The sequence below is a fragment of the Zingiber officinale genome, chromosome 7A, assembly GCF_018446385.1.
Source record: "Zingiber officinale cultivar Zhangliang chromosome 7A, Zo_v1.1, whole genome shotgun sequence".
Classification (NCBI taxonomy): domain Eukaryota; kingdom Viridiplantae; phylum Streptophyta; class Magnoliopsida; order Zingiberales; family Zingiberaceae; genus Zingiber; species Zingiber officinale.
Window position 1 is genome coordinate 118,647,505 of NC_055998.1, and position 72,089 is coordinate 118,719,593.

The window sequence follows — 72,089 nt, forward strand, 5'->3', positions numbered from 1 at the left end:
CAATCTACATAAGAATGCCATGTGTCCTCCATCACTCGACAAGTCTTGACACCTGATATTCTCTAACATTAGTCAGGCTCCAGAAGGTACGCACTGCGATATAAAAAGGGAGGTCCTCTCCCTCACACAGGTACGCTCTCTCGCACATTCGCACTTGTCTTCTACTTTCTTTCTTCTTTGTACACTATTCTTCTGGGGAAAAAGTACCTCACTTGAGTGTCGGAGGGCCTGCTTCGGGGAATTTTTCCCTGGTTTCTAGCCTCTAACGCCCGTGTGCTTGTTTGAGCGTGCGCAGAGCTCAAGTACTGCCCCTCCCCCAATCAACGCCAACAACAGTTCACCAGACCTTCATCTGACTCAGATTCTGGATAGGATCAATTTAGCGCCGTCTGTGGGAATTTTCTTCACTTGTTCTGGAGCATGAAGATGGAGGAAGCTGGGTGGATCAATGTGACCATGACGGTAGGGGAGTATGAGCTATTTAAAGAAGCTAAGAGATGAGTGGCTTCCGAAAAACAGACCACTGCCTCGTGACCTTACAAGATGTCTGTTGTTTCCAAGGACCCAATGCATGTTTCGGACAGAGGGTCTAAGACGAAGCAACCTGAGGAGTTCCCTCGGCCTTCTATCGGGAGCCTGGCCCAGACTATTATCACAAAGACTTGAACTGTTATAAAAAGAAAGAACAACCGCAAGCCTCTATAGCGGAGAGCTCCCCTCACAAGGGAAGGGAAAGGCTATAGTCCTCTAGGAGGAGCCCCAGGGGGAACCTGATGAGCAAGTGCCCTTCTCTTTAAGGGTGCTAGAGGAGAAACTACCGAAAGGGTATAAGCCCCCGGTCATTGGAGAATACGATGGCAGTAAAGATCCAGAGGATCATCTCCGCAAGTTCCGGAGCGCGGCATTGTTACATTAATATAGAGACGCTATTCGAAAGTGTCGAGTGTTTCTGAATACCCTACCTGGCTCGGCAGAGAAGTGGTTTGATGGGTTGTCGAACAACTCCATCACTTGTTTTCATGATTTCAAGACTGTCTTCTTGCGCCACTTCGCCAGCAGCAGGAAGTACCAGAAGACAAACCACTGTCTCTTCGCTCTTAAGCAGGGGTCGACTGAGCCCTTGTGAAGTTATATCAAGCGCTTCAGCCAGGTGGCGCAGGACATTCCGTTTGTTACCTTAGAAATACTGATGAACGTCTTTTCTCATGGACTAGTAGAGGGGGAGTTCTTCCAAGATCTCATCCGAGACCCCTTGAAGAACTTCGATGAGATGCTCGGGAAGGCGGCTAGATATATCAACGTGGAAGAGGATCAGGCCTCTCGACGCAAAGCAGACAAGGCGCCTACTCCTGCCAACAAGCCAAAGAAAAGACCGCCTCAACCGTCAGCTCAGCCTCTTCTGCATGCTCAGGACGCCCGACCGCCCTTTCCCCCTGGTTAGGATCCTAGGCTGGGCCAACGTGTGGCAGCAGTTCAAGCCCCAAGACCTGGACTATGGGGGCCGCATTATTGCACTTACCATTGGTCCCACACCCGTGCCACCAGTGATTGCTTCCAGTTCGCTCGAGACTCTCGGCGCACCGCGGAGCTGGGTTTGCCTCCTCCTGAGATCACACCCAGGACTCATCAGAGGATACTGGCCAGGCAATAGGTCGAGGCAGGTCAGCCTGGCAGACCACAACCCAAAAATGTGGGATAAGGAAATCAGCAGCTTGGTCGCAACCAAGAGCCTAGGGAAGCTCGGGAAGAGGAGAACCGAGGAAACGCAACGATTCACGAGATAGGCATGATCTTAGGAGGGCCCACAAATGGAGATTCTGCCCAGGCTTGGAAGTATCATGAGTGACGCTTGGAGATACACGCTATAGGGTGCAGCCAGGAGCAAGCCGTAGGGCCCGTCATTAGGTTTGGATCACAGGACCTAGAAGAGCTGGAGCTACCTCATGATGACGCTCTGATAATCAAGGTCATCATCGCCAACAGTCACGTGGCCAGAGTTTTCGTGGATATCGGAAGCTCTGTCAACGTGCTGTTCAAAGGCGCGTTCAAGAGCATGCAAATCGATGCCAGCGAACTCCAGCCCGTGGCTACTTCATTATATGGCTTCACTGGTAATGAAGTACGACCCATGGGCCAGATCAAGCTAGCTATATCTTTGGGTAGTGAGCCCCTAGTGAGGATGCGGAGGAGCACTTTCATAGTGGTGGATTCACCGTCCTCATACAACGTCATCTTAGGGAGACCGGCATTGCATGAGTTTCGGGCGACAGTCTCCACTTTTCATAAGAAGATTAAATTCCCGGTGGGAGACCAGGTCGGGGAAGTTAGAGGTGAGCGGTTAGTCTCTCCCAGGTGTTATGTTGACATGGTGAAAGTGGAGGCTCGCAAAGCTCAGCGGACCCAGGATAGCAGAATTCACGTCATCCAAGAGAAACTTTTTCCTATAGCGGAGGAGCCCATCCCTTGGGAGGAGGTACAGCTCTATCCTGATCGCCCGAAAAGCCTCACCCGCATATCCAGCGACCTTCCTATCAAAGTCAAGACGAACCTAGTCCAATGCTTGACTCGCAATAGGGATGTCTTTGCTTGGTCACCTGAAGAGTTACCTGGGGTCAAGCCCGAGGTGGACGAGCATAGATTACACCTTCTGCCTAATTCCCGACCGGTCAAGCAAAAGAAGAGGAATTTCTCGGCCAAGCAAAATAAGATCATCCGAGCTGAAGTAGATCACCTTCGGAAAGTAGGTCACATCAAAGAGGTACAATTCTCGTCCTGGCTCTCTAATATGGTCCTGGTAGCTAAACCTAACAATAAGTGGAGAGTCTGTATCGACTTCCAAGACCTCAATCACGCCAACCCTAAGGACTACTTCCTGCTCCCAAGGATTGATTAGATGGTGGATTCGATCTCGGGCTGTGAAAGAATTTTTATGCTTGACACTTATCAAGAATACCACCAGATCCCGTTGGCGCGAGAAGATCAAGAAAATGTTAGCTTCATCATGGTAGATGATACCATCTGTTATACTGTCATGCCTTTTGGATTAAGAAATGTCGGGACTACCTATCAATGGATGATGGATAAGATTTTTCGGGAGCAGATTGGGCGTAATATGGAGGTCTATATGGATGACATCCTTATCAAGTCCACTCTGGCTATAAATTTGATCACCGACAGAGAAGAAACCTGCGGCACCCTAAGGTAGTATGGGCTGAAGTTGAATCCCTTGAAATGCTTGTTTGGAGCTCAAGGAGGAAAGTTCTTGGGATACCTCGTCACTAAGCAAGAGATCAAAGAAAATCCGGAGAAGGTCCAAGCCCTGCGAAATATGAAGGTGCCTCATAATTTAAAGGAAGCTCAGAAATTGGTGGGCTGAATAACAATGCTATCCCAGTCTGCAGATAAAGTCCTACCTTTCTTTAAAGTACTCATGAGAGCCGCCAAATTCCAGTTAGACGAGGAATGCAGCCAAGCCTTCGAGGAATTAAAGAAGAACTTGGAGACTTTACCCTCACTATTCAAGCCTACCACTGGGGAACTACTCTAGGTATATCTATCACCTACGCCTGAGGCCGTGAGGGCGGTGTTGGTGAAAGAGCAGGATGATGTATAGCAGTCAGTGTACTTCTTTAGTCATTTATTAAAGGGGGTTGAGTCTCACTACACAGCCCTGAAAAAATTGGTCTATGGATTGGTACTCATGGCTCGCCGCCTAAGACCTTATTTCCTGGCACACCCCGTCACAGTCTTGACTAGCAGCACAATGGGAAAGGATCTCACTAATGTGGAAGTAGCAAGCCGCCTCATCAAATGGGTCACGGAGCTAGGAAAGTATGACATATAATACCAACCTCACACTGCATTATGGCACAAGCTCTGGCGGATTTCTTGACGGAAGTTCATCAACCTGACTCCAAAGAAAATTGGAAGATCTATGTGGATGGGTCCTCCACCCAGTAAGGAAGCGGAGTTGGGATCCTCCTGATATCCCCTTAAGAAGACATCTTGCCGCTGGCGGTCAGGTTAAATTTCAGAGCTACGAATAATGAGGCAGAATATGAAGCATTGTTGGCAGGGCTGCAAGCAGCTAGGCATATCAGAGCCACCCGAGTGGTTGTTTATTCATACTCTCAGCTTGTAGCTTAGCAAGTAGCAGGAAACTTCAAAGTTAACAGTGACAAGCTGCAGGTATATAGGGAAGAGTATGAGAAGATGAGAAAGGATTTTAAGGAAATCACTGTCACTAAGATTTCCAGAGCAGATAATTAGAGAGTTGACGAGTTAGCTAAAATGGCCAACTCTTTGACCACTTGGGTATTGGACAGGTCGATAGCCCAGACCTTCTTAATAGCTCAAATAGACCTGTGGAACAATATGGAGGAGCCAATCGATTGGAGGGCCCCGATGATCATATATCTTCAGCAGGGTGGCTTGCTTGATGACCCAGAAGAGGCCAGGTTGATCAGGAAAAGAGCTCATATGTATACCCTGATCGAAGACCAGTTGTACAAGCGAACATTCTCCAAACCTCTACTTAAATGCTTAGGAATAGAAGAAGCGGAGTATGCTTTGCAGGAAGTACATCAGGGATGCTACGACAACCATTCTAGAGGAAGGACACTAGCCCGGAAAGTATTACTGGCCAGGTATTTCTGGCTCTGCAAAAAGATGCTCAAAGATTGATGAACACTTACTTATCCTGCCAAAAGCATCAGAATCTGACCCATCGGCCAACCAACACATTAAAAACTTCAATAGTCTCATGCCCTTTGACCAATAGGGCATGGATGTTGTAGAATCATTCCCGATGGCGCCAAGGCAGAAAAGATTCCTGCTCGTAGCAGTGGATTACTTCTCTAAATGGGTGGAAGCAGAAGCCCTGGTCAAGATTACTAAAGGAGATGCTATTCAATTCTTATGGAAGAGCATTCTCTGTCGATTTAGAATACCACACAAATTGGTGTCAGACAACGGAAGACAATTTCAGGGGCGCAAAATCCAGGCCTGGTGTCAGGGTTCGGTATAACCCAAGCCTTCACATCCGTCGCTTATCCTCATAGCAATGGATAGACTGAGGTTATCAATAGGGAGATAGTGCAGGGGTTGAAAGTTAAGTTAGACCATTTTGGGGGTGATTGGGTGGAGGCGCTGCCTCGCATCCTCTGGGCCTACCGCACAACTTCTCGAGAAAGCACGAGGCTCACACCATTTCACCTGGTCTACAGTAGTGAGGCTGTGGTTCCTATCGAGGTCGGGGTGCCTTTAGTTAGAAGAGTATTATACGATGAAGGGAATGTCGAACGGCGACTCTCAGAGCTGGATTTGATCAGTCAAGTTCACGAACACACAACTTCCCATCTAACGGCATATTAGCAAAGGATGTATCAAAACTATGATAGAAGGGTTGTCCCCCGATTCTTTAGAGAAGGGGACTTAGTGTGGAAAATGAAAAAGTATGTAGGGGAGATAACTAAATTAGCACCTCAGTGGGATGATCCTTATAAAATTAGTAAACGGTTAGCATCGGGTGCATATTATTTGCAAGACGCTCAGGGTAGGAAGTTAGACCATCCCTGGAGTGCTAACTACCTCCAGTTTTATCGTACTTAAGTTAGTATTTGTAAGACTTTAGATCGGGGAAATATGATAGGTCGGGCACAAACTGCAAGGTCAGGATATTGGGGTTCAAGACACTCATGAATCTTTTCTAAAACCAGATCAGGATAGGACCCTATGCTTAGGAAAAAGTAGTTATGGTTCCATTGAGTCAAGAGTTAAGACTAAGGAAAAGATATGACGTATCTACTAAGTACAGTACAATAAAGTGTTCATATAATTCATACATAAGTCATTTAAATTCGATGAATACATAGTCGGGCATCTCTCTAAAGATGCGACGATGGTCTAGAAAATCTGTAGGAGGGACTAAAGGCAGATATCCTTGCTCCCCAAGTTGTTGAAGCGCCCCCACTGTGCCATATGTCACAGACGTGACAAAATGATCCCCTACCTATGCGCCAAACTCTGAAGAGTGCAAGTATTCTTTTAGGTTTGCTTGCCGATGATCGCTCTCCCCAGCCTTGTAGGTCTCCAGGGTGATCACGGAGTTCGATAGTACAGATGGAGCTTGAGATAGCTCTGCTTGTATAGAACCTAGCTCTGTCACCTGGGACTCCAGGTCCCACCTTTGGTCTATAATAAGTAGGTCTCGGGAACTCAGCTCTTGGGGCATGTGATCCATCTCCTGCTTATGTGTAAGCTTGACATCCTCCAGAAGTGCAAATCACTGAGTTAGTGTCGATTAAGTTTCTTGACACTTAGTCTCATAGGTCTGCAGGAGAGCTTCAAGCGTGCTCTTATCCTCTCGAAGACGGTTGATTTCAGACTGGGCCTCTTTCAGGGTCTGTTCCCGGAGGTGCTCGCTTTCTTCAAGGCCGTCACTTTTGCCCTAAGTCTAGACACGATTGCCTCAGGGTCAGAGATTTGAGACTCTAGGTCTGTAACTCGATCCTTTAAAATTTTATTGTGTCGATATATGTGCAGGATTATCTAATTCAGGTAGAGCGACTGAGCAAACATCTGCTCATAATCTTTAGGAGGTATGAGTAGAAAGACAAAGTAGGAGGAGCATAACTGCAAAAGAGAGCGGAGACTTACCCTAGTAGCAGTTTTAGTGGACGAGTCCACCAGGCTAGGAAGGGTGCAGGTGTCCATCACCTGCATAGTGTACTCCCACTAAGATGCTAAGCGACCCCGTAACAGAACATTGTGAGCAGAAACATGAAGAGCACGACGCAGTCCCCACTCTGTAGACAAAGTGGCACGGTAGCGAAAATACCGAGACCGAGAAGAACCTGGAGCTGTCCCGCTTGGGCCAGGCTGGGTGGAAACGGACCCTGACTGAGAAGATGGACTAGGTGGAGTATGCACGGATCCTGGCAGAGCAGAAGGGCCAGATGAAGAGGAAGTCAGCTCAGGACGAGCGGAAGTAGCAGGTTGAGAGGAAGCGGTCGGTCGAGGAGAAGGTCTGGCTGGGACGCTAGGTTTAGGTTATCGCCCTAGGTCGATTTCTTCTTTAACAACTGGAACCTTCCCTCGGTCAATTTTAGCCCTGGGTCGAGGCGGTTTGATAGCCTCACTCGGGAGCGGGGGCTTCGGGACGGGCGTAGAAGCCGGTCAGGATAACAGAACAACAGTCGAGGCCTCGGGAGCAGGGCCTGATCCCATAGGTTGGTGTCTGGCATGACATGAGAGAGGCTGCTCATCCGAATCTGACTCCTCTGAGGAAGCTCGGGCCTGACGAGCAGGAGGCACAGGGGGAGCACGCTTGGAAGACTCAGGAGTAAAGTGAACGCTCAGAGTTGCTCGAGGGGCTGACTGAGGAGTGTTTGAAGCAGTACCCCCTATGGGAAGTGGAGCAAAGTGCGAGAGACCCCTCCTAGCCAGTATTAGGTGGCCTCGACATTGTATTTCCATATCACTCAAGGGGAGAGGCTTGATCGGGGACGCTCGGGCCAGGGTGTCGGCTGCAAGAAGAACACCAAGGTCAGAAAATGAGACCAAATGTCAGGCGAGGTTGGCCAAGCTATACCTAGGAAGTGTGGTAGTTCTAAAGGGGTGCAGCTCAGCCTGAATAGGAATAGTACATCCTTTAACAATAGTCTGAGCAGGTCCAAGCGCCAGCATCCTAGTTGTGCGGATGCCTCTTTAAAGTCAGGATCTGTCTGAAAATCCCATAGTGGCGGGCCCGGAGATAAAGCTGAACGCCATTGTGTAGGCCATTCTATGACTAGGCGAAAACTTAGGAAGAAATATTTTTCTTTCCAATCTGAGTTTGAGGATGGAAGATGAATGAAAAAACTGATTCTGGTGCGAGCTTGGAGATGGAAGAGGCCCTCATTGTGACGGCGAGGGGTAAAGAACCAGTGGAATAGGCGGGGAGTCCAAAGTAGATCACACACTTCACAGAGGAGGACGAATCCGGGCAAGATCCTCATGGAATTAGGTGTAAGTTAGCCGAGAGGGATGTGAGAGTAACAACTCACTTGAGAAAAGAAAGGGTGAATGGAAAAAACGGAGGCCGACAACAACTTGCTCCTTGAAGAAGGTCGTGTACCCTACGGGGGGTGAAGATGGCCGGTGGATTTCAGAAGGAAGGATGATGTGCATGGCCCTTGAAATTTCATAGGTGAAGCAGAGATCATCCAGATTCAGGGCCGTAAAGGTTGAAACTCCTGGAGTGTAGCTAGGTGAAAGAGAATCCTTAGGATGATGCAAACGTAAAACACAAGGGGCAAAGCACAACACGCACTGGGAATAAAAGGAAGGCTTACTCTGGAGGAGAAAAGTTCAGTAAAGTTGAGGGGAAGGAATATTTATAGCCACCAGGGAGGGCATAGGGGGCCTTGTCATCAGTGCCCATCAGACGGTTCATATGTAAAGTAGCTGATGTTAGTTGTAAACCTAAGAGTAGCGACCTCCGCAGAATCCTTCTAGAAAATCGAGTCTAGGGGGCGTGTGGGAAAATGTGCAGGTGAAAGACATAAAGGGAAAATGAGGGGTGGCTGTGACTTTGGGAATAAGCGACGCTATAGTAGCTCTCTCTCGAAACTTGCGAGTATCGAGTGGGTAGCTTGGTCTGGCGAAATTCGGTTGAACATCATAAATAGACTGATTAGATAAAGCAACTAATCGGGTCGTTAAATCACTAAACCCAGTCAGTACATTAAGCAGACCAAGTAGATTAGATGTCGGTCAGGTAACAAAACCCCGACCGATCGCATGCCTTAACGCCTACACGAAGAATAAGTTGACGAGCCCTCTACAAGAAGGATGTGTAGTTAACAACCTACTTGAACGTAGCAAACAAGGAGTAGTGTATGACATATATGAACATATACAGTAAACGAGACATGATACTAGGAGCATCTGCCCAGACATATGTCTATAATAATTTTCAAAGCCCAAATATACATTCGTGCAGAAGAAAGATAGGGCAAGTTCCAGCTAATCATCGAAGGAGGGGAAGGCATCGTCGAGAAGCTCTCGTATAAGGCGACCTCTATCTAGGATATCCTCAGGGGGGACTGACCGCAGGTAGCCTTTCTCGTGAAGCTGTAGCAGGGCCCCTACACCTCCGTAGCAGACCATCCGATCGATGAGGCTACCTATTTTCACTCCAAATACCCCACCAGCAAAGTAAGCGGTCTTATAGGCTTCTATAAGAGCAGTCTCACCGGTCTGGTAATCTTTAAGCTCGTCCTTGGCCTTATCCGCGTCAACTCGAACCAAGGCCAGCTCTTGATGAGTGGTGGAAGCTTCTTCCTTGGCCTTAGATAGGTCTGGTTGGAGGGACTTCAGAGTAGCCGAGCCTACCTCCCACTGCTTTCAAAGGGCAACTTCCCGGTCAGTACTAGCACGTAGATCTGCCTTCTTTGCCTCCAGATCCTTCGCCAGAGCAGCGTGCACTTCCTTCAGTTCCTTTAACTTCGAAGAGAGGGACATTACCTCAGTCTCCTACTCCTCTAAGTCAGCCAGAATTTGGGTGTGCCTCAGCCCTTTAGACTTGAGCTTGGACTCACTAGTCTTCAAGGCTGATCACAGCGTCTGCACTTTCTCTGATTCTACCTGAGCCATGTCCCGGGTAGTTTGAGCTTTCTCCCCGACAGTTTGAAGGCAAGATTGTATCGGGTCATCAGAGGTGGTTAAGTCAAAAAGGTGGCCGGTGGTAGTAGGGGACTCCAACTCCTGAAGACGAGCCCTCAGAGACTTGTTCTCTCGTTGTAGGTCGGCCACGTACTGGGATATATTCAGACCCATGGCACAGGCCTATCAAGCGTAGGGAAAGATTAGAGTTAACCTAAGGATCAGGAAAACAGATAGGAAACTCACCGACACCAGTCGATTGGAGAATAGATCAGCCTAGCTCCAAAGGGGGGCCTTCCAAAATCTGGTCGGCGGCGGCCTTCCACGACTTGGCCAGGGCACCATGAAACTTCACTTGGCCATAGTGGGGAGAAGCGCTGGCCGATGGGATAGGACCCTGTACTTGCAGGGAAGGTAGCTGAAAGGACGAGGTGAAGGCATACTTGCCTTTAGTGCGCTCCTTGGGCCACGAAGAAGAGGCGGGGGCCGAAGTAAGAGCAAGGGGTAGAAGAGATGGGGTCGCAGAATCCTCGGGCTAGTCTCCAGACCGGGAGATGGTCTATTATGGGACAAAAACTGGAATGGGGGAACCCACAACCTCTATTATTGGAGAAGGAGTTACCCAAGCGGGGGTCTTCGCCTTGGCCTGGGAGGAAAGAGGGAGTTCGATGGAGAGGACTGAACTGATGGGATGACCCGCTTCCTTTTGCGTTGGAGGCGCAGGCATTTTTTTGGAGGAGGAGAGGGAGCCCTCTCCTCTGCAGTCTCTTCAGTTCCAAGGGCCTCGGGGTCCCCTGACGGCTGAAAGGAAGCCTTCGCCGAGGTGCTGGTTTGCGGGGCATAAGGAACCTCATGTTACCCCAAAATCTCCCGACCTCGCTTCTTCAGAACATCGCTGGGCAATTTAGAAGAATTGATGGCGAAGGCGTGAAACATGGTGGCATCTGCAAAACAAAAGGAGAATAACTCAGTTAGCGAAGACCTAGAAGCGGGGATATTCGATCTTACCAAAAGGAGCGCCCAAATGCGTCTAGATGGGACTGAGCCCAAAAGTATTTAACATGCTCTCTCGTAGCAAAAAAGGGAGTAGCAGTTGCACACCTCCCAGCTTTTTGGATGTTGTATGGCAGGAGGGTTGATGTTGGTGGTCGCGTAGCTCAAAGGGAGTGGGAAGATTATAATGCCACTCAGCTGGCCAGGATGCTGGCTCGGGCAGTTGGACATAAAAAAATCTAGACTTCTAACCTTTGTTGGAAGAAGGCATCCCGTCAAAATATTTATGCCCGACCTTAGATTGCACCATAAAAACACCCAACTCCGAGTGCTTGAGGGTGTAAAAATAGTGAAAAATTGCGAGGTCAGGGGTATTTGATACAGGCGACACAGGATCACCATTCCGCACATGGCTCGGAAGGTGTTGGGGGTGAATTGGGACAATGAAACACCAAAATACCTGCTCAAAGAAGAGAAGAACGGATGGATGGGAAAGCGAAGACCGCCAAGGAGCTAGTCCTTAAAAAAGGTTACAAAACCGGTGGGAGGGGAGGAAGGATGATCATCCGGCCCTGGAGGATGAAGCTTGTAGGCCTCAGAAAGTTCCAGACTCAACCGAATTGCCCTAAGACCACCATTATCCATATCGAAGTGGAAATATGCATACCAGGGAACCCTCTCACCGGCCATTGCAAGATCGAAAGGAATAGGGAAGGAAGAAGAAAGAATACTTACAAAGGACAAAGAAAATGCACAAAGCGAGAGGCGAGCAAGCAAAGCAAGGAGAAGAAGGAAACCTGAAAGAAGTTGAAGCGATAAAAAACAACGATGGATAATCTTTAGGGTTTTAAAACCAAAACCCTTAGGAAGCATTGAAAAGCGAGTCGAATAACTGAAACGACATATCACACGTCAACCGTCAGATCGAGAAGCGGAAGCTATTTGGGGTCGCATGCAAAAAGCGTGCATCATGCATTATGACGAGTTAAGTTAGTGGGGCACGTGTCATCTCCCAAAGAAAGGATATTTATGATGGAAGTGACAGGAAAATCATGGAGGGGGATATGCGAACAGGAATGTCTTACCTTGTGAAGACCATGCCTCGAAGACTAAAAATTTCATGCGGTTACCTTGTGAAGACCAGACCTCCAGATTCACGTCTAATCAGCTCTCCCGATCAAATCATTGTCGTCAAACCTCCAGATCCACATCGGGTCAGGTTTCCATATCAATTCCTAGATAGACCTCCCGATCCATTACTGATCAGGAGTCCTGGGCAGACCTCCCGATCCATTACTGATCAGGAGTCCTGGGCAGACCTCCCGATCCATTCCTGATCAGATCTTCAAATCAAGTCCTAGGTATGCCCCCTGATCACTTCCCAACGATCTCTCGATTGAGATTCCAAACTCTCGTCCCAACGCAAGTTATAAGTGAGCTTGCTCTCACGACCAACGACCTCTCGGTCGGGATTCCAAACTCTCATCCCAGCGCGAGTTATAAGTGAGCTTGCTCTCACGACCAATGAGCTCCCGGTCGAGATTCCAGACTCTCGCCCCCGCGCGAGTTATAAGTGAACATGCTCTCACACCCTCAGACTCTCACTCCCACACGAGTTATAAGTGAGCATGCTCTCACACCTCCACACTCTCACCCCAGCACGAGTTATAAGTGTGCTTGCTCCATGACCAACGACCTCTCGGTCGGGATTCCAGACTCTCGCCCCAACGTGAGTTTTAAGTGAGCATGCTCTCACGCCTCCATACTCTCGCCCCAGCGCAAGTTATAAGTGAGCTTGCTCTCACGACCAACGACATCCCTGTCGGAATTCCAGATTCTCGCCCCAGCACGAGTTATAAGTGAGCATGCTCTCACGCCCCCAAATTCTCACCTCAGCGTGAATTATAAGTGAGCTTGCTCTCACGACCAACGACCTCTCGATCAGGATTCCAGACTCTCGCCTTAGTATGAGTTATAAGTGAGCTTGCTCTCACGACCAACAACCTCTCGGTTGGGATTCCAGACTCTCGCCCCAGTGCGAGTTATAAGTGAGCATGCTCTCACGCCCTCAGACTCTCGCCCTAGCGCAAGTTATAAGTGAACTTGCTCTCACGACCAACGACCTCTCGGTCGGGATTCTAGACTCTCGCCCCAGCGCGAGTTATAAGTGAGCTTGCTTTCACGACTAATGACCTCCCGGTCAGGATTCCAGACTCTCACTCCCGCGCGAGTTATAAGTGAGTATGCTCTCACACCCTAGACTCTCGGCCCCACACGACTTATAAGTGAACATGCTCTCACGCATCCACACTCTCGCCCCAGCGTGAATTATAAATGAGCTTGCTCTCATGACCAACGACCTCTCGGTCGGAATTATACTCTCGCCCCAGCGTGAGTTATAAGTGAGCATGCTCTCATGCCTCCAAACTCTCGCCCCAGCGCAAGTTATAAGTGAGATTAATCTCACGGCCAACGACCTCCCGGTCGGGATTCCAAACTCTCGCCCCAGCAAGAGTTATAAATGAGCATGCTCTCACGCTCCCAGACTCTTGCCCTAGTGTGAGTTATAAGTGAGCTTGCTCTCACGACCAACGATCTCTTCATCGAGATTCCAGACTCTCGTCCTAGTGCGAGTTATAAGTGAGCTTGCTTTTATGACCAACGACCTCTCGGTCGGGATTTCATACTCTCGCCCTAACAGTAGTTATAAGTGAGCATGCTCTCACGCCCCCAGACTCTCGCCCCAGCGCAAGTTATAAGTGAGTTTGCTCTCACGACCAACGACCTCTCGGTCGGGATTCCAGACTCTTGCCTCAACGTGAGTTATAAGTGAGCATTCTCTCACACCCCAAGACTCTCTCCCCAGCGCGAGTTATAAATAAGCTTGCTCTCACGACCAACGACCTCTAAGTCGGGATTCTAGACTCTCGCCCCGCGTGAGTTATAAGTGAGCATGCTCTCATGCCCCCGACTCTCTCCCCCACGCGAGTTATTAGTGAGCATGCTCTCACGCCTCCAAACTCTCACCCTAGTACGAATTACAAGTGAGCATGCTCTCACGAGCAATGACCTCTCGGTTGGGATTTCAAACACTCACCCAGTGCGAGTTATAAGTGAGCATGCTCTCACGACCAATGATCCCTCAAGCAGGGCTTCGAATTCTCACCCTCACATCATACTACCATGCTTCATAACTCACGGGTCAGCCTTTTGCACTCTTAAGTCCCGGGCGAGTTATCAGCTAACAAAGAAATGCCAGGAAAAAAAGGGGAAAAGAAGCAGAGACCGAAGCCCAACCATATTTGCATTTATTTAATGAAGTACAGGGAACACCTCTCAAAATCTCATTTCACAACTAGGGATATCTAAGTAATCAAAAGTCTGCAACAACATCAGTAGCCGGTCGACACTTCGAGCAAAGGTATTCCGCGTGATCTGCTTGCCCAAGTTAGATCACGCCAGAACTAGCTCAACCTTGGTGAATTGAACAATACGACGATGCTGAACAATAGTTTCATCTTTGAGTCGATTCTCTTCTTAAAGAAGGGATATGGAGGTAGCATGTTTTCTCTTTTAGATGGATCAGGAATTGAGCCTGGCTCTCCATATCTGCATAAGCTTTCTGCTTCAACGCTACTTCAGCTCGGGTCTGAGACTTGGCGGCTAACTAGAGTTCCTAAATATCTTGGCAGAGAGAAGACTGAAGATCTCTGTTTTCTGTCATCTCAACTAAAGTTGTATCCTTGTAGGTGAGCATCTGAGTCATATGGACTAGTTGTTGGCGTAAAGATGACACCTCATCAGCATTCGGGGTGGATTTCATGGTCAGAAGAAGTCAGCAAGAAAACTACAATGATAGGGGGAACTCAACCCTTTTAAAGAGGAAGGCGGGAAGAGGCGGCTTTAAGGCGTTTATGGGGCTCTTCTCTCAAGGTTGATTGGGTAATTAATCAGGCTGCATATCCTAGGAACTAGGAAAAGAGGCAGCATTTAAGAACGGAATGGTGGAGCAGGTAAACTGGAACTTGAATTTAGTCAGTCGGACTTGAGCCTCCTTCGACTAGACTTTGGGGGGAGACTTGTGATATGATGCGTGATGGTGGGGTCCGATAAGGCGTGGCAGTCCGGAGTCAAGGGGACGTGGCAGTCAGAAGTCAAGGGAACATGACAGTCTGAAGTCAAGGGGACGTGATAGTCAAAAGTCAATGGGACGTGGCAGACAACAGGTATAGAAAGAGGAAGTAAGACCTGGTGAGGACGCCAACCACCTAATTCCCGATCAGCTTCTTGTAGACCGGAACTCTAGATCTAAGATATCTAGGTAGACAGTCGGGGCGATACCTGACCTAGATCTAACTGGTCAAGCTCTCACGACCTGATCGTATCTAGGCCTAGTTCTCTCATTAAGCTAATTCCCGGTCAGCCAACCCTTGGTTAGCTCCTCGATGATCTCTCCACAGCTCCCAGCCTCCCAGGGTCTGGGTCAGGTGTTATACCCGACTGATCATCCCGAGCTGCCCTATTTGTGCCCGGTCATGACAGAAGGCGCTACATGACAACAAGATCAGGGAATCATAACCGCCTGTCAGAGAATAACTGCTAAGTATCAGGGAATATTCCAACGGTCTGCAGTCACCTACGAATGGAACCTTCTTTTAGTCTACAGAAGGATACCACGTGTCCTCCATTACTCGACAAGTCCTGACACCCGATATTCTCTGACATCAGTCAGGCTCCAGAAGGTACGCACTGTCATATAAAGAGGGAGGTCCTCTCCTTCATGTAAGTACACTTTCTCGCACTTTTGCACTTGTCTTCTACTTTCTTTCTTCTTCGTATATTGTTCTTTTGGAAAAAAGTACTTGACTTGAGCGTCGGAGGGTCTGCTCCAGGGACTTTTTCCCTGGTTTCTGGCCTCTAACCCCCGTGTGCTCGTCTAAGCGTGTGCAGAGCTCAGGTACCGTTGGCTCAGTCATCATTACCCGTCAGTACCACGTGGAAGTTCATTTTCGGAAACGCCCGCTAGAAAAGTATCTCAATCCCCCCCCCCCCCCCCGGGTGAACGACAGCAACAACTCACCAGGCTTTCGTCTGATTCAGATTCCGGACAGGATCAGCGTATTTACAGGAATCTTTCCTCCAAATGGGACATGCAACTAAAGGATACTAGGCTCATGAGCTACCCACTGCTTGCGCTTCTAGATTTACTCTAGTGGGCCATGCAACCAAAGGAGGTTGAACTCTTCAGCTCCCCGCCGCATGCACTTCCTGATTTACTCTGGTGGCCAGTGGAAAAATTCCATAAGGCTGGATCGGTCACCCAAGGCTAGTGAATGAGGCTAACTGGGTTTATCATTTTGGTTCGATCTCCAGCTATGGCATATTTGTAGAAATTTTTCGTCCAAATGGAGGGGCAGCAACCAAAGGATGCTGGGCTCTTAGGCTGTCCGTCGTGCGGGCTTCACGATTTATCCTAGTGACCAGTGGAAAAATTTTTTAGGATCAAACTAGTCATCTTAGGGCTAGTCAATGAGGCTAATTAAATTTATTATTCTTTTTTATCGCCCCCTCCTTGCCTCGGAACATAACCAAGCTAATAACTATTTGACATAGAGCAAGGATCCGGTGAATTCGGTGAAAAATATCCTCCTACATGGAGGTTTACTCAGTATCTCATTTGAGGCCACCAACATGACTTTTTGCAATATTATCGTCGCCTACCTTCTTTATGAATTTTGGTCAAGCAAGAAGAAATAAGAATAAATTGTAAAGCAGTTTCACTTGCGTTCGAGGAAGTCAGGCAAATCGAAATGATAACAAGAGTAATTTGGGACTTCTCATAATGTTTAAAAATTGAATGTCCATTTTCCTATTTTAAAAGAAAGTTTGTTATTAATAAAATAAATTGACTTGTTCATCGATCAATCATCGCAGTAGGTGACCATTATTATGAAAATGACAACATTGTCTAACTGGACTTGGACTATCACGAATAAAAGTCATCTAATTTTCCAATCGAAACCAAGTATATTGAACTTTCACACGATTAAGACAACTTATATATATGCGAACTAAGTATTGCATTCCCTCCAACTCACAACTTCTTCCCCTCTTTCCTAGAGAGAGAATCAACTTACGAATGACTCTTAATTGGGATTTCATGGTGATTTCTAGTTCTTCAAAGCATGCTATAGTTATCTTTGCCGCTTTAATACTGTTGAGCAATAGAGCAAACTGTGATGATTCTCTACATGCCAACAAGGGGAACACCTGCCTAGAGAGTGAAAGGAGAGCTTTGATTGCCATCAAGAGCGATATGTATGATCCTGGCGAGTGGTTATCTTCATGGACCGGCTATGATTGCTGCAAGTGGAGAGGAGTTGCTTGCGACAATGTTACTGGTTTTGTCACTAGTCTTGACCTTCACTATCCCTTTGAATATAATCCACGGGTGGGGATTAGTAGCAACCCCTATGAATATTATCTTTGGGCGGAGATTGATTTCTATCCCTATGATTATAATCCATGGGTAGTGGAGCGTATTGGTGCGAGCAAGGTAAATCCTTCTCTGTTTGAACTGAAGCATTTGAGATACTTGGATTTGAGCTTTAATAACTTCTCATATGCGCATGTGCCTCCCATGATTGCCTCACTTGTGCACTTGGAATACCTTAACCTCTCCAATGCCTGTTTTGATGGATTAATTCCTCCTGTATTAGGGAATCTTTCCCACATACAACACCTTGACCTTGGAAATTGTTATGCATATCCAAGTACTCTATTCTCAAACAACTTGAGTTGGCTCCCCAACTTAAATTCTCTAGAATATCTCGACATGAGTTGTGCCAACCTCTCTAAAGCAACCAATTGGCTCCACCAAATTAATTTGATTCCTACTCTACAAGTGTTGCGTTTGGGGGATGCATTTCTCCCAAATGTTCCACCTTCTTTACCCACATTTAACCTCACATCCCTCACCATGCTCGATCTCAGTGGGTATGAATGGAACATCAGCGCTTCCATGTTGAGGTGGTTGTCTAATGCCAGTAATCTTGAACACCTCGATATATCTAGATGCTGGATGACGGTGTTTGATGCTGAGGCGTTTTCAGTTGCTTTGGGAGCTCTGCATAATTTGAGGAAGCTAGTTTTGGTCGATACTCAAATAGCAGGAGAATTTTCTACAATTCTGAAGAATGTTAGCAGAATGTTGCAATATTTAGATTTGCGATGGAATTTCTTATTATCTGGAGAAATTTCAACAATTTTGTCGATCCTTCCGCACCAACTGGAGTTCTTAGCATTACACGATAATAACATCTATGGGAGAATCCCAGAGATGTTAGGGAATTACACAAGCTTGAGATACTTGAGTATGTCCTACACTCGAATAACTGGAGATATTCCAAGAACAATAGGGAAACTTATCCATTTGGAGTATCTTGATTTGTTTGGAAATCATATAACAGGTGAGATGCCGTTGAGCCTCGGCAACCTTACGAATTTGGTATTTCTACGTTTGAGTGGAAACAATATCACAGGACCAATACTAGAGAGTGTTGGTAATTTGGTTTCCTTGAAGATTTTAGCTTTGTCTGAAAATAAGATTACTGGAGAAATACCAAAGACTTTGGGGAGTCTTCAAAATATGCTAATATTAGATTTACAAGACAACTTTCTCACTGGGCAAATACCAACAACAATTGGCAGAATTTCCAATCTGCGTTATTTGGATGTATCAGAGAACCACTTAACTGGAGAAATACCAACAACGATTGACAGAATTTTGAGCAGAATTTTCAACCTGCGTTATTTGGATGTATCAGAGAACCACTTAACTGGAGAAATACCAACAACGATTGACAGAATTTTCAACCTGCGTTATTTGGATGTATCAGAGAACCACTTAACTGGAGAAATACCAACAACGATTGGCAGAATTTTCAACCTGCGTTATTTGGATGTATCAGAGAACCACTTAACTGGAGAAATACCAACAACGATTGGCAAAATTTTCAACCTGCGTTATTTGGATGTATCAGAGAACCACTTAACTGGAGAAATACCAAAGACTTTTAGCCGTCTATGCAACCTATGGATGCTAGATCTGTCATTAAACAATATCATCGGAGAGTTAGCAGATCTACTTGATGGCTTATCTAATTGTCCACAAGGAGCAGCGTTATCATCCTTACGCATTGCTGACAATAATTTGAATGGAATTATTCCATCCAACCTTGGACTGTTAGCTCAATTAGAGGAACTGGACCTCTCCTCAAATTCACTGCAAGGTAACATGACTCAAGCTCACTTTTCTCAACTTACAAACTTGTCATATTTGAATATATCTTTTAACTCCTTGGATGTAATTCTACCAAATGATTGGCATCCCCCTTTTCATGCCTATGAAATTGATATGAGTTCCTGTCATTTGGGAGATACATTTCCTTCATGGATTCAATCCCAAAGGTATTTGAATTCACTGTATCTTTCTGGAGTAGGACTCTCAGGAACAATTCCACTCTGGTTCTCAAATTTCATTCCAAATAATAGGCTTCAATATCTTGACTTAAGTTCAAATAATTTGAGTGGTCTAATACCTTCTACTCTTTCTCCATTTACTGATCTTTCAAACAACTCATTTGAAGGGCCAATTCCAACGAACTTAGCGATTACAACCTCCGCTCAAATTTTGGTGTTGTCTAATAACCATATAAATGGTAGTTTTCCACCCTTCTTGTGTAATTTAACTTCCATATTTTTCATTGATTTGTCTAACAATCACTTATCTGGTACATTCCCACATTGTCAAAACTCATTTCCTCATGCATTAGAGTATCTACACTTGAACAATAATAGTATCTCTGGACAATTTCCTTCTTTCCTAAAAAAATGTAAATTGTTAATCACTCTTGATCTCGGTGAAAATAAATTGTCGGGCAAAATACCAACATGGGTTGGATATCTCACTTCTTTGCAAATTTTGCATTTGAGTTCAAACTCTTTCACCGGTGTCATCCCAATAAATATAGGATACCTCGCTTCTCTTAAGGTCTTGGATCTTTCTTTCAATAAATTATTTGGTAAAATACCTTCATCTGTAGGACATTTCAAGGCTATGTTTCAAGAATATTATACCAATTCTAACTCATGCCATGATAATAATCTTCAATGTGCAATGGCACCTATGGGCTCTTATAGACCAAAGGATAAGATCCTAATAACTGCCAAAGGATCAACCTATGAATACATTAGAATTCTCTCCCTCGTGACCAGCATAGACCTATCGCATAATAATCTTTCTGGTGAAATCCCAAACGAGCTAATGATGCTTCGTGATTTGCACTTCCTGAGCTTGTCCAACAATCACTTGACCGGTACAATTCCTGAAAACATTGCCATTTTGACAGAGTTATTTTCTCTTGACTTGTCAATGAACAATCTCACTGGCACAATTCCCTCCAACTTATCTGCTCTAAACTTTCTCAGTCACTTGAATCTCTCTTTCAATAACTTGTCCGGAAGAATCCCAACCGGGAATCAATTTCTAACCTTCGATGACCCTGCGATATACGCTGGCAACAAGGACCTTTGTGGTTGGCCACTACCCGAGTGTCCTAGTGATGAAGCCCAGCGAGGTCCACTTCATGCAAGAGATGATGATGATGTTAATGGCAGCAAGCTTGAAAAAGTTCTGGATTATGCCTTCATTGCTATGGGATTTATAGTCGGATTTTGGGCATATTGGGGCGCAATGATCATGAAAAAGTCCATCAGAATTGCTCTCTTCCAGATGGTGGACAGGATTTATGACTATGTGCAACTCGCAGTGAAGTTTGGAAGGTGAAGACAAAGTGACAAAGATGAACTTGAAAGCCTTATAATTTGCTGATTGTACTTCCCTATCAAAGAGAAACACTCCAGCTTGTATGCTGCTCTACTAGCTAGAATATGAATAATGGTGCTGTGTGAAATAGGAAGTATTTGCAAACTTCTGTTATGTACTTGTAGAACCATTTGGGACATTGTTCCACTTTTCAGTTTACCTGATGAATTTGTATTATATCGATGATCCGACATAGATGCAATCAGGTTTATGAAAAATTGTTACATGACAGAAGAAGAAGAAAAACAACTGCATGCAAGAAATAAATGAGTGCTAAAACGTGGATTAATTTTTCTGTCTGAATCCTAGCAATAAATACTGATATGGGTAATCAGAAGCCAAACGAGCTGTAAATTTCATGTGATTTTATCACCTCCATCATAAGTCGTGATTCTGAAAAGGCTATGAATTCGCCCCGGATCTACGGTGCAACGATAAGATCCTCCAAATAATTAACTAAGCATCTAAGATTCAAATCTTAACTGTTGTACGCGGTAAAGATTTTACTCTAATGGAATGACAAACTAGCTAAGATACTTACTGTTTGGATGGGTCTTCGCGAATACTTCCCAATTTATCTTGTTTCTAATGAGAAATTTTAATCTTAATTCTAGAATTATAAAAGGTAGCTCGGTGCATAAACTCCCGCCATGTCGAATCCTGAGAAAAAATCCATTGTATATAATTTTACCTTAGTTTTTACGAGAGATTATTTTAAGGATTCGAATATGTGACCTTTGGGTCAAAAAGTAATGATTTTACCATGGTCAGTGGAAAATTCTGGATTAATACCTGAATTATACCGATAGGGGATGATGGAGTCGGGTCCCTCGTAAGTCCTGTCCAAACGGGGAGTAGTGTCCACATGGAACCTATCCAATTGGCAGGATCAATCGGGGATGAGGGAGTTGATAACCTATGAAGTCCGGTCTAAGCCGGGAGGGATGTCCACATAGATCCTATCCGATCGGTAAGGTCGGTCGGGCATGAGGGAGTCGGATCCTTAGTAAACCCGATTCAAGTCAGGAGTGGCGTCCACATGGGACTTATCTGATCGGCATGGCCGATCAAGGATGTGGGCTCTATAGGCCAGCTCTTCGGCTTTCTAACCCACATGAACTCTGACCACCATATGAAACAATCCTTACTCCTTACTCGAGTCTTTCCAATCAAATACACTGGAATCATGCATTTTACTGAAAAAGGTTCAATTTCCTTCTATTTATTTCATATGAACCTCAAAACTCAGCATGTCTTTTTCAAATGGAAAATCCATAAAAATCCCCCAACAAGAATTAGTTTCCAACTCATAACTAGTAATCAAATCTCAAAACGGATGACATTCACTTAGAGGCCCCGGATAGTAGGACAGTAAATAAGCTGAGCTGAGCCGAGCCGAACTTTGGGTTGTTCAAGCTTATTTGATAAGGTAACCAAGCCAGCTTAAAATGAGCCAAGATTTTGAAATGAGTGTTCAAACTTGACTTGGTTTATTTTTCATGAGATTAAGCTTGTTTGAAGCATGGCTTGAGCTTGGTTAGAGCTTGGCTTGAGCTTAGTTCGAGCTTGTTTCATTCAGATGTTATCAAGCTCTTAATTCAAGCTTGTTTGATTGTTTGAAACTTTTTAGTTGTTTGATTGATTATTGAATTTGATAATTTAAATTTATTTATTTTATTTTATTATTTATTTAGCATATTAAAAAAAGTTTTATTAATAAATATGGTTCGTGAACACTGTTCATGAACGTTGTTCACGAACACTGTTCATGAACGTTGTTCACGAACACTGTTCACGAACGTTAATGAGCCGAACACATATATGTTCAAGCTTGTTTGTTTATTTTAACGAGCTGTTCAAACTTGTTTGTTTAATTTAACGAGTTGTTCAAGTTTGTTTGTTTAATTAAACTTATGTATATTGAACGAACATAAACAAACTCTTACCAAGTTGAACACTAAGCTTGTTTACGAACGCTTGGTTCATTTACAACCCTACCGGATAGTGTATCATGCATTTCATCTCATCTCCTCAACTACTCTACCTCCACATTCCCCATCACAGCTTGGGCGCTATCCTCCCCACCTGCATTACTTTTATTGTGAGTTTACAACCCAGCAAGTATATTTTCTGAATAGATACAATACAAGTGCTGTAAAACAAAGTCTACATTCGACATAAATAAACATAGGTCATTTACCATCTCAAAGAAAACTTCACTATAACGATGGTCCCTGCATACAAGAAAATAACAAGTACTGTTAACTTAAATATGGTATTGCATGTACGTAGGAAAAGAAGAAACTCTAATATACCAACTAAGAGTAAACATGGAACAATTGTGACAACCATATTTGTATTTATTGAGCCCATATTTTTACTCCTTATTCATGTGTCGTTGTGAGGTACCTCTTTCGAAAAATGAAACATTTAACCATTACCATTCTATATATCATCATTTATGCTTGGAAGTGTCCTCCCCAGAGCTCATCCCAAGGCACTCATCCCATATTGTTACCACTCATGCTCATGTTGATTTAGTTAGCCATATAGAGAAACTTTATTTAATCATGTGTAAACACACAAGTAATCATGCAACATTCTTCTACTATCATTCATTAGTTGATCCATTTGATATTGCTAACAATACATAAACAATCTAAGTATCAATAGGTAACAATGGAAGGCAATTACTAAAACAACGCAAAAATTCCAATCCCTACAAATAAATCACAATTTGATCGCAAAATCATTCTAGTTCCTCTCTATCTGCATCTACTATCAAACCCGAGATGTTCACATAGCACAAATACAAGAATCATAACCGAAAATGCAAAAATAGAGCCTCATCTCATGCTCACAAACCCACACCACCAACAAGTTGTTCATCACACCAATGCAGAAAACTCAATATCCATTTCCCATCCCACTCCTACAACAAGGCTTGTGTTTTTACTAATACAGAAATTCATCGCAATCATCTAGATGTACATCAAAAACAAATGCAGGAAAAAAAACAAAATCTGTACAAGAATCGAATCGCATATCAAAAACCAAAAATTCAGAACTCACCAAGACCTACTCTAATGCAACTTTTCAACACCATCATTTAGAGGTAAATCAAAAACCTATGCAAGATATCTTATAGGAACCTAGGGGCCTATCACGTGAAAAAATGGAAAGAGAAAAATGAAAAGGGGGATAGGGTGATCACAATCTCCAATAATCAAATGAAATTGATTAATTAAAAGGAAAATTACTTGTCATCCAAAATTACATAACGTCTCTTTAAATAGAGACCTAAACTACATTTTCAAAAGAAAATGTCTAAAATAAAAATACATTTTCAAGAGAAAATATATTATTAAAACTTATCTTAGAAAAGGAAAAGGTCTAAAACTTATTTTAGAAAAGGAAATAAAGTTAAAGGATATAAATGAATAGATCCATTAAAGGACCCTATCATTCCATCGCCCTTCAAAACAACCTTGTCCTCAAGGTTGTTTATCAATTTACTCTGAAATTTTTCTTGAATGGTATCATATAATTCTCATGTTGCATCATCGATAGATAAATTATTCCATTGAATTAACAACTTAATCGTCGTTGGATTGTTCTTCTTCACAAGTCTCCTTTCTAAAATAGCATAAGGTTGAAATTTAACTTCACCATCTAAATTCACTCCAGGAAGGTGTTGTTGAGGAGATAGTGCTTTGCTAGTAAAAGCTAATGGTTGTCCTTCTTGCCTAAGTACTGCTTCGGTTCTAACTCTGAATGCATCGGCTTCAATGACAAATTGCTTATTGAAATTAGTTATTGCAAGAACTAATCACTACAACAAAAACCCTCATAGACATCGATTTTCCACCGATGTCTATTATATTTTCGATCGATGTCTATGAAGGCGATGTAAAAGATCTGTCATTTTAGACATCGGGTTAAAACCGATGTAGTATCACTTAACGACATCGGGTGTAAAACCGATGTAATATTATATGTTAATAACACCAGTTTTGGCAGCGGTATATGACCGATGTAATATTAGTTAATGACACCGGTTTTGCAGCGGTGGAAAATCGATGTAATATCAAGTTTGTTTAACGACACAAATTCAATTTCCGAACAGTGAAAAACCAATAAAATGCACCAATATTATTCTTACAACAGTATCTATAAAATATACAAATATCCACAAATTAGGCATATTTTTCTTCAACAATATCCATAAAATACACAAATATTCACAAATTACATAAATATTCTTCTTACAACAGTATCCATAAAATACACAAATTCTTTTTACAACATCAAAAGGTAATAAATATTGTACACATCAAGGTAATATCCGCAATTTACATTCCATGCAAATGCATGCATCAACCAAAGTTTTCAAAATTCAAATACCTTTCCTACTCAAATGTAATCTAGCATGCATTCAGCCCACTCGAACCGCACTTCATCAATTTCAACTCTGGAGTACTTGAGATTTGTAAACTGTAAAAACACATAAATAATATATTAGTCCCATAACGGATACTAAGTATAACCATCTCGTTTCACTGTAAAACAATGACATTTTCTAAAGCATAATGGCTGCACCTGGTTAGTCCCAAGACATCTGTCCATGGACTCATGGCATAAGAGCATGGGTGCATTTGGTCCTCAGGAGTATTGAATTTTTTTTATTGCTGACTCATTATCATGCAAACCAAAAAAAATCAAAATAAGGAATGTAACAACTATCATCAAACATACCACACAAAATACTCTTGATGATTTACCAAACTTGACTGCTTCATCCTGTATTTGAGTGGCCAGCTCCCTCGTTGGTGACAAAATTAGTACAGTACAGTAGGACCCATCTTAGAATTATTATGATTGCGTTTGAGAACAACAAACCCTGACATTAGAAAGCCTACTGTTTTTCCTGATCCTGTCTTTGCAATGGCCACAATGTCACGCCCCCTTAAGACAATTGACCATGACTGAGCCTGAATTGGTGTAGGAGCCGAGAAGCCGACATGATGTATCTATGAAAGCAACAGACAAAAGAAGTTCAGTACCAAGAATGTGCAACACCTCGTCACAAAAACAAATGTTGCTCCATTACAGGTTGATATAAAACAAACACATATGGAACCAGGATTTCACCATACACCCTTTTCCTCTGTTTCCTTTGACATAAATGAGGGAAGAAGGATTGGGGGTTATATTTCCTCAATTTTGAGCCAAATCATTGTTGATCACAAATGAACACAGTTGTTAGAACGTTGAATGAAGGATAGCATAGAAGGTAACAATGACTTGGAAATTGGAAAAAAGATATGTCCGACCTTGCTTAAATGTAAAGGTATACAAGTGAGGATCTCTAACAACATCTTGAGTGCTCTTTTTGCTGGAAAAATTTTGCTTCCCACCAAGAGCAAACCAGAAAGCCGAGCTTTCTGTTCCCTCTTTGCAATGCTTCAGCGTAGCACTTGACTGCAGGCGAAAGAGAAATCTTGTAGAACCATGACGTTGGATAAAGAATCACTCTTTAAACTGTATGGAAGCAACAGATCTAGGAGTACATCATATTTCTCTGAAAATGTATGGAAGGACTATTTGCACCTGAGATATTGCTGATAACTTTTAAAATCTTTTCCAACCTATAATTGTGCCTCGCAAGTTCAATCATTCAATGATTAACCTATATGGATGCTCCACAATGGAAAAGATAACAAAGATAACTTGCTGACCGAAATATGTTTATAATTCAAAGTTGGTAACCATAATATAAAATTGTTGTCTCGTTTATATTCTATCCAAATTCAATTAACTAATTATATGAATGTCAAATGGACTAACATGTTAGCACAAAAGAAATAGAGGATGATATTTAGGCACAAAATCTTTTTAACATTTTTACATATTATACCTTCAAAAATTCTGCTGTCTGATCAACCCACTATTGCTGTTCATGAGTACTTGAACTTCCATTTCACGTGAAAACTATATTCCCAGATTGCAAAACAAAACAATCATAGGAATTTAAGGATGCCGCCACCTAAAAAAACAGATAACGCCATTGTAATTGTAGTACTCAAGTATCTAAATGATAATTATGTTTTTTTTCTTAATTACAAAAATGAAGATGATAGGTGTCATGTAGCTCGGTTGGTGAGAGCTTTGATGGCTCTTTCTCCCATCTAATTTTAAATACAAGAAGATTGTAGATAAAAATTAAAGTATGAATAACAAAAATGTGAATAGTCATACCGCATCAACTTGCATTGCCTTACGGTTGTGGGATGATGTACCAGATACTTGGATCAGCGCAATGCCATCGGGAGCATAAGTTTCATCACTCAGGTTTTTTTTTTTTTTTTCTGAAATTAAGCTTTTTACCCAGAACCGACTCCACCCTATTTAAGAGAAATAATTGTAATATAACAGTTAACAAAAAAGACTGTGAAATGTTTTTCCTAGACATGCTAGATCAAAGTGGTAAATAATTAATAATTAGTAGGTGGTACCATCAAAACAACCATGGGATGGAAAAGTGCGATGAATTGTAGCGGCTCTTTCCCTTGAAATATGCATCCCTGCAAGAGATGAATTTCATGAAGAAGTTTAGTTTATCAAGTTCATAGATAAAGATTAGTAAATTTAAACTTATAAGAACCTGCACTGGTCTCCTTTTCAAGGAGATCCACATTTTAGTAGCCAGTTGTAGAGCCATTAGTTGATCATCCTGGGAATAAGAAATTCACATTGTGATGATAAACCTAATTAGAAGCTCATTGAACTATAAGCAACTCTGCATCATAGAGCTGCGGGATAGGAGTATAACTACTACTCTTTTGGTTCCTTAAGAGGACACTTGGTTATTGGTAGTTACCTGAGTGCTATCCTTTCCCATCCAACAAGTCAAGAAGTAGTCCTCTTTCTTTTCACCAGAATGATATGTTTTTTTTCTAGCCACATAGAAAAGCATTGTCTTTAAGCTTTTTTCTTTCTTTTCTTGTAGTGATAGGGGTGGTAAACTTGAGTTCTACAAAGACAAATTACCTGTATGAAGTCAATGAATGCATTAAGAATGGCCATAAATCTTTCAACTTTACTATAGAAATTGCTCCCAACAGTCACAGTATCAGCTAATTTGTCATCCATCCTTGTCGAGTTTGATCACTAAGAATTGTTGTAAACTACGTAAACAATTACAAAAGAAACCCTATCCATCTTGATTTGATTTTAAAGAATGAAGCTTATTGATAGCTTTCAGAATTGTGAAAGAGACACATGATTAACAAAAATTCAAATATTGCATAATTGATTACATCCATTCTAGTTGCAAAATCACACAAAGCACATGCAATCAGAAACCCAACCACAAGCATCCACATGTCAGCTAGTGGCACATAGATGGCGATTTAATTCAATGAAAAAAGAGAAGAAAAAAACATGTAAAAGTGTATGAAAATAGGACAACAATGCAAGAAAATCACAATCTCAAAGGTCAAGATTCAAAATTCATGTCAACAACCATCAGAAAAAACCCATCAAAACAAAGAGCAAATTATTTACAAAATGTGCAATGCTATAATCTAAAAATGATACAGTCATATAGAAGCAACTGATGTAAGAATTATATAGAGTAACTGGCTAAGAAGCATAGCACTCCGCAACATATGTAGGTGATTCAAAAATCTAGGGATCTCGCTTCGTAATAAGTTTAGATTATTTCTCTTAAAGGGAGATAGGCTTACTCACTTTCATTGATCCTCCGATGAATGTTTTGAAGATTGGGCGGTTGCAGTGCTTCTTCTTTGAGTTCCAATATCATCACTCATATATCAGTACAAAAAGCTCATACACTTGTACATACAGTGAGAAAGGAACTGCAAATTCTATGGGTACATGATTAGAGTGTTAGTCCTTCATTGGCAATAATAGATAAAAGCTCATACACTGATAACCGTTAGTGTGTGTTTGCAAAGAACTCACTGTAGCAGTTCGCCTCTCACTGAAGCATTTGGACTTCTGTAGTTCCTTGTAGAGTTCACCTTTAGCTGCATATTCCAGTATCAAGTAAACTCGAGTCTGTGATACAAAGGAGAATCTAGGTCAACTGAGGTGGCATAAACAAAATTTAGAAAAATTGATAAATAAAATAGAAGAACACAAGAACTGGAGGAAAATAGGAGAAAATGAAGCTGCGGGTTGTAAAGCAAGGAGATCAGCAACATTCGGAACTATTACACTGCTACATGCTTCCTACTGTTAAAAAAAAAAACCCTTTCTTCTCGTCATATCAAGGAAGTCGATAATGGGAGGAAAACAAAACGACAATTTTCTCACCATGGAACTCGAATCAAACTGAGTGAGAGGCGAAAACAAGATCAGAAATAAACCTTAACAAGAAAATAAGAAAAAGAAAGAACAGACGTCACTATATAAGCCATTCCCTACCTCTTGCTCAAGCTCTCGTCCTCTTCTGCCGACAGCTGCGCTCCGAACATCACGGGGCTAATGCCGCCTACGGGCTACCAGGAAAAGCGATCGTAAGCGTGAGGAGCCAAAAATTAGGGCATTTCTCGGACTACATTACCTTGAGCGTTCGTCAAGACGGCGGCGTCATCCCGACAAGGTGCGGAGAAGAGAAATTACCAACTTTGGTCATGCCGATGCCGCTTTCGATAATGGAAAGCGTCTTGTTCGCCTTGTCAGGCACGAGGCGGATGAAGAGCTCCGGCTGGGAGTCCAGCTTGCTCTTGTTGGTGAGACCCTCGAACCGGATCTTATCGAGTGCCTGCAGTCACACGATTTGCTTTAGCAACGACAACACGGGAAAAAAACGGGAGTAGCAACATGGAAAGCAGCGATGTCTCACATCCGAGGCGTTGCTAATCAGCTCGCGCAGGAAGATCTCCTTGTTGGAGTAGATGGTGTTGATGATGATGAGACTCAGCAACTGGTTGATCTCCGCCTGGAACGCGAAGGTCTCCGTCTCCCCCATCTGCACGTCCGCCATCACCTCGATCGAAAGAAACTGGTTTCGCGAACAGGAACCGGAATCGAATGAATCAAGTGCTTCGATGCGATCTCGTCGGCCCCTACCTTAGCCGGGAAGAGCAAAGAGAGGAAGGAGGAGGAGGAAGAGAGGATCGGACGAGGAGGCAGAATGGAACGATTTATGCTGCGATTTTGCTTAGGACCGAAGCAGGTGGTTTTGATCCTAATCGGGAGAGGAAGGGGCGTCGATCCAGGAAGGGGAAGAGATCCAGGAAGGGGAAGAGGGAGATGAGGCTGAGAGAGATGGTCGGAGGTTTAGGTTTAGGTTTAGGTTTAGGCTGAGAGAAGGGGCGCGATATTGGTTTAGGTTTGGAGGGAACTTTGTAAAGTGTTGTAAATTTTGGCTGGTGGAAAAATTAAATTATTATTTTTGGTTCATTAACATCGGGTTGTTAAAACCGTTGTCTATTAACAAAAAAAAAGGTGCTCATAGACATCGGCTAAAAAACCGATGTCTATGAGCGAAAATCTGCGCTCATAGATACCGATTTTTAGAGAAACCGGTGTAAAATACTCAAAGACATCGATTTTTGCTTAGAACTGTTGTTGTTCCACCGATGTCTATGAGGGTTTTTCTTGTAGTGGATGTTGTCATCAAAGACTCCTTTAAATTCTGAAATGTCTTTTCTGCTTCAGAACACCATCTAAATGCATATGTGAGATCCAGAAAACCACGTAATGGCTTGATATTCTTTGGGGTGGGTCACTCCTTCATAACTAGCACCTTTGAGAGGTCAGTAGCTACTCCTTTTTGGATTACAATATGACCAAGGTATTCCACCTTAGTTGTCCCAATACTGCACCTAGATCTTTTCACAAAAAGAGAATACTCATGCAAAAGAGTGAGTACTTTATAAAGGTGATGCAAATGATCTTCGAACGATGAACTATAAACAAGAATATCATCAAAGAAAATCAAAACAAACTTGCGGAGGTAAAGCCTGAAAATATCGTTCATCAAACTTTGGAATGTAGAAGGTGTATTAGTTAAACTGAAAAGCATGACTAGAAATTCATAATGACCATCATGAGTCCGAAAGGTTGTTTTTGGAATGTCTGGCTAATAGATCCTTATCTGATAAAAGCCTGAGTGAAGACCCAACTTTGAGAAGAATGAGGAACCTCTTAATTCATCAAGTAATTCATCAATGATGGGGATGGGGTACTTATCTTTCATTGTAATTTTATTCAGTGCCTGGTAATCTATACAAATCCGCCAACTTATCTCTTTCTTTCGTACAAGCAGTACTGGAGAAGAATATGGACTTACACTTGGGCGAACAATACCAGCTTGAAGCATCTCTTGTACAATCTTCTCAATTATCTCCTTCTATATGTAAGGGTAGTGATAAGGCCTAACATTTGCCGGTGCACTCCCCGGTATTAGAGGTATACGATGATCATGTGAACGTGATGGAGGAAGTCCCTTTAGCTCAGCAAATATCATAGAAAATTTTGAAAGAAGTGTCTCTAATTCTTGAGGGGTATGTGAGGTACTTTTAGGATCCTTTTTGATGGAGAGTTGATGAGAAAAATGGAGTAATCTTTCTTTAATAATCACTCTACTTGATAACTACTGATTGATGTCATAACATCTTGTCTCTTGCCATTGATGCAAACTTCTTTTCCTTGATCTAGGAAGCGCATTGTTACTTGAGAGAAATTCCATATTATGTCTCCTAATGTTCTCAATTATTGTGCTCCAAGTACAACATCACATCCATCTAGGGGTAGAAGAAAGAGATCTGTGATTAATTCATAATTTGGTAAGAAAATTTTAATACCATCACACTTTCCTGGACTTGTAAGTGATCTTCCATCCGCCACCTTAACATCAAATGTAGATGCTTGCTCTATTTTTTGTTTAAGCCTTCTTGCCAAGGTTGAGTAGAAAATTGTTGGTGCTTCGTGAATCTATAAGTATCATTACTGGTTACTTTTTAATGAATCATTTTACCTTCATCGTTTGCGGAGTTTGTAGTCCTTCTAAGGCATGAACTGATATTGTCATAGAGTCATCTTGTACTTCGTTGATATTATCTTGTGTTTCACCTTCATCGAAATCATCTTCTTCCTCAGAATTCTCTATTGGTTCAATCATCAGTATCCTATTTTGCTTGCATTGATGACCGCAGTGCCACTTTTCATTGCAATGCCAACATAATCCCTTTGTCATCCTTTTCTTGATCTCTTCCTTTGTCAATCTACCGGTGTTGAATAATGCAATGTGTTTACATGAATTACCTTGTTATTTCTTCTTCCTTCCTCATTGATCTTCTCTTCTTGTAGTCATGCAAAGGATAAGGCAGCCTTCATGGTGCGCGGTTGATTCATTTTTACTTCTCGTCATATATCAAGGAGAAGTCCTTCAATAAAAGTGCCCAGTAGTTACTTTTTTGACCAATCATGAGTTCAATTAGAGAGTCGCTTGAATCATCCTTGGTACTCTAGTACGGTTGAAGTCTGTCGAATTTTGGCCAATTCTCCATCAACATTCTCATAACTAGAGGGACCAAATTGATTGATGAGTTCTTCTTTGAATTGCTCCCATTTTGGAGGCTCATGGCATGCTTCAAGCCAGTCATACCATTGGATGACATCGCATTCGAGGTTTATAGATGCTAGTTCTACCTTTGCATTGTCCAATGGCATCGCCTTCGAGGTTTATGGATCTATGTGCACCTCCTTTGCTCCCTAGGGCATGTTGGTCGCTACTACCGGATGTCGTTCCGTTCTCCTGTACAAAAATTTTGTACAAGCACAGAACTTTCCTAGCTACCCATGTGCTCTACTGAAGTCCAAACTTGGATTGCAAACGATGCTTAACATTATTAATCCAAGTTGTCCTTCAGAAGTTAAATTTGGATTGGGAACGGAACTTAACATTCTTACTCCAAATTTAACCAATGTGTTCTTCATAAGTTAAACCATATTACAGAAGTTGATTAAATTTCTATTTCAAAGATTGGCTTCCAGGACAAACGTGGCGAGGCACAGACCTTCTTGGGTATGGGATCATCCACCACTGCCTAGACAAAGCCTTTCAAAGAAATCAGAAATTTAAACTTCTAACCGTAAACTAGGTTTAATTATAGAGACCTCAATAGAAGCACAATATTGAAACATGAAATCGAAAACACAAAATTGATTACAAAACGATAACCTAAAATTGAAAACCTCTTGTGTTTGGTATTTCAAAATCTATACAAAAGGAATGAACTAGTATGATGCGGAAACAAACTACTAGTTATACCGCTTGTAGCTTATAGACCTCTTGATCTTCTGTTGTATTCCTCTTCTTCTCTTGGACGTCATGTGAGTGACGATCTACCAAAATGAGAACCACCCAAGCCTTCTTCTTCCTCCCAAGCTTTCGGCCACCAACCAATCTCCAAGGGACACAAGGAAAGAATGCCTCCTTTCTCTCCTTCTTCTCCAAGCAAGATCCGGCCACCAAACAATCTCCAAAAGATGATGCCACCGACCACCAAAGAAGAAGAGAAGAGGAAGAGCAATGACCGGTCATAAGGAATAGAGAGGAGGAATAGAAGATGTGTTGTATCTCATGAAAGCACCCCCTCCCTCTCTTTTATATTCCTTGGTCAAGGCAAAAAAGGAAAATTTTAGAAATAATTAAAATTTCCTTATTTTCCTTGCTAATGACTAAAAAGGAAAATTTTAAAATAAAAATTAAAACTTCCTTTTCCTCATTGTTATAGCCAGCCACCTTATGTCCTCCAAATAAGGAAAGTTTTAAATAAAAAAAATTAAAACTTCCTTATTTGTTTCTGGAAAAATTTTTAAAATTAAAATGTATCCTTTAAATCCTTTTAAGGAAAGATTTTAAAATAAAAAAAATCCTCTTTTGAATCCCTTCATGGTTGACTAGTTATAAAAGCAAAATTTTTAGAAATTAAAATCTCTCTTTTAAAACATGTGGATGGTTACAAAAAATGAAAGGTTCAAAAATTAAAATCTCTCTTTTAAAAGATTTTAAAATTTTCTAAACTCTCTTTTAAAATCATTGCTTCCACATAAGGAAAAATTTTAAAAACTAAAACACCCTTTTAATTAATTGTAGTCAGCCACTTAGCTTGGGCTCCAAGCTTGGCCGGCCACAACTTATCCCCATTAAATGGCTTGGTCGGCCCTAGCTTGGGCTCCAAGCTTAGCTTAGCCGGCCCCATTGAGATGGGTAAGAAGTTGGATTTTAGGTGGATATAAGACTTTATAAATAAGAGACTACGACAGGGACCGAGAGGAGGAATTGGTTTTGGTCTCCCGATGAGCTTGAGCTTCCCGTGTTCACCCCGAACACCCAACTCAAGTTCATCAATAACAACTCATACCACTAAAGAGTTATTATTGAACTACCGCACCAATCCCATATTACAATATGGGCTCCTTCTTACCATGAGTGCGCTAATCTCCCTGTGTTTAAAATATCAAATGTCAACTAATTAAATCAGTTACTGACAACTCACTTAATTAATATCTAGCTCCAAGAGTAGTACCACTCAACCTTATCGTCATATCAGACTAAGTCCACCTGCAGGGTTTACATGACAATCCTTATGAGTTGCACTTGGGGACATCATCAACCAAGATCACTAGGACACAGTTTCCTTTTATAATCAACAACACACCATATAAATAATATCATTTCCCAACTTATCAGACATATTGATTTAACGAACTAAATCTCATCCATTGATAAATTAAAGAAATAAACATTAAGTATACGTGTTTGTTATTATATCGGGATTAAGAGTATGCCCTTCCCTAATAACAAAGGCACGGTTCTTTTATGTAGTCAGTATAAAAAACTACCTCAAATGGTCCTGCTCAATACACTCATAGTGTACTAGTGTAATTTTATAGTCAAGATAAACTAATACCAAATTACACTACGACCATTCCAATAGTTTGTCCCTATCCATCTTGGTCGTGAGCTACTATTTATAATTTATAAAGTGCTGATAACATGATCTTCTGTGTGTGACACTACACACCATGTTATCTACAATATAAATTAAATGGACAACTACACTTAGCATATAAATGTAGACATTTGATCAATTGTGATTCTTATTTCAAAATAATTGTTTACAAAAAGCTAGACTTTTAGTATATACTCTAAAAATCTCCCACTTATACTAAAAGACTATGTTGCCATAACTGCTGCCATACATCTGATTCTCATCCCCTCAACATGCCGATCAAAAGCTTTCGCCGGAAGGACCTTAGTGAAAGGATCTACTAGGTTATCTGTGTTGGTGCAATATTCCCTAGGTCAAGGTTGACCTGTTTGACTGAGCTTGAGTTGATTCAAGCTTGAGTCTTGGTGTTTGGATTTCGATGTTTGATAATACATGGAGACTGACAATACATGGAGATTGCAGGTGCCATCATTCATCTGGGGAGATTGTTGGTACAATTCTCCTCTGATCAGGGTTTGATCAGATTGGGTTGAAGAAGAGTCAAGTAGGTCAAGGTTGACCAGATACTTGACTGGGAAAGTCCTAACTGGAAGGTTAGGCAGAAGGAAAATCCTGGTGAGTGAAGCCAGGTGAAAATACCTAGTGAGTGAAGCTAGGCAGAAAGAAAAGTCCTGGTGAGTGAAGTCGGGTAGTTGGAAAATTCTTGTGAGTGAAGTCAGGTGAAAGACCTAGTGAGTGAAGCTAGGTAGAAGGAAAGTCCTGGTGAGTGAAGCCAGGCAGATGGAAAGTCCTGGTGAGTGAAACCGGGCAGTTGAAAATCCTGGTGAGTGAAGCCAGGTGAAAGACCTAGTGAGTGAAGCTAGGCAGAAAGAAAGTCCTGTTGAGTGAAGCTAGGCGGAAGGGAAGTCTTGGTGAGTGAAGCCAGGCACGGGAAAATCCAGGTGGATCAAGGCTGATCGGACACCTGGTATTGGTAAGTCGAAGTGGGTCAAGGTTGACCGGACACTTGGCACAAGGAGGAAAGTCCAAGTGGGTCAAAGGTATTGACCGGACACTTGGTGAGGGAGTCCCGATGAATTAAGTGGACTTAGTGGATACAAGGCTTTATAGAGGCTACAACAGGGACCAAGAGAAGGAATTGATTTTGGTCTCCCGATGGACTTGAGCTTCCCGTGTTCGCCCTAAACAATCAACTCAAGTTCATCAATAATAACTCATACCACTAAAGAATTATTATTGAACTACCGCGTCAATCTCATATTACATTATGGGCTCCTTCTTATTATGAGTGCGTTCGTCTCCCTGTGTTTAAGATATAGAATGTCCAATTAAATGAGTTACTGACAACTCACTTAATTAACATCTAGTTCCAAGAGTAGTACCACTCAACTTCATTATCATGCCGGACCAAGTCCACCTATAGGGTTTACATGATAATCCTTATGAGCTCCTTAAGGGGACATCATCAATCTAGATTATTAGGACACAGTTTCCTTCTATAATCAACAACACACCATATAAATAATACTATTTCCCAACTTATCATGTTTATTGATTTAACGAAATAAATCTCACCCATTGATAAATTAAAGAAATAAATACTAAGTATATGCGCTTATTATTATATCGGGATTAAGAGTACGCACATCCATAATAACATATGTTTTGTTCTTTTTTGCAGTTAGTATAAAAAGAAACAACCTCAAATGGTCCTGCTCAATATACTCATAATATACTAGTGTAATCTTATAGTCAAGATAAACTAATACCAAATTACACTACGACCGTTCCAATGGTTTGTCCATATCCATCTTGGTCGTGAGATACTATTTATAATTTATAAAGAACAGATAACATGATCTTCTGTGTGACATCACACACCATGTTATCTATAATATGAATTAAATGGATAACTGCATTAAACTAAATGCAGACATTTGACCAATGTATTCTTATTTCAAAATAAATATTTATACAAAAAGCTAGACTTTTATTATACATCCGAACAGCAACACCATAGGGAGTTTCAGGGACCCTCACCATAGCTGACGGTGTTGCCCCTCACGATAGCAGCGACTGTGGCATTTCCAAGCTAACATCAAGTGAAGGGGCAACGATCACATATCTGATCATGGGTGAAGAGAGGCAATAGGGGAAGATCACCAGCATCTGCTTGTGGTCAGAGCTATGGTTGTCCATCGCGACTTCTCAACGAGGAAACCCACAGTGGAATAAGCGGCCGACGTCAAGCAAATCAAGAGAAAATGGCTGGTCGGCTTTAATAGTCGCTGCCATGGCCACTGCTTTGGCTAGCAACGCTGGCCCCCAAGTCTGCCCCGACGAAAAGCAGTGCGGCACAGACGACGATTGGCACAGGAAGGAGATAGCATGGTCGAAAGATGGGGTGGCATCATCTGCTAGTAGCTTCACCTCCCATGCTGGCAATAGTTGCTACGTTACCGGCGGATCTCGCGCGGATGGTCGGCATCAGTGGCATCGATGTGCGATGAAGTCGCGAGGGCTCAGCGTCGAGGGGCACAAAGAGCACTGCTCGGCTATCGACGATGCTGAATCGGGAGGAGGCGAAGAGCTTTGGTCGAGGGATTTGGGAGAGGAAGAAAGCAATCGGGAGAAAAAAGGAAAAAAGAAAACCTAGTTTAAAAATTTTATACCTTATATTAATAAAATCCAACCATACGTGGATTAATTCAATCAACTCCCACTAAAATGATAATCCAAACAGGCTTTCCCTAAGCCTAATTAATTTATCTCCTTAAACGTGTCATATGGAATTCGTTTAAATCCCGAAAAATTTCATAAAATTCTGAAAAAATCCAATAAGATTATTTTTCAAATAATCTTATTATTTATTTATTATTTAGGTGTCATATTTTACATAGATAGGGAACAACAAGACTTTTCTGAAAGAACTCGTGCCCCTTATTTAAAATAATTATGTGTATATAGATAGATGACCTAGCCTGTCTTTATTAAGTTAATAAAGATATGATTTTATCTTTTGACTAATTCAGCTTAGGACATCTCTAATGTAAGGTTTTAAAGAGGTTTGTAAAATAAAAAAGTTGAATAAAAAAGTTCTAATCATTCTAGGTGCAAGGTTTAAATTTTGTATTTTAAGAACAATAGTAAAATTTTAAAGTTATTTTTTATTTTAAAATTGATATAATACGTATGTAGTCATATAATTACGTATTATTAATTAGACTATATAAAAAATATTTAAAACTCAAATATTGATACGACATAATGTGTTATATTAGGATCCTTAAAAAAAAATTTGGTAGAACTCTAATCATTAACAGGACTCCACCATAGCATTAATGCATATGGATGACATACCAAATCATGAATGGCAACAAAGTCAACGCTTATTTCTTATCTGGCCGTACCACAACAAGATACAAAGCAATTCTCCTATATAACTTGTTCCAATAAAGAAAGAGATGAGGAAAGTGACACCATTGAAGGTAATTCCATCAGTGGCGAGGCCATTAAGCATGCATCCCATGACCAACAAACTCACCTTTTTCAAATTTGCTTGACTTTGACGAAGATAAAGGCAAAGGTGAGGAGACCTTGACTCCTGTCACATACGCACACATAAAAATCTTAAGAATCGTGTGTGTAGGCGACGCACACATAAAAATCTTAAGAATCGTGTGTGTGTAGGCGAAGGTGAGGAGACCTTGACTCCTGTCACATACGCACACATAAAAATCTTAAGAATTGTGTGTGTATATATATATACACGATTTTAATATACTGCACGACACGTACAGTGCACAAATGTACGCGTCGTGCAGTATATCATGATTTTTTTTTATTTTGATTAAAAAAATAAGTAAAATATATTTTTTAAGATTTTATTGATAGAGTTCAGACATCCTAATTGGGATATAATTTTTAGTTAATTTTTTTGTTAAAGATTTTACCTCTAGAGCTTAGATTTTCCAATTGGATTATAGTATTTAGTTAAAAAAAATAAAATAAAATAAATTTAAGTATTTACGGAGTATTGTAATATATTAAGGGGATATCTTAACGTATTAGCTACTTATATAAAGAAATATTATTTTTTTAAATTCAAAATGTCTGTGTTTTGTTATTTTTTAATTTTGAATTTAAAAAAATAATTATTTTTTTTTAAAGATTTTATTTCTAAGGTTCAGATTTCCCAATTGGTTATAATTTTTAAGCTAATTTCCTTTTTAAAGATTTTACCTATAGGGTTAAAAAAATAATAATTTAAAAAAAAAATTGATATGGTGCGCGACGCGCACAGTCACGCACTGTGCGCGTCGCGCACAATATCAAAACTCTATATATATATATATATATATATATATATATATATATATATATATATATATATTTGATATATTGAACAATGCTTTATGCACAATCGTGAGCGACATGTAGACGTGGCGTTGCTAGCTCGATTTTGCTAAAAAAAAATATATTGTTATTTATTCCCTCTCCCCTTTCGCCTTCTATTCAAAACTTCTACTGGGAAATTTTCCAAATTAAAATCTCCCTTGCCGCTCCCTCTCTCTCGCGTGCCCTCTGTCTCCATCGTCCGTCGTCCCTCGCCGCTCCCTCTCTCTCTCTCTCCCTCCGTCTCCATCGTCCGTCATCCGTCGGACCTCGCGCTCCCGCCGAGAAAGTTTCACCGGCGTCTTGAATCTCACAGCTGTTGTGAGAGCTTACCACCTCTCTCCATTCCCAATGGTAATTTGTTTCATTTTAATTTATTATTCCACACTGTGATAACATACATATATTAGAAAGATTAACGCTATAACATACAGGGACGATGTCGGCTACAAACACCTACATGCTACAAACGTGAAGCAGCCACTTGGTAAGTCATTTTTTTTATAGCTACATTTTCTAACAGATATTACCCATACAAATACTTAAGTTCATGTATATCAACTTTGCTTTGCTGCTACACGTTGTAGCAGCTACTTTGACAAATAACTACTACACCTTATAGTAACTAACTTGGAAAGTTAGTTTTTACAATTTGTAGCGGTTAAGTTAGAATGTTAGCTGCTACAACGATATAACAGCTTCTCAACTGAGCCTTTTCTCTACTTGCTTGACCTCATAGCCACTATCTGCCTAAGCTTGTGATCGTCCTCTCCCTGCCTCGAGCATAGCCAAGCCAATAATCATTTGACAGATTTACAACATAGAGCAAGGGTCCCGGTGAAACCAGTGAAAATTATCCTCCTACATGAAGATCTGTTCGGTACTTCATTTACTTCCTTTTAATGGCGTGGAGGAGTGATGGAGGACCATCACTCCATCAAGATGAACATATTTCACCTTTTGCAATTTTGTGATCGTCCCCTCCTTCCTTTATGAATTTTAGGTCAAGCAAGAAGAAATAAGAATAAATTGTGAAGCAGTTTCGCTTGCGTTCGAGGAAGTCAGGCAAATCGAAATGATAACAAGAGTAATTTGGGACTTCCCAAAATGTTTAAAAATTGAATGCCCATTTTCCTATTTTAAAAGAAAATTTGCTATTAATAAAATAAATTGACTTGTTGATCGATCAGTCGTCGCAGTAGGTGACATTGATTATGAAAATGACAACATTTTCTGACTTGACTTGGACTATCACGAATAAAAGTCATCTAATTTTCCAATCGAAACCAAGCATATTGATAAACTTTCACACGGCTAAGACAACTTATATATATGCGAACTAAGGATTGCATTCCCTCCAACTCGATCACATCTTCTTCCCCTCTTTCCTAGAGAGAGAATCAACTTACGAATGACTCTTAATTGGGATTTCATGGCGATTTCTAGTTCCTCAAAGCATGCTGTAGTTATCTTTGTCGCTGTAATACTGTTGAGCAATAGAGCAAACTGTGATGATTCTCTACATGCCAACAAGGGGAACACCTGCCTAGAGAGTGAAAGGAGAGCTTTGATTGCCATCAAGAGCGATATGTATGATCCTGGCGAGTGGTTATCTTCATGGACAGGCTATGATTGCTGCAAGTGGAGAGGAGTTGCTTGCGACAATGGTACTGGTTATGTCACTAGGCTTGACCTTCACTATTCCGATGAATATAATCCAAGGGGGGAGAGAATCGGTGCGAGTAAGGTAAATCCTTCTCTACTCGAACTGAAGTATTTGAAATACTTGGATTTGAGCTTCAATAACTTCGCATATGCGCATGTGCCCCACATGATTGCTCCACCAAATTAATTTGATTCCTACTCTACAAGTGTTGCTTTTGGGGGATGCAGTTCTCCCAAATGTTCCACCTTCTTTACCCACATTTAACCTCACATCCCTCACCATGCTCGACCTCCAACAGTATGAATGGAACATCAGCGCTTCCATGTTGAGGTGGTTGTCTCATGCCAGTAATCTTGAACACCTCGATCTATCTAGATGCTGGAGGGTGTCTGATGCCGAGGCACTTTCAATTGCTTTGGGATCTCTGCATAATTTGAGGAAGCTATTTTTGGTCGATACTCAAATAGCAGGAGAACTTTCTACAATTCTGAAGAATGTTAGCAGAATGTTGCAATATTTAGATTTGCGACGGAATTTCTTATTATCTGGAGAAATTTCAACAATTTTGTCGATCCTTCCGCACCGACTGGAGTTCTTAGCTTTAGACAGTAATAAAATCTATGGGAGAATCCCAGAGATGTTAGGGAATTACACAAGCTTGAGACACTTGAGTATGTTCCACACTCAAGTAACTGGAGGTATTCCGAGAACAATAGGGAAACTTATCCATTTGGAGTATCTTGATTTGTCTGGAAATGATATAACAGGAGAGATGCCATTGAACGTAGGAAACCTTACAAACTTGGAAGAGCTAAATTTGATCGAAACCAGCATCACAGGATTGATACCAGAGAGTCTTGGTAATGTTATTTCCTTGAAATATTTGAATTTGTTTGGGAATAAGATTACTGGAGAAATACCAAAAACTTTGGGGAGTCTTCAAAATATGCTAATATTAGATTTAAATGGCAACTTTCTCATCGGGCAAATACCAATAACAATTGGCAAAATTTTCAACCTGCGTTATTTGGATGTATCAGAGAACAACTTAACTGGAGAAATACCAAAGACATTTGGGCGGCTATGCAACCTAAGAGTGCTATGTTTGTCATCAAACAATATTAATGGAGAGTTAACAGATGTACTTGATGGCTTATCCAATTGCTCGCAAGGAGCGATGCTATCACACTTATTCATTGCTGACAATGATTTGAGTGGAATTATTCCTTCCAACCTTGGACTGTTAGCTCAATTAGAGGGACTGGACCTCTCCTCAAATTCTCTACTAGGTAACATGACTGAAGCTCATTTTTCTCGGCTTACAAGATTGGAGTACTTGAATATATCTTTTAACTCCTTGAATGTCATTTTTCCAAATGATTGGCATCCCCCTTTTCATGTTGATGAAATTGATATGAGTTCCTGTCATTTGGGAGGTACCTTTCCTTCATGGATCCAATCCCAAATGTTTTTGAATTCACTGTATCTTTCTGGAGTAGGACTCTCAGGAACAATTCCACTCTGGTTCTCAAACTTCATTCCAAACACTAGTCTTGAATATCTTGACTTAAGTTCAAATAATTTGACTGGTCTAATACCTTCTACTCTTTCTCCATTTACTGATCTTTCAAACAACTCATTTGAAGGGCCAATTCCAACGAACTTAGCGATTACAGACTCTGCTCAAATTTTAGTGTTGTCTAATAACCATATAAATGGTAGTTTTCCACCCTTCTTGTGTAATTTAACTTCCATATTTTTCATTGATTTGTCTAACAATCACTTATCTGATACATTCCCACATTATCAAAACTCATTTCCTCATGCATTAGAGTATCTACATTTGAACAATAATAGTATCTCAGGACAATTTCCTTCTTTCCTAAAAAAATGTAAATTGTTAATCACTCTTGATCTCGGTGAAAATAAATTATCGGGCAAAATACCAACATGGGTTGGATATCTCACTTCTCTACAAATTTTGCGTTTGAGTTCAAACTCTTTCACCGGTGTCATCCCAGTAAATATAGGATACCTAGCTTCACTTAAGGTCTTGGATCTTTCTTTCAATAAATTATTTGGTAAAATACCTTTATCTATAGGACATTTCAGGGCTATGTTTCAAGATTATACCATTTCTAACCCATGCCATGATAATAATCTTCAATGTGCAACGACAAATATGGGCTCTTATATACCAAAGGATAAGATCCTAATAACGGCCAAAGGATCAACCAATGAATACATTAGAATTCTCTCCCTCGTGACTAGCATAGATCTATCTCACAATAATCTTTCTGGTGAAATCCCAAATGAGATGATGATGCTCCGTGGTCTACACTTCCTGAGCTTGTCCAACAACCACTTGACTGGTATAATTCCTGAAAACATTGCCGTCTTGACAGAGTTATTTTCTCTTGACTTGTCAATGAACAATCTCACCGGCACAATTCCCTCCAACTTATCTGCTCTAAACTTTCTCAGCCACTTGAATCTCTCTTTCAACAACTTGTCGGGACAAATCCCAACAGGGAATCAATTTTTAACCTTCAATGACCCTTCAATATACGCCGGCAACAAAGACCTTTGTGGTTGGCCACTACCCAAGTGTCCTAGTAATAGAGCCCAGCAAGGTCGACTTCATGCAAGAGATAATGATGATGCTGGTAATGGCGGCAAGCTTGAAAAAGTTTTGGATTATGCCTTCATTGCTATGGGGTTTATAATCGGATTTTGGGCATATTGGGGCACAATGATCATGAAAATGTCCATCAGAATTGCTCTCTTCCAGATGGTGGACAGGATTTACGACTGGAGCTACGTGCAACTCGCACTGAAGTTTGGAAGGTGAAGACAAAGGGGCAAAGATGAAATTGATAGCCTTATAATTTGCTGATTGTACTTTCCCATCAAAGATAAACTCTCCAGCTTGTATGTTGCTCTACTAGCTAGAATATGAATAATAGTGTTATTTCTGTTGTCCCTTGTTTCTTGCAATAAATTGTTCATCCCCATTGTTCTATTCCATTTGTCATGCTTGGAATGAAAAATAGAACGGTTGCTTGGTGATACGGTGCGTGAGTGTGGGGTCGGTCAGCGGACGTGGTCCGGGGTCAAATCTGCGAGAAGGTCAAAGGTCAAGCCTACGAGGCGGTCAAAAGTCAAGCTTACGTGGCAGTCAGAAGTCAAGCCTACGCCATAGTCAAAGGTCGGCCCAGGTGGTGGTCAAAACCCCCGCTTAGGTGGAGGATAGAAGGCCCGATGCAGACTGCAAAGTGACCTGAAGCGCCGGTCGAAGGCGGGGTCCTCCTATAAATAAGAGTTCAGGTTGGCTAGGGTGGGCTGATCGGAAAACACAGGGTCGGTCAGAAAACACAGGGCTGGTCGGAAAATACGGCTCTAATCGGAGAACACAGGTCCAATGGCCCGGGCGTGCCGGTAGGAAAACACAGGTCTAGTAGGAAAATACGGGTCCAGTCGAAAAATACAGGTCGGGACTTACAACCTTACGGCACACCATAGAGGCAAAGCATACAGGTCGGGAGGTGTCAACCAAGAATGCAGGTCAGGACTGATAATCTTGGAGCACAAGTTACAGGGATCAAAGCGTGCAGGTCGGGATGTGCTAACCAAGGATACGGGTCGGGACTTATAGCCTTGCGGCACACCATAAAGTCAAAGTGTGCAGGTCGGGATGTGCCAACCAAGGATACGTGTTGGGACTTATAGCCTTGCAGCACACCAGAGACAAAGGGTACAGGTCGAGATGTGCCCACCAAGGGTATACGTCATACGCACAGGCCTGGAAACGATACAAGGTAAGGCAGGTCAGGAGTCGGCAATATGAGAAGCGCAGCACAAGATCAGATGCACTGGCCTGGAAGCGATACAAGGTAAGGCAGGTCAGGAGTCGGCAATATGAGAAGCATAGCACAAGATCAGACGCACAGGCTTGGAAGCAATACAAGGTAAGGCAGGTCAGAAGTCGGCAATATGAGAAGCACATCACAAGATCAGATGCATAGGTCTGGAAGCAGTACAAGGTAAGGCGGGTCGGGAGTCTGCAGTATGAGAAGCGCAGAACAAGGTCAGACACACAGGCCTGGAAACGATACAAGGTAAGGCAGGTCAGGAGTCGGCAATATGAGAAGCGTAGCACAAGATCAGACGCACAGGCTTGGAAGCAATACAAGGTAAGGCAGGTCAGAAGTCGGCAATATGAGAAGCGCAGCACAAGATCAGATGCACAGGTTTGGAAGCAGTACAAGGTAAGGCGGGTCAGGAGTCTACAGTATGAGAAGCCAAGAACAAGGTCAGACACACAGGCCCGAAAATGATACAAGGTAAGGCAGGTCAGGAGTCGGCAATATGAGAAGCGTAACACAAGATCAGACGCACAGGTTTGGAAGCAATACAAGGTAAGGCAGGTCAGAAGTCGGCAATATGAGAAGTGCATCACAAGATCAGATGCACAGGTCTGGAAGCAGTACAAGGTAAGGCAGGTCGGGAGTCTGCAGTATGAGAAGCGCAGAACAAGGTCAGACACGCAGGCCTGGAAACGATACAAGGTAAGGCAGGTCAGGAGTCGGCAATATGAGAAGCGTAGCACAAGATTAGATGCATAGGTCGGGAAGCGAGACAGGTAAGGCAGGTCGGGAATCTGTAAGATAAGATGTGCAGAACAAGGCTGCAGAACAGGGCCAGATGCGCAGGTCTGGAAGCAGCGTCAGATCGGGGGCAGCAAGCACAAAGACCCAGTCTAGGGATCACAGACTGAAGGATTAGGCACTACACGACAAATAGGTAAGGGAATCATAACTACCTATAAGAGAAGAATCAGAGTGTCAGGGAATATGCCAACGGTCGGGGGCTCATTATCCCTTCGGGATTTCCGCTAGCCTATGGAAAGAGGTCACGTGTCATTCACCACCAGACAAAGCCTGACATCCGTCATTCCCTGACACCCGTCAGATTCCAGAAGCTGCCTTTTTGTAGTATAAAAGGGGATATTTTGTCCCTTACGCAGGTACACACACTCGTCATTCCACACTTGTCCTTTACTTTTTAGTTTTTCTCTGTGTTTTCTAGGGAAAAAGTACCTAACTTGAGCGTCGGAGGGCATAACCCGGGGACTTTTTCCTTGGTTTCTGGTCTCTAACGATCTGAGTGCTTGTCTGAGTGTGCGCAGAACCCTCGAGTCATCATCTCTCGTCATCTGTCCGTGCGAGCCCTTCCGGCTAGTGCCAGATTGACTCAGCTTCGCAACGACTCTCTGTCAACACCGATTCCAGCGCTACCCGCCTCTGTCCGACTCAGCTTCCGGACAGGATCACTTGGTATGAAAAATAGAATGGAAATGAGAATAAGAATAGAAGGTAATCCGTTCTGTACCTATCTGATTTGCCCTATGTTGTGGTCTAAAATTGAATGTCTATTTCTCTATTTTAATAATAAAAAAAGATCAATCTAATCTAATTAAGTTAGAGAAAATATTCCAATTTAATTGATTTGCTTTCTGATTTGGTCTAAATTGAATATCTATTTTTCTTTTTCTTTTTAAAAAAATCCATCTAATCTAGATTTGTAAATGATTCAATGTGAAAGCCTTGGCCCTTTAAATTATGAATAGCAATTCTTCTAACTTGTTCCAAGAAAGAGATAAGGAAATGGACACCTTTGAATAATTGAAGGTGACTCCATTAAATATGCATGAGCAATATACAAGTTTACTTGACTTTGACGCAGATAAAGGTGAAGGTGATCGACCTTATCTCGAATCATATACACATACATAAAAATCTTAAGAATTTGCATCTATTTAATTCAATCTTCCTTTTTTTTTGGTTAAGATATTAAGAGAAATCACTAAAAGAGTATTCTTTTATAATTTTTTTAATATTAAAATAGCATTTATTTTTACTAAATTGTCCTCATGTCATTGTCCACATATTGTCCTCCATAGCTGACCCTTTACTTTACTTGCTCGAGTTCACAATCACCACCTGCCTAAGCTTGTGGTCGTCCTCTCTCATATAAATTTTAGGTTGAGCGAGAAGAAACAAGAATATATTGTGAAGCGGTTTGGTTTGCAGTCAAGGAAGACAGGTAAATCGGAATGATAACAAGGGTAATTTGGGACTTCTCGCAAGGTTTACAATTTAAATGTCCAATTTTCTATTTTAAAAGAAATTTTGTTATTAATAAAATAAATTAACTTGTTGATCAGTTACAGTAGGTGGCGATTGAGTATGAAAATGATAACATTTTCTCAACTTGACTTGGATTATCACGAAAGAGGGAAACAATTGCTAAGTTAAAGAGAGCATACTTACACAATATGATGTGCTCTAAAATTGGATATCTATTTTTTTTATTTATTATTTATAAAAAAAAGAGCAGATTTTTACCAAACCACGTATGTAACTTTGCCAATTATCTAAATTATGTACGTGACTTTGGAAATTACCAAATCACGTATGTGATACCTTTTTTTACCCTTCTCATTATTTCTCGTTCTTGTCCACGTCACATTCGTTCTTGTTCTAAGCAAGGGAGAAAATTTAATTCTTCTCGAGCCATCCCGAACCAAACGCCTTATTTGTTTTCCTGTAAATCGTGAAATCACAAAACCTCTTCATCGTCAAAATCACAAAATCCTAACCAGTCTCTACGTTTCCATCGCGTCGTCTTTCGGCCGAAGCTTCTGCATCACCTGCTTCTTCACCTCCACCGATCGACATCTTCACTGGCGTCTTTGTAGTCCGACAGTTTGGAAGTCCAGTTCTTATCCTTCACTGCCTAGTTGTGTTCTCGGAAGTTTCGAGGTCTGACTTCGGTTTTATCCACTTCACCGCATTAGCTCATTCTCGTCTCGCCACATTAGCTCGTCCTTCCCGTTGATGACCTCTGATAAAATGCTTCCATCTAACTACAAATTCTATTTTTTGATTTGTAATTTAACTATAAAATCACTCATTTAGGACAATATTGAAGCATTTATCATCATTTCCAAAGGTAATAATTTTTAGATTATAAGATTTTTTCCTATGTGTTTTTAAATTTTTTATTTATTTTAATACCCTTATTATAATTAAATTTAACGTAGTTTTACTTAGGTTTACGAAAGTTATGTGATCAAATTATCTTAAGCACCGTTATTTAGCTATTTCATCAAGTTTTATTTATGAAAACACATTATGTTAGTTGTTTACCATTGGTTAGATCTGTACAATCTTCTAAGATATGCATATTCAGTTGTGATATATTATATTTAACTTTATTAATACTATCTAGATGAATTGCTTAAAACATACTTAATCTAAATAACACATTTTGTTTTCTTCTATGTTGTACTTCTTAACTGCAATGTGATAAGGATCTCTTAATCTAAAGAGGTTATATCATCTCTAACCTACCCCTTATATGTGTATAGGTCTCATGTGTTGTTTTGCTTAGTTCATCAACTTAGTTAAGCTTATCTCTAAATTTAATATTTTTTAGATTATATATTATTCAGTGTAATTCTCTAATTGTTCTAGTGAATAAATTTAGTTTAACTTAATTTTACAAAAGATATTTGATTGAAATTTACAAAACTTGATTATTTTTTTGTTATACGATGGGAAATTAAAAAAAATACATCTAGTTTTGCAACTAAGATCTAATTATCAACTTTGGAGGAAAAGTTACATTGGATAAGTAAATTTGTACATTTTATAGAATTTAATTCTGAAACTTCTACAAAGAGAAAGGCAAAGGGAGGAACAAGAGTTATACTATACGGAAACCATATTAGTGTTATAAGGTGAAGCCCATTTGAGTCATTCCTCACCATACCAGAAATTCAACATCTTAGGGCATTACTGATAAACATATTTGAGAATTGGAATGTGGAAGCAAAGTAATTCAAATTCTCCAATGTCGATGTATCCTTCATAACAAAAAATGTAGCATTATTGCTTGAAATCCTAGATAGAGGCAGACATGTCCAAATGGATTCCAATATTGCTTTTGGTGCATTATTCAAAGATTCTTTGCAAGGAAAGAACTAAATTAATCTAGATTGGAAAATCTATTGGAAACATATTCTCTCCGAGTATATTTAGATACAAATGCTTTGCTATTTTATAAATTTTATATTTTGTATCTGTTAGTGCAGGGAGCACCAAAATAGAACCTATATTTTGATGTTGACAAAGGTTCAAGTTAAGTCTTGTTGTTATCTAATAGATTGATCAAGTATGTAGGATGCCTAACTTAGAAAGTCCTAGTAGGTCAGCTGGACTAGAAACTAGGTGGTGAAAGTCTCAGCAGATCATGGAGGCAAGAAGGCAGGATGGGTCAAGTGAACTAGATATTTGTTGGTAAAATCGATCTCCAGGGTTGCAATGTTTGTTAATATGTTTAAGTAGTTAGGCAAGGGAAGTGCTAACTGAAGATTAGAAAATGGTAAGAAGCTTACCTAGTGACTAAAGTATGAGAGGTCTACCGAGTGATTAGTCCTAACTGGAGGTTAGGGGATATATATATATATATATTGATAAGGTGCTTAATCGTTTAGTCATGCAGAATTCCAGGAAGGAATTCCTGTCAATGTCACATGGTGTGAGTCTATCAAAGACTCACTCTCCCCTCTTCTATGGAAGAAAGAGACCGCATGGAGCAGATTCCTTATGCATCTGCTATAGGGTCTATCATGTACGTTATGCTTTGTATTCGCCCAGATGTCTCGTATGTGTTAAGTATGATGAGCAGATACTAGTCAGATCTAGGTAAAGGTCACCGGACAACAATCAAAAATATTTTTAAGTACTTGAGAAGAACTCAAGATTATTTCTTAATCTTTGAAAGTGATGAAGAGCTTGTTGTAAAGGGTTACACCGATGCTAGCTGCTAAACTAACAAGGATGATTCCATATCACAGTTAGAATATGTATTTTGCTTGAATGGTAGTGTTATGAGCTGGAAGAGTTCCAAGCAAGACACAGTCACTGATTCTACAACAAAGGTCGAGTACATTGCTGCTTCAGCTGTAGTAAAAGAGGTTGTTTGGATTCGGAAGTTTATTACAGAGTTTGGTGTTGTTCCTAGTATAGCGAACCCAATAAATTTATTATGATAATAATGAGTCTATTGCATAGGCTAAGGAACATCGCTCTCATCAGCGATCCAAACACATACTATAGTGATTCCATCTCATTCGAGAGATCATTGATAGAGGAGAAGTGAGGATATGTAGAGTACTGACTGATGTTAATATTGTGAATTCGTTGACCAAGACTTTGGCACAGAGGAAGCATAATGGTCACTAGATCACTGGGTATTAGATATTTCAGTGATTGACACTAGGGCTAGTGGGAGATTATTAGTATTAGCTCTAGTACTAATTATGAGATGATTGACAAGGATAACTTTGTATCATATTTCATTAATTAATAAAAGACAAAGATGGTTATTATATTACTATAGTTCAATGCCGAACAAGTAAGTATAATAATGTTCTAGGGTATTAGGTTCTAGTTTACAATATATTAATTGGTTAAATTGATTGTGAGACATTGTAGATATATATAAAACGCTACTCTAAACTATTCTTAGTCAAGCATTAATATACCAGAATAATATTAATGTATTGAGACTAGCATGTAGGTCAACGGATGGTTTAATCTCACAAGTCATGGATACGAGATATCAGGTATATTCATAGACATATTTTAGAGAATATGTACTGAATGACCTGTCATGAGAATGTCTCATAGATTGTTATATGAATGTCATAAATATTCTCATAGTGACTATTAGTATGAATATTCCTTATATCTGAAGTTACTACGGTTTCTTATATAAGGAGTTGTGTACTTTGGTATCGGTAAACATCACTTGTAACAAGATGAACTATAAAGTCAATCACTGGGTATGTAATAAGTTATGCAGAGGGATGTGAGTGATATAGATGAGATTTATCCCTTCTATATGATGAAAGTGATATCTATGGACCCCTTGATTAAGTAGGACACAAGAATGCATGATCATGCTCAAATTAGTCAATATGAGCTATTGAGTTTATTTGATTGAGTGTGTCTACTTAGGGATCAAAAAACATAAAAATTGATAAGAGAATGACACAGTCTATATCTCATTGATCAATCTATTTATCAAGGATAGGAGGATTGAGTCATACAAGATAATAGGCACGGAAAGGTTAGGTCGAATCTCGACATTCTTGTCACTTAGGTAGTAATGATGCATTGTTAGATGTCACTCATTGCTTATGTATTTAAAATAGTTTTAGATACATTGTCAATGTTACGAGAGTATATTGGGTCACACACAAAGAACATATTGATTTGAAGATAGATTATAGGGTTAAGTCCAATCTGAATTATACACATTGAATTAGAATCGAATGAATTCGAATTAGACTAATTGAGTAATAGGTTGGACTCATTCATTTATTGGGTTAATGGCTTGTTGGGTTAATGGTTAATCTAATATATTAAATCCAACCCATTAAAATTAATTAATATTAATAGAGATTAATACATCATTAATCAAAAAGAAGATCAAAAGATAAACTTTTTGTATTCATTGGATGAGTATAAAAGTCATTTCTAAAAATAACATTTAGGTGAAGTAACCTTTTTAGTAAAGTAACCTTTTGGTGAAGTAAACCTTTTGGTAAAGTAATCTTTTGTGAAATCACCTTATATAGGTGAAGTAATATATCTTTTGGGCGATGGTGATCTTCTTGATTTTTGCTCTTCTTTTTCTTCTTCTCTTGCCCCAAAACAACTTTGTGTAGTTGCTAGTACAACAAAGGTTGTTTCTTCTGCAAGTCGTGAGTTTGTGAGATTGACAAAGAACGTGTACATATGGATATTGTAGAGATGCGAACATACTGATCGTGCTGAGATCTGCATCCGAATCAAAGTTGCTGTCGGAAATACCGGTCACACAACAAAGGTAACAACTATTCTATCTGATAGAATAGGAAAATGTAGTATATAATATTTGCAAGGATCTCGGGAGGGATTCTTTTCTGTTGCGTTGTATTGTTTTATACATAAGATCCCTACATATTGAATAGGTATACTGCCTATTATTCCTGATGTCCCTTGTTTGGTCTCGTAATAAATTTGCCATCAATACTCTAGAAAAGCCCCCTAAAACACCCCCTCTATCCACGTGGCCCCCTTATCCACCCCATATCACAAGTCACCCTCTCAAATTTAGTCGAAGGTACGAGTCCAACGTCCCCTTTTGGGAACACCTTCTTATTAGTAGGGGCTAAGCATGATGTGTATATATATATATATATGGTCAATTCTACGAAGAGTAGATTCGCTCTTTAGTTTATGGCTCATCTTGTGCTTACTCGGTCGAATAGGAGAGCAACAAGTTTGTTCTGACAGAGCTCATGTTCCTTATCTAAAATAGTTATACATGGTAAAAAGATGATTCGCTCGTTCCAACACCCCACCAATTCGGGCATGCCAAGTTTCAATCTAAAATATCATATGATAATATTCTATATCTTAACTACTGTCTCGATGGGACTATCTAAAATAGTTATATGTGTATACAGATGTATGATTATGAAAGAATCACCTGTCTTTATTAATTTAATAAAGATATGATTTTACATTTTGACTGATTCAAAAAGGCAAGAGTCTAAGAGCTCCACCACAGCATTAATGCATATGGATGGCATACTAAATCTGGATGGTAACAAAGTCAACGTTTATTTCTTCTCTGGCCCTACCACAAGAAGATACAAAGCAATTCTCCTATATCACTTGTTCCAAGAAAGTAAGAGATGAGGAAAGGGACACCAGTGAAGAAAACTCCATCAGTGGCGAGGCCATTAAGCATCAAGCATGCCATGAGCAACAAAGTTACGTTCTTCAAGTTTGCTCGACTTTGACGAAGATAGAGCCATAAACGTGAAGGTGAGGGGACCTTGACTCGTGTCACATACGCATACATAAAAATCTTAAGAATCGGCATCTTAATCTATGTAATTCAATCTTCCATTTGTATTAAAATATATATATATATATATATATATATATATATATATATAAAAGAAAAACCGTCTATACCTCCGTAATTAATCGGTGAAGCATGAACACCTAGATAACAAGAGTGTCCTATATTTTTATAATCATCAAATTAAAGAGGTATATATTTTTTTTTATTGAAATAGTATATATTACCTCCAAATTATCTCTATGTGATCATCCATATCCACCTCTCCTCCACTTCCCTCTCGTTGCCACTTCACTCCCAAGCTTGGGTGAGCTAGAGACGCCTAGCATTATATGTATCCTCATCATTGTCTTAATATTATTATCGGAGCATTATGTGATTGTTGAAAATAATATTGATACGGCGCATGTTTTGTGGGGTCAATAGGGTGATGTGGTTATGAGTCAAGGTCATAGGAGGGTCAGGAGTCAAGCTGACCTGGAGGTCATGAGGGTCAGGAGTCAAGCCTCCGTGGCCGGTCAGCAATCAAGCTGACGAGGAAGTCAGGAAGATCAGAAGTCAAGCCTCCGTGGCTAGTCAGCAGTCAAGCTGAAATGAGCAAGGAGGTCAAAAGTCAAACTTACGTGGCCAAGATCAAAGTCTCAGCGGACGGGGCGGTCAAAGGAGGGGATTATAAGACCATCCCTGATAGTGGGCAATAGACGGGCCCGCGGGCCAGGTATAGCTGAGGACTTAGTCTACCAGTAAACAGGCCCGGACACAGACTCAGCGTGCAGGTTAGGACGTACTTGCCTTGGATAATAGCACAGATATGGGTTGGGACACAGACCCAGCGTGCCGGTCGGGACGTACTTGCCTTGGATAATAGTAGACAGATATGGGTCGGGAGGCAGACCCAGCATGCAGGTCGGGACGTACTTGTCTTGGATAATAGTCGGTAGATATGGGTCGGGACATAGACCCAGTGTGCAGGTCGGAACGTACTTGCTTTGGATAATAGCAGACAGATATGGGTCAGGACACAGACCCAGCGTGCAGGTCGGGACGTACTTGCCTTGGATAATAGCAGATAGATATGGGTTGGGACACAGACCCAGAGTGCAGGTCGGGACGTACTTGCCTTGGATAATAGCAGACAGATATGGGTCGGGGCACAGATCCAGCGTGCAGGTCGGGACATACTTACCTTGGATAACAGCACAGACATGGGTCGAGAGGCAGACCCAACGTACAGGTCGGGACGCGCATGCCTTGGATGACAGTGGACAGATGCAGGTCAGGAGACCAGACACTACATGACAAATATACAAGGAATCGTAACCACCTATCAGAGAATAATCATCATATGTCAGGGAATATTCTAATGGTTTGAGGCTCATACGCCTCTTGATTCCTCCACCGCCCTATAGGGGGAGGCCACATGTCGACCACCGCCAGACAACACCTGACACTCGACATTCTCTGACATTCGCCAGGCTCTAGAAACATCCGTTGCAGTATAAAAAGGGATGCTTTGTCCCTTACGTGGTTACGCTCACTCGTCATTTTCACTACTATTTACTTTTCATCCTTTCTCTGTGATTTCTGGAGAAAAAGTACCTGACTTGAGCGTCGGAGGACCTGACCCGGAGACTTTTTCCCTGGTTTTGGGTCTCTAACGACTTGTGTGCTTGTCCAAGTGTGTGCAGAGTTCGGTTGTCATCTTCCTGATCACCTTCCCTCGTCAGCCGCGAGTGCCCGTGTCACGCCCCGGAGGAGTCTCTGTCCGAAGAAATTTCGGCAGCATCTCCCCTGTACGGCGGACAATCTGAAACTTTTCTACAAGCACTATATACCTCAGCCACATGCGGCTGGAATAATACAATAAAAGAAAACAAACACCACGCAGTTAATAATAAAGCAGCCCACTCGGCTGTACCAAAACCAAAACACAAAAACTGCTAGCCGGCTAGGCTTACACAACCAATAACAAATACAAAACACCACATAACGACATAAACCCTCCAAAAATAAAACCAGAGTACAGAGCTAAACAAACTGATACATAAAACAAACAAAACATACGTGAAACCGATAAGTCTTCTGATGTGACGTGGGGACCAGCAGACAGGATGCTCCAAGCGACACCATAAATAACCTGGTACCTGAAAAAGATAGTGTCAACGGGGGTGAGTTCAACAACTCAGCGAATACCAATAGACATGAGTAGTAAGATATATCTAACAGCAACAAACATGGAATACAACTTCCTAATCATATATAGGAAATATGCAAAACTGAAAGGTAACTGAGGAAGCTGTACTCACCAGGAACTCCTATCCAGACAAAAGGGTCGTCAAACCGAAAGTGTCAATAATCCTGTATGCAGGTCAAAGGTATGCATCCAACCAAAATGCAGCAACCAAATGCAGCAAACACAATCACAATAATATAAATACATCAATGCATATGATGCTAATGATGCGTCCTGGTCACCCCTGACGCCAGTCAGTCCTCTCACACACAAATGGCGAGACCGAGTGGGTAGGGCTGTGACAACCGTGCACTCTGTCGTCACTGCTCCTGATGAGTGACCGAGTGGACGGGATGCTGTCCTGTCCTGTGACCCCAAATCATAAATGGGGGAGCTCAATGCTCTCATCTCCCGGTACAAGATGACGGGGAGGACATCTCTGCCGGCTACCACGCTGAGTCACCTGACCAACGGAGCCAAACAGAGTCCACCGTCTGCCGGCTACTACGCTGCTACACTAAATGCCAGCGGAGCCAAACAGAGCGGAATTGTCTGCCGACTACTACGCTGAGTCCTCAGACCAACGAAGCCAAACAGCAGAACCGCCACACACCTGTCTGATATACCACTAATCCATGAGTGGTGGTGTGTGCAGTACATGTAACTGGCGATGTGCTCAACTATAGTGGAGCCGACAATCGCGCAGCATGCAATCATGATGCATGTCACTATGCATAACAAAAACTGATCAACATAACCATATCCATATATACAAAATGGGTACTGTAAAAGCGATGGTCACATACCAAAATCTAGAATACACAGGTCAGACAGAATATCAAAAACCTATGTCCTGAACATAATAAGTATGGAATATCCTGATCAACATAGAAAAATCTATATATACAAAATATGGGTACCACAGTATCAGTAGGTCAATCCACGGATCTAGGGCATACAGGTCCTCTATGGTATAGCAACCTAGATCCTAAATATATCTCCTTCCGTAACATATGTACCAACAATATGCACATATCAAGAATCAAGGTCTAGGTACACGAATCATATATGATATACAAATAGAGGCACACAAGCCAGTCATGGCATAAAACCTAAGTATCAGATAATCTCGATACACTTGACTGAAACCAAAAGTCCAGAACCTAGTCCTAACCTCAGTAAAACATGGTATGTCACTCATTCTAGAAACTAAGATACTCATGGTAATACAGTACTCATGGCAATAAATCACATGATATAAGAACGGATACGTCACATGCGATAAACCTAACATGCTATGGATATCAAACAGTGACATACCAAAGACAAACATATTCATTGCTTGTAGTTATAAAATACTATGCATATCCAAAGACAATATCATAAAAGATAAGTCAAGAGGTACCCGCCTCCAATGTAGATCGAGCTAATCACCCTCTATGTCGAAGTGCTCGTCCCGAATCAACGTCCTGCAAATCACATGATTATAATTTAGCTAATTACATATGCAACAATTAGCTAAATTTCAACTCAACCTAATCAGGGAAAACCCTAATCAAATCATTCATGAATCCTTTAATCTTTCCAAGACACTCCATATTTTATAATCAATCCAATGATTATATCGTTCATAAACTCTTCTATTAATCACAATGTTAATTTAATTAACAATCCATCATAATAAATCATGATACTAATCCCATAAACCTATAAATGATCATGTGACCTTCTACATCAACCAATCAATAAGATTTCCATCATGAATCAATTACCTCATAAGAATCAATCACTTACTTAATATTCAACATATCATGAATCCAACTCACATAATTCCTCCAATAACTTAATCAATCCTCTAAACAACAATCCGCCATTTTAAATCCTAGCAATAACCTCAACCTTAAAACTCACCAAATCTGATGATAATCACTGATGCCTCGTGATCAGAGTGTAACCGACGGCTAGAAATCACCGAAGTGTCTACTGCTGTTGGAATTTAAGATCACCTTCACAGAACAGCAAGCAATTGGATCCAACCTCTCCCTGGAATTATTCGGATCAAAAAGAGATCAGAACTCAACACACAATCTATCACCAACTAAGTCCAAGAAACAATCTACTCATCTTACCTCCTTCTCTTTAATCTCATAACCCCCATCAACAGCAAGGACCTCCAAGATCCGATTCCTTTCCCAAACCAGAACTGGAAAAAGATCACCACAAGACAAACTAATAAATCACCGAATCAACAAAGGTAACGCACCTACCTCCCAAATTGCCGGCCACTAGAGGAAAAGAAATGGAATCGGCAACTGTGCTAGGGCACAAATCGAAGAAAATCCAGAGAAGTGGTGGGCATTGGCTGTAGCAATCGACCCAAGGTTCGCTGTGGTGGCTCTGTGCCGGCACGAAGGAAACCATCCGGATAGGAAGAGGGTAGCGAGGAGGTGACGACGCTATAGGGCAGAGAGATGGCAACTGGTGTTGGGCGGCAATCAAGGGCAGAGGAGAGGAGAAGTGATCGGCCCTTGCTCAGGTGCCGGCGACGTCGAAAAGATGAAGACTCGACGCTAGGCGGCGGCGTCGGGATCAATCCGCAAGGGGCGGCTGTCGATAGAGAAGAGTGGCACGATCGGAGAAGAGGAAAGTAGAAGAAAGAGGAAGCTCGGCGCCGGTTGAGAAAGAAAAGGCGAGGAGCGGTTAGGGCTTCGGGTCGGCGCACGGGGAAGGAAGAAGAACGCGGCGTCGGGTGAGGGAAGAAGAACAGAAAAAGGGAAAAAGAGAAAAAAAAATAATAAATAAATAAATCAACTTTTCCTCACTAAAACAGGGTAGCATAAACAGGCTTTTCCGGGCCCCGTTTTTATCCCCGTTAACTCGTCCGTACGAGCTCCGGAAAATTTCCGAAAAATATCCAAAAATTCCAGAAAATTCCCTTATTAATATTCGCCTATTTCCGGTATTTTACATTCTCCCCCACTAATAAAAAATTTGGTCCCCAAATTTTGTTATCTACCATCAGCAAGTACTAACAACAGATATAGAAAGTATAAATGCTGAACGGTAAACTGATTCACACACCTCACGTAAAAAGATGGAGATATCGAGCTCAGATAGTATCCTCGAGCTCCCAAGTAGCCTCCTCATCCGAATGATGTTACCATCCGACTTTAACCAGCCGGATAGTCTTGTTCCGCAACTGACGCTCTTTCCGGTCTAGAATCCGTACCGGAATCTACTCATGAGTGACGTCAGACTGAACTGGAACTGAGATATCTGTCAAAACATATGTCAAGTCGGACATATAGCTCCTCAGCATAGTCACATGGAATTCGTCGTGAACGCCCGTCAGGGACGGCGATAATGCCAGACGGTAAACTATGGCTCCAATCCTCTCCAAGATCTGGAAAGGTCCAATGTATCACGAAGCTAGCTTACCTCTGAGGTCAAATCTCTTCACCTCTTTCATGGGAGAAACTCGCAGAAAAGCATGGTCGCCAATAGAGAACTCCAAGTGTCTGCGTCTCCAGTCAGCATAACACTTCTGGCGACCCTGCACCTCTAACATCCTCCGTCTGATAGTACAAACTAACTCTGCCTCATGTTGAGCTCTATGAGGTCCTAACAACTGGCCTCCCCAACCTCATCCAGAGAGTGGGTGTCCGACAAGCCTACCATACAACGCTTCAAACAGTGCCATCTGGATAATCAAATGCAAATCGTTGTTATAGGCAAACTCTCTACCAATGGCAAATGGTCCTCCCAACTGTCTCCAAAATCCAATACACAAGACTTCAGCAAGTCCTTTAGAGTCTGAATGGTCCGCTCTAACTGTCCATCAGTCTGCGGATAGAAAGTTGTATTGAAACAGAACTGAATGTCCAAGGCCTGCTGCAGACTCTGCTAGAATCGAGACATAAACCGAGGGTCTCTATCCGAAATGATAGTCAAAGGGACACCATATAATATGATGATCTCCCGACAATACAGACCTGCCAATCGATCCAGGGAATCCGACTTCCGAATCGCCAAGAAGTGCACCGATTTGGTTAATCAATCAACGATTACTCCAAATCGTGTCATAGCCTCATCGTCTCCTCGGCAAACTCACCAAAAAATCCATGGTAATATGTTCCATCCCCCCTCAGGAACAAGAATCCGCTGAAACAATCCGGCAGGTATTTGGTGCTCAACCCTGTAGAGATGCGTCGGTATAGAGCACAAATCCGTTCTCTCCAGAAGGTAAAACCAAAAATCGAAGCCGACACTAGTCTCCGCTTCAGCTCCTGGAAGCTGGTCTTGAAATCCTCAGTCCAAGTAAACTTCACGCCTTTTCTGGTCAGACGTGTCAGTGGCACAACAATTCGAGAGAAACTCTCAACGTATCTCCGGAAATATCGAGTCAAACCAAAAGAAGTTGCGAGCCTCTTCTATAGACTCCGTCTACTCCCAACAATAACAACCTCGATCTCCTGTGGAACCACGGTATACTCCTACCAGTGACCGTGTGTCCCAAACATCATCACAACAGACAATCCAAATCAGCACTACTGATAATCACATATACATGTTCTCGTCGAAACATCTTTAGATCTATGCAAAATGGTGTGCGTGACTCACCGCGGATCCGAAATAGATCACAACATCGTCAATAAAGACAATGGAAACCGATCCAAACATCCTCGAACTACCAGAATCATCGAGTCCCTGAAAACATCTAAGGCACTATAAGCCTATATGGCAAAAACCAAGACGCATGACATCCGTATCACAGACATCCCTATCTATAAGATCTCTGATAATAAGTCGGAAATCTAATCACCAACAACATAAATCACCAAGGAAAAGATTCTCTAGTGTGAGAGCAACGCTCCATCACACGAAATACCACAAATGTGGGAGCAACGCTCTACCACAAGAAATCCTCCATATGTGGGAGCAACGCTCCACCACAAATAATCCGAAAATGTATCTGCAATAGATATGGGAGCAATGCTCCGCTATAAGCAATCCGAAATAAGTGGGAGTAACGCTCCACCACAGACAATCCATAACATGTGGGAGCTACGCTCTACCACAACAATACATAAGTGCCCAAAGCACCTAACTATCTAGCTAGAGACTGCACGAGATCTCTCCACCACAAATCCCTGTGGGTAGCCTAGGGTATAACAACCCAGTAAGCAAATCAAATCTATAGTCAACTCAATCAATATCGTAGTGGGTCACCCGCTGATAAGAAAATGGGTTGACAAGGTAGTCCAACAAATGACATAATGCAGACACTCCACATCCTGCATTCAACATAAGTAGAATCCTCATGATACTACCAACAATACACCTGGCACACGTGCACACACAACATAGGTATAATCGACATAATCCTCCAATTATTGTACACTAAACATATACACAACTCAGGTATATTTAGTATAATACCTCCAACATCACATACCGTACACGTGTGCTTAAATCAACGTAGGTATAATCGACAATATACCTCCAATAATACTCACCCCATATATATTCATACACCTTGAGTATGATCAACATAATACTTCCAATAAAGTCTAATTGACACAAGTGTATCCACAAATCAAATATAATCAACAAGATACCTCGAATATTACATCCAACACATCTGCATCTAACATAACACCGATTTAATCAACATGATACCTTCCATAATACAATCAGCATAAGCTCAATGATGCAATCGGTCAGTCTACCACAGGACTCCTACAACACATAATAATCATATCTACACACCACATAAATATGCATAATCAACATATTTTAAATCCAATCTACCACACAAACCCTACGCCACCTTCTAAGTTATCCTACAAGGTACTTACAGTCTAACTTTAAAGTACCCACGGAATAGGATAAATCAATCCTCTAAAGACTGACCAAACCAACAACGATATACGGCTAATTCAGTCTTTTCCCACGTCAGTAACAGTCATGTACTCCAATGTGCTCATAATATCCAACTAAGCACGAAAAATCAAAAGATTCGAACCTCTAAAAATAGAGTATAATTGTCCTCTACTGATCAAACCAACAAAACTAAATCAATCATCTTCTAACTAATCAAGAATACCTTAATCCTCCACAAGCAACTAAGGTATATCAATATACGACTACCCAAATCAATAAGTGTAAATCAGACTCCTACTGACTGATCTAACAAGAGTAAATCAATATTTACTGATGAAATTAACTAAGATAACATGATATACTACTGGCTAGGTCAACATAAATAGGTAAATACTATCCACTACATAGCAAATAAAGAGGCTGGTATGTGCCTCAATCTGCTAACCAAATAGTAGTAACAGAAGCTAAAGCTACTAGGGGTATGATATGTAAAATCACCAAAGCCTATAATCCTTAATCTCTATTAAGGTCAATCAAGATCAGTGGCTAACCCATCACATATAATATATGCTACAACAACCAGACAGGCACTAGTAAAGAGTGCTAATACATGTCATAGACTGTAATAATGAACAGGGCATAAACTAATCAAAAAGGTAGGATAACATATACCAACATACCTCCTATAGCTTGGAGATGTCCTGCTTCTGCCAAGTCCCAAAATCTAAAAAGTCACATCGAGAAGACTAAAACATGAAATCCGAAACACGAGAAATAAAACTCGTAAGCCGATCTCTGATACCAAATAAATTGGTATCAGATAAATCTCAAAAACCCAGAACACATAGCAAGTATCGTATACCTGCTCTGATACCACTAAATTGTCACGCCCCGGAGGAGTCTCTGTCCGAAGAAATTTCGGCAGCATCTCCCCTGTACGGCGGACAATCTGAAACTTTTCTACAAGCACTATATACCTCAGCCACATGCGGCTGGAATAATACAATAAAAGAAAACAAACACCACGCAGTTAATAATAAAGCAGCCCACTCGGCTGTACCAAAACCAAAACACAAAAACTGCTAGCCGGCTAGGCTTACACAACCAATAACAAATACAAAACACCACATAACGACATAAACCCTCCAAAAATAAAACCAGAGTACAGAGCTAAACAAACTGATACATAAAACAAACAAAACATACGTGAAACCGATAAGTCTTCTGATGTGACGTGGGGACCAGCAGACAGGATGCTCCAAACGACACCATAAATAACCTGGTACCTGAAAAAAATAGTATCAACGGGGGTGAGTTCAACAACTCAGCGAATACCACTGGACATGAGTAGTAAGATATATCTAACAGCAACAAACATGGAATACAGCTTCCTAATCATATATAGGGAATACGCAAAATTGAAAGGTAACTGAGGAAGCTGTACTCACCAGGAACTCCTATCCAGACAAAAGGGTCGTCAAACCGAAAGTGTCAATAATCCTGTATGCAGGTCAAAGGTATGCATCCAACCAAAATGCAGCAACCAAATGCAGCAAACACAATCACAATAATATAAATACATCAATGCATATGATGCTAATGATGCGTCCTGGTCACCCCTGACGCCAGTCAGTCCTCTCACACACAAATGGCGAGACCGAGTGGGTAGGGCTGTGACAACCGTGCACTCTCCTGATGAGTGACCGAGTGGACGGGATGCTGTCGGAGTACTCCTGTCCTGTGACCCCAAATCATAAATGGGGGAGCTCAATGCTCTCATCTCCCGGTACAAGATGACGGGGAGGACATCTCTGCCGGCTACCACGCTGAGTCACCTGACCAACGGAGCCAAACAGAGTCCACCGTCTGCCGGCTACTACGCTGCTACACTAAATGCCAGCGGAGCCAAACAGAGCGGAATTGTCTGCCGACTACTACGCTGAGTCCTCAGACCAACGAAGCCAAACAGCAGAACCGCCACACACCTGTCTGATATACCACTAATCCATGAGTGGTGGTGTGTGCAGTACATGTAACTGGCGATGTGCTCAACTATAGTGGAGCCGACAATCGCGCAGCATGCAATCATGATGCATGTCACTATGCATAACAAAAACTGATCAACATAACCATATCCATATATACAAAATGGGTACTGTAAAAGCGATGGTCACATACCAAAATCTAGAATACACAGGTCAGATGGAATATCAAAAACCTATGTCCTGAACATAATAAGTATGGAATATCCTGATCAACATAGAAAAATCTATATATACAAAATATGGGTACCACAGTATCAGTAGGTCAATCCACGGATCTAGGGCATACAGGTCCTCTATGGTATAGCAACCTAGATCCTAAATATATCTCCTTCCGTAACATATGTACCAACAATATGCACATATCAAGAATCAAGGTCTAGGTACACGAATCATATATGATATACAAATAGAGGCACACAAGCCAGTCATGGCATAAAACCTAAGTATCAGATAATCTCGATACACTTGACTGAAACCAAAAGTCCAGAACCTAGTCCTAACCTCAGTAAAACATGGTATGTCACTCATTCTAGAAACTAAGATACTCATGGTAATACAGTACTCATGGCAATAAATCACATGATATAAGAACGGATACGTCACATGCGATAAACCTAACATGCTATGGATATCAAACAGTGACATACCAAAGACAAACATATTCATTGCTTGTAGTTATAAAATACTATGCATATCCAAAGACAATATCATAAAAGATAAGTCAAGAGGTACCCGCCTCCAATGTAGATCGAGCTAATCACCCTCTATGTCGAAGTGCTCGTCCCGAATCAACGTCCTGCAAATCACATGATTATAATTTAGCTAATTACATATGCAACAATTAGCTAAATTTCAACTCAACCTAATCAGGGAAAACCCTAATCAAATCATTCATGAATCTTTTAATCTTTCCAAGACACTCCATATTTTATAATCAATCCAATGATTATATCGTTCATAAACTCTTCTATTAATCACAATGTTAATTTAATTAACAATCCATCATAATAAATCATGATACTAATCCCATAAACCTATAAATGATCATGTGACCTTCTACATCAACCAATCAATAAGATTTCCATCATGAATCAATTACCTCATAAGAATCAATCACTTACTTAATATTCAACATATCATGAATCCAACTCACATAATTCCTCCAATAACTTAATCAATCCTCTAAACAACAATCCGCCATTTTAAATCCTAGCAATAACCTCAACCTTAAAACTCACCAAATCTGATGATAATCACTGATGCCTCGTGATCAGAGTGTAACCGACGGCTAGAAATCACCGGAGTGTCTACTGCTGTTGGAATTTAAGATCACCTTCACAGAACAGCAAGCAATTGGATCCAACCTCTCCCTGGAATTATTCGGATCAAAAAGAGATCAGAACTCAACACACAATCTATCACCAACTAAGTCCAAGAAACAATCTACTCATCTTACCTCCTTCTCTTTAATCTCATAACCCCCATCAACAGCAAGGACCTCCAAGATCCGATTCCTTTCCCAAACCAGAACTGGAAAAAGATCACCACAAGACAAACTAATAAATCACCGAATCAACAAAGGTAACGCACCTACCTCCCAAATTGCCGGCCACTAGAGGAAAAGAAATGGAATCGGCAACTGTGCTAGGGCACAAATCGAAGAAAATCCAGAGAAGTGGTGGGCATTGGCTGTAGCAATCGACCCAAGGTTCGCTGTGGTGGCTCTGTGCCGGCACGAAGGAAACCATCCGGATAGGAAGAGGGTAGCGAGGAGGTGACGGCGCTATAGGGCAGAGAGATGGCAATTGGTGTTGGGCGGCAATCAAGGGCAGAGGAGAGGAGAAGTGATCGGCCCTTGCTCAGGTGCCGACGACGTCGAAAAGATGAAGACTCGACGCTAGGCGGCGGCGTCGGGATCAATCCGCAAGGGGCGGCTGTCGATAGAGAAGAGTGGCACGATCGGAGAAGAGGAAAGTAGAAGAAAGAGGAAGCTCGGCGCCGGTTGAGAAAGAAAAGGCGAGGAGCGGTTAGGGCTTCGGGTCGGCGCACGGGGAAGGAAGAAGAACGCGGCGTCGGGTGAGGGAAGAAGAACAGAAAAAGGGAAAAAGAGAAAAAAAAAATAAATAAATAAATCAACTTTTCCTCACTAAAACAGGGTAGCATAAACAGGCTTTTCCGGGCCCCGTTTTTATCCCCGTTAACTCATCCATACGAGCTCCGAAAAATTTCCGAAAAATATCCAAAAATTCCAGAAAATTCCCTTATTAATATTCGCCTATTTCCGGTATTTTACATTAGATGGGGATATCGAGCTCGGATCGTATCCTCAAGCTCCCAAGTAGCCTCCTCGTCTGAATGATGCTGCCATCCGACTTTAACCAGCCGGATGGTCTTGTTCCGCAACTGACGCTCTTTCCGGTCAAGAATCCGTACCGAAATCTCCTCATATGTAATATCAGGCTGAACTGGAACTGGAATATCTACCAGCACATGCGTCGGGTCGGGCACGTATCTCCGCAGCATAGATACGTGGAATACATTGTGGACGCCTGCCAGGGACGGTGGTAATGCCAGTCGGTAAGCTACTGCTCCGATCCTCTCCAAGATCTCGAAAGGACCAATGTACCGCGCTTACCTCGATGCTAAATCTCTTCACCCCTTTCGTGGGTGAAACTCGCAGAAATACATGGTCTCCAACAGAGAACTCTAGTGGTCTGCGTCTCCGATCAGCGTAACTCTTCTGGCGATCCTGCGCCTCTGACATCCTCCGTATGATAGTACGGACCAACTCTGCATCCTGCTGAACTCTCTGAGGTCCCAACAACTGGGCCTCTCCAACCTCATCCCAAAGGACGGGTGTCCGACAAGGTCTACCATACAACGCTTCAAACGGTGCCATCTGGATAGCCGAATGAAAGCTATTGTTGTAGGCAAACTCTACCAACGGCAGATGGTCCTCCCAACTGCCTCCAAAATCCATAACACATGATCTCAGCAAGTCCTCAAGAGTCTGAATAGTCCGCTCTGACTGTCCATCTGTCTGTGGATGGAAAGCTGTACTAAGTCGAGCTGGTGCCCAAGGCCTCGCCGCATCGCTGTAAACGAGACGTAAACCGTGGATCTCTATCCGAAATGATACTCAATGGAACACCATGTAGTCTGATGATCTCCCGAATATACAGATCTGCCAATTGATCCAGGGGATCAGTCCTCCGGATCGCTAAGAAATGCGCGGATTTGGTTAATCGATCAACGATTACCCAAATCGCGTCATGACCTCGTCGTGTCCTCGGCAATCCTACCACAAAGTCCATGGTAATGTGATCCCACTTCCACCTGTGAATAGGAATCCAAGTAATCCTGCGCAGTCTCGATGCTCACCTTCACTGGCCGATGACAAGACATCTAGCTACGAAATCCGCGATGTCTTTCTTCATGCCGCTCCACCAATAGGATCGCCTCAAGTCTCGATACATACGGGTCCCGCCGATGGATCACAAATCGAGAGCGGTGTGCCTCCAAGTAGCTCAGATCGATGAGACCGAGGTACGCATAATCGCCTCGGAAGTATATAACACCCCTCGTCTCGTAAACCTGGTCACGCCTAAACTATCCGATCGCCAATGAACCGACAATGCCGATCACCACTTGAACCTCTTGATCTTCGCCCGATCGACGATCGAGCAACCATGGTAACGTAATACCGCTTTGTAGATCCTCGCCTCAAGGTCTAACTCGAAAACTCAATCAAGTCCGTGATCAAGTCCGGGCAAGCCAAAGTCGCCTCGACTTCGCCGAGTATTCGCAACCACATTAGCTTTCCCGGTGGTAGCTAATGGTACAATCGTAGTCCTTCAGAACTCCATCCATCTCCTCCGTTGGAGATTAAGCTCCTTCCGAGTGAAAATATATTTGAGACTTTTATGATCAAAGAATCTCAAATGTGATACCATATAAGTGATGTCGCCATAGCTTCGAGCAAAATGATGGCGGCTAACTCCAAGTCATGAACTGGTAGTTCTTCTCATGCTCCTTCACCGCCGAGAAGCATAAGAGACTACTCACCGTCGCATCGTAACACCTAAACCCCAGAGACGACGTGTAGAGTACAACCATCCTCCGTAAGGTAAAACCAAACCGAGCCGACACTAATCTCCGCTCCAGAAGCTGGTCTCGCAATCCTCGGTCCACGTAAACTTCACGCCTTTCCGGTAAGGCGTGGCGGCATAGCAATACGCGAGAAACCCTCGACAAATCGTCGGTAATATCCGCCAATCCTAAAATCTGGATCTCTCAGATCGACTTCTGTTCCCAACCGGTGACACCGATCTTCGAGGATCAATCAAATACCTCTACTAGAAACCACGTGTCCCGTAAAACCGATCGAGGATAGCCAAACGCACACTTGCCGAACTTCGCGTACAGGTGATGTCGTCGAAGAATCTCCAAAACTGCGCGAAGATGTGTCGTGCTCCTCCTCGGAATGAGAGTAGACCAATATGTCATCAATGAAACGATAACAAACTGATCCAAATACTCCGTAAATATGCGGTTCATCAAGTCCATAAACACCCGAGCATTGGTAAGCCCAAATGGCATTACCAAAACTCATAATGACCATATCGAGTACGGAAAGCGTCTTATGAGTCTCTTCTCACCTGATGATATCCGGATCGCAGATCAATCTTAGAATACACCGATGTACCTCTGAGCTGATCAAACAAATCCTCGATCCGTGGTAAGGGATATTTATTTCTAACGGTCACTGCATTAACTGTCAGTAGTCAATACATAACCTCATGGTGCCGTCCTTTTTCTTAACATAACACGGAGAACCCCATAGAGAAACACTAGGGCGAATGAATCCCCTATCCAAAAGCTCCTGAGTTGAACCTTCAGCTCGTTCCTTTGGTGCCATACGATAAGGAGCTGGGCGGTTCCGGAATCAACTCAATAGCGAACTCCACCGCCTTCGGGAGGCAAACCGATCCTCCGAAATACATCCGGGTACTCCGGACTACAGAACGCTTGAGAGTCGCGAATCAGCATCGTCCTCAGATCGATCAAAGATAACAGAAACCCCGACCATGTGTCAAGAACCTCGAGCTCAGACGCGAAATGATCGATAAGACGTCGTCTCTAATGCCGTTGAAATCCCACGAGGGTTGGTTCGAGGCCGAAAGCCACCCTCGTCTGGCAATCAATCGTGGCATGATATGCAAACAATCCATGTCAAGAATAATATCAAATCGACCATTTCTAATACTAATAGATCCATCGTAAGTATTAGGTTGCCAAAATCTAACGGCAACCTCGACCTCTGGTGACGCCCAATGAATCACCGGACGGTAGGGAGACGGTCAATCACTGGGGTCTGAAAGTGGGCAATCTACCAACCTCCCGCATAAAAGTGCGAGATATAAATGAATGCGAGCTACCAGTATCTATCAGTATATCTGCAGATAAGGCATAAATAGAAATCATACCGCGGAAAACGGATCCGTCGGCTCGCTGCGCATTCTCTCTGGTCATCGCATGAACACGTCCAGTCACTGGCGGAGGAGGAGGAGGTAACGCTGCCAGCGGCTGGGCAGAAGCCTGCCACTGAGGCGGTGCTGGATACTGCGCCAGAGAAGACTGAGAGGACGGCGACTGATACTGTGCAGCTAGCTGGGACTGAGTCTGGTACTGCCCCTGCGTCGGATAATAAAGTCCCTGAATAGAACTCTGGGGTGCTATGGAAGCACTGGAGTACTCCTGTCCAAGCATGCCAAATGTCGCTGCTGCAAGTGAAGCACTCGGCTGCTGGCCAGGCAAAGGTTGGGCTCTACGCCCTCCTCGATAAGTACCGGACTGACTGGACTGTCCTCCATGATCCGTCCCTCCGGAAGTCATATGCTGAGTCTTCTGCGGACAATCTCGGCTCTGGTGTCCAGGCAGTTTGCAATGAAAGCAAACCGACTGTCCCAGAGAGCAAGCTGAGATGATATGATCTCTGGACCCACATCTGAAACAACGAATGTCGCTGGCGGGTTGTTTCCGGTTCTGCTGGGAAGACCGGGAACGTCCAGAAGAAGACTGTCCTGATTTCTGGGGTTTACGTGATCCCCCAGATATACCCTGATCTGACCGACTACGCCTGCTCTGCTGTGGTGTAGCCTGAGGCTGCTGGATCTGTCCAGATGTCTGACTCGGCTGCTTCCTTTTCCTATCCGGAAAAACTCTCTGCTGAGCTGACTCAATAATGAGGGCTCTGTCCAACATCTCCGCATAAGATGTGATACCAAGACCGACAAGTCTTAGTTGCAAATGTCCATCCAGTCCCTGAATGAACTGCTGCATACATGAACTCTGGACAAAATCTGGCCAATCTGTCAAACTCTGCATTATACTCAGTCACTGTCCGATTATTCTGTCGCAAACTCAGGAAATCCTGCCGGCGAGCCATCTGATAAGCTCGTGGAAAGAAACGGCTCTCAAAAGCCTCTCTGAATCTGGCCCAAGTGATGTTCTGTGAGTGCCCGCCTCTCCGGGGAGTGCCAGGTAGATCCAGCTCCGTAGTGACTTTTCGTCAACCTCCAGTACACCGAGGCCAGCCTTCATCCTATGCAGCTTCTGGACGGGATCAAATTTGACGTCGTCTGTGGGAGCACAACAACCTGATCCGGAACGTGACGATGGAGGAGTCTGGTCACATCAACGTTACCATGACAACAGGCGAGTATGAACTCTTCAAGGAGGCCAAGAGGCGACCTGCATCCGAAAGACAAGCAACTGTTTCGCGCCCGTGACAAGCCCCTATTGAAGCTTCCAAGGAGCCTCTTCCTGTGTCAGATCGGGTCTCCAAGAGAAAACAGCCTGAGGTATTTCCCCAGGTTCCTTATCGTGAGCCTGGTGTGGGATACTATCAACCGGAGCCCCAAGGCCACAGCCTTAAGAGAGAACAGCCGTAAGTTTCCATAGCTAAGAGTTCCTTACCTAGAGATTCAAAGAAGGGAAAAGCTCTCATCATCCCGAAAGAATTCTCGGAAGACTCGGATGAGAAAGTGCCATTCTCGGCCAGAATCCTGAATGAAAGATTGCCTAAGGGCTATAGAGCCCCGTCGATCGGGGAGTATGATGGGAGCAAGGATCCGGAGGAGCACTTAAGAAAGTTTTAAAATGCAGCCCTGCTGCATCAGTACAGTGATGCTGTCAAATGTAGACTTTTCTTGAACACTTTAGCTGGCTCGGCTTTAAAGTAGTTTGATGGGCTACCTCAAGGGTCCATCACCTGTTTTTTAGACTTCAAGACGGTTTTTCTGCATCGATTTGCTAGTAGTAAGAAGTATCAGAAGACGAATCATTGTCTCTTCGCTCTGAAGCAAGGGCCGACCGAGCCCTTAAGAAGTTATATCAATCGCTTTAATCAAGTGGCTCAGAATGTACCCACTGCTACTTCAGAGATTCTGATGAGTGTCTTCTCTCATGGGTTAGGAGAAGGAGAATTCTTTAGAGATCTCATCAAAAATCCTGCGTAGAACTTTGATGAGATGGTGGAAAAGGCTGCTAGCTACATCAAAGTGGAAGAAGCACAAGCAGCCCGGAGGAAAGCCGAAAGACCACCTCCCACCACCAATAAGCCAGAAAGAAGGGTGCCTCAACCACCTCCCCAACCTCTACCGCACGCCCGGGAAGCCAGACCTACTTTCCATCCCGGGCTGGAGATCAGACCAACTCCCAGAGTGGCTGCCATGCATGCTCCCCGACCTAGACCCTGGAACACTCGGTACTGCACCTATCATCGGTCTCATACTCATGATAATAATCATTGTTTCCAGTTTGCTCGGGATTCCAAGCGGGCTGTTGAAGCAGGCCTACCGCCGCCAGAATTGGCTCCTCAAGTGCTCAAGATGATGGAAGAGCGGCGAACCGCAACTAGACAGGCCGGGCAATCTCACTCTGACCTAGCAGGACCCAACAATCTTCAACAAGGTTGGGGAAAGGAGCTTGAAGGATCTCAGGAAGCTGAGAACAGAGGCAATGCTGCCGTCAGGGAAATTGTCATGATCTTTGGAGGGTCGACTGATGGAGACTCTGGAAGGGCGCGTAAATCTCATGTGCGTCGCCTGGAAGTACACACTGTGGGATGTAGTCAAGAGCAGGCTGCCGGCCCTGTCATCAGCTTTGGACCGGTCGATCTGGAAGGTTTAGAGCTGCCTCATGATGATGCCCTGATCATCAAGGCCATCATCGCCAACAGCCGAGTTGCTCGGGTTTTCGTCGACACCAAGAGCTCGGTTAATATTCTGTTTAGAACTGCATTTGAGAAGATGCAGATCGACGCGGCTGAGCTACAACCTGTGGCTACATCTTTATATGATTTTACAGGCAATGAGGTGAAACCAATGGGTCAGATTAAGCTGGTCATATCTTTTAGGCACTGAGCCATTGGTGCCTACACGGAGGAGCACCTTTATAGTAGTAGACTCCCCCTCATCCTACAATGTCATCTTGGGTTGGGCCGCTCTGCACGAATTTAGGGTCGCTGTCTCTACCTTCCATCAGAAAATCAAATTCCCTGTGGGCGAGCAGGTCGGGGAAGTCAGGGGGGAGCAGAAGGTCTCGCGCCGATGTTACATCGACATGGTCTGAGTGGAGGCTCACAAGAATCAAAGAATACAAGATAGGGGCATTCATGCCGTCCAAGAAGAGCCTCTGCTCATAGCTGAAGAGCTCATCCCTTGGGAGGAGGTACAACTCTATGTTGATCGCCCAGAGAGTTTAACTCGCTTGGCGAGTGATCTACCTCCTCTTCTCAAGGAAGAATTAATTCAATGCCTGATCCGCAATCGGGACGTCTTTGCCTGGTCTACTGAGGAGCTGCCCAGGGTCAAGCCGGAAGTGGCTGAGCACAAGCTGCATTTATTACCTGACTCCAGACCTGTCAAGCAAAAGAAGAGGAATTTCTCAGCCGACCAAAACAAGATAATCAGAACTGAGGTGAATCAGCTCTGGAAGGCAGGACATGTTCGGGAAGTACAATTCCCATCATGGCTCTCCAACGTAGTCTTGGTGAAGAAGCCCAACAATAAATGGAGAGTATGTATAGACTTCCGAGATCTCAACAAAGCTAGTCCCAAGGACTGTTATCCTTTACCTCGGATTGATCAGATGGTGGATTCCACGGTTGGCTGCGAAAGGATTTATATGTTGGACGCCTACCAGGGGTACCATCAAATACCTTTAGCAAAAGAGGATCAAGCAAAGGTTAGCTTTATTACAGCTGATGGTACTTTCTGTTATACTGTCATGCCCTTTGGTCTCAGGAATGTTGGAGCCACATATCAAAGGATGATGGACAAAATCTTCCGGGAACAGA

General features: G+C 42.1%; 2 protein-coding genes across 2 annotated transcripts; both read left to right on the forward strand.

The window, feature by feature from the left end:
* Positions 1-16,777: 16,777 nt before the first annotated feature.
* Positions 16,778-20,485, forward strand: LOC121999662 (receptor-like protein 12). Its single transcript, XM_042554313.1, has 2 exons — positions 16,778-18,929; positions 19,743-20,485. The coding sequence occupies exons 1-2, from the start codon at positions 16,778-16,780 to the stop codon at positions 20,483-20,485; spliced, it is 2,895 nt and encodes a 964-aa protein (XP_042410247.1).
* A 20,365-nt stretch (positions 20,486-40,850) lies between these two features.
* Positions 40,851-43,561, forward strand: LOC122002196 (receptor-like protein 19). The gene has a single exon (XM_042557281.1). It carries the CDS (start codon positions 40,860-40,862, stop codon positions 43,428-43,430), a length of 2,571 nt encoding a protein of 856 aa, XP_042413215.1. The 5' UTR covers positions 40,851-40,859; the 3' UTR covers positions 43,431-43,561.
* Positions 43,562-72,089: the final 28,528 nt, after the last annotated feature.

Coding starts and splice junctions, on each gene's coding strand:
- LOC122002196 (XM_042557281.1), top strand. CDS start 40,860: ATGCTCGACCTCCAACAGTATGAATGGAACATCAGCGCTTCCATGTTG.
- LOC121999662 (XM_042554313.1), top strand. CDS start 16,778: ATGACTCTTAATTGGGATTTCATGGTGATTTCTAGTTCTTCAAAGCAT. Junction 18,930..19,742: donor CTCCTCAAATTCACTGCAAG/GTAACATGACTC, acceptor CTTCATCTGTAG/GACATTTCAAGGCTATGTTT.